Raw genomic sequence first — 72,089 nt, 5'->3', positions numbered from 1 at the left:
TCTACCCAGACTTTTACTGAGTAAATATTGACTATTATAATCTAAGTGATCATCATTACCAATCAGCATTTATTCTGTGTTCTAGATGATATTTTATGCAGGCTGTTAAAAAGAGAACAGGCAGAGATTTGAGGACGTAGATTGCTATTAGTTCCACTGGCTGTTTTGTTAGATCCTTCCTGGATGTAATCATGGAGTGGCCATAGATTTGTTGAAATTTTTTTTAAATTGTGGTAGCGTTCGGTTACATGAGTGTTTGTATGATGCTTGTATCTGTCCACCCAGATGTGTGCTATTAAATTGACCTTGTCATTAGCTTGACTTGACAAATGGTTTGATGATTGGTTATGGATTGTCTAGTCTTTTTTGTACTGTTTTTACAGGCTGTTTTAACTTGATGGATTTTCGAGATGCTAGCAAAGAGGGAAGCATCTCCTCATTGGATTTTAAGTAGGCAGGTGAACATCTTGAATGTCAGCATTTGAAGCGTCATGGCTGATGACTGCTTCACCAAGAAGGGCCACTCTAAGGTGCAGTAGAAAACGATCCCTCTTTGTAGAGGTCACAGAATGCATTTTCTGAGCTCACTATTTCTTGGGCATCTGCTTGGCCCTTGTGTCCTCACAGATACAAGCTATCATCTCTGCTCTCAGGACCTTCCTGAGAATGAACACATCCATGCTATGCCCAGAGTACTCAGGTACCAACCTGATATGTGCTCCAGAAGTCCTGGAGTGCCATACCATTCCAGAGGTCTGCCTGCTGGAATCACAGAAGGCATCTCAGAGCAAGTGGCCTTAGAAATGGGTCTAAAAGAATGAGCTGACATTTGCCAAATGGAAAATGAATTCCAGGGAGGAGGAAGTATATATGAATGATGAGTGTGCAAAGAATGTTTTACACAGAGTAAGGACTCTAGTATATCTAAAGATAGGAGACATGATGAAGACAGGAGAGTTTAAGAAGGTGATGTGGTACTCAAATGTCACCCTTGGCACTACCTTGGGTAGTGGAGATCTAGTTAGTATTTCTATTTGTGTGGTCATGGCAAAGTTAGAGAGTCATTGAAAGACCTGTGAGCAAAAAATAAGATCAAATTCTGTTTCAGATTGGTCAAAATTAAATCACCTGAGCAACTTATAGGTTGCATGACGTTAAGAATATGAGTCCAGGAAAAAGACATATCAGCCTATGCAGGAAGCCTTGGCTCTTTAGAGACATCCTCAGAAGCTCAAATGCTATTCTTCCAGTTATGGATATAATGTTATTGAAAAGCGATTTGTTTATCTCCTGTCATGGGCTATTTTTCTTCCCTTGCCCTGTTCTATACTTTCCTTGAATATCCCAAGATTAGAGATTGTAGGACACATCTCAGGGCTTTTGTAACATAATTATTATTAGGCAAAATAAGAGATGGTTGCAGTGCTTCCAGTGTATGTGTAGAGAGAGTAGGGACCCAGCTGTTTCTCCTGCCATCTTTCAGTGACATCATTGAAGCAAGCATGGTGAAATTCTTGGTCAAGAGAAAATTTTATTCTCTTCTGAGAAGCAAATGCAAAATGCCTCTGCTCCTCTTTCCTACACTATACAGAGCCCAGAAAACAATTCCAAGGTTTCCCCTACTCCCCCCTAATGAGCTCATAGCAGCCTAACATTGCTTAACTCAGCACATGGCACATTTACACTTTAAGCAGACACCAGGAATCTGTCAGTGTTGTCCTTAAGAGGGAAAACTTACCTCTTTTTTTTGCCACATGATAGATTTTTTTTTTCTGATTTTTGCTTTGCAAAGCACAGATATGTGAAATGAAGGAAAACAGTTTACCCTCTGCAGGTTCTAACTCCACTCAACCTAACAACTGGCAATGAATAGGAATCTTATCTTCATTGAAAATGGCTTAGGTACTGTCCTATCAAAAGGCAGAGAAATTGATCCCACACGTTTTTCAAAGGTCTTTCCGTACTGGGATTCATGGATACTCAACTAGAGGAGTAAAGGAAAGAAAACAGAAGTCAGGTAAGAGCCGGGGTTGATGGGAGAGATTTACTGTCTTGGTTCATAAGTATTTATTGAGAAACTTCTTTAAAGTAATGTGTAAATAACATTTTGTTTTTATTTTTTAAAGTCTCCATGGCATCTGGAGTTGACCACAGGAGAGCAAGTATGGAAGGGAATTGCTCAGTTAGAGATGGAACAGAAGGTTGATCATAGGAACAGGTCTGTCTTACAGGCTAATTTAATTATTCACAGCTGGAACGAGATGGCCACATCCTGTCCTCTGGCTTGCTGCATGCTCACCTGTCCTCAACAGCTACAGGCAGCACTAACTATTACATTCAGGGTGTGAGTCTGCTTCCAGGCCTACTGGGTTTAGTTGTGAGTCTACCTGGCGGCTTTTTCTGATTTCTGAGACTCTGGCTTCTTATTCATATTTTATCTTGATTTTGGCCAATCTCTTCTTGGGACTAATGCAGCAGTCATGTGCCTATTTAATGTGATAAAGTGTGTCACTTTGCTTACATAACAAAAAATGCCTTAAGCCTCAGATGGAATCTCCCCATCATGCCAATGTCTTTGTCCCCAGAGTCTAACAGGCCTTATTCAGTGTAAATGGGGTGTTTTCTGCTATGAATGTGTGATAACAATGGCAATTTTACTTGTAAAAATATACACATTGCTTTAAAAATTTTGTGCATATTATTTTTGCATATATTATCTCACTGGGTACAGAGGCAGATAGAAAAAGTTATTGGTATTACCCTATTGTACAATAAAAGAAAGGAATTCAGAGAGGTTGCACAAATTAGTAGAAAGGCTTTTTGTATGATAAATTAAAATTTAATTAAAATCTTAAGCTTTTATTCTTCTCAAATACTCAGATTTTTTCAAACAATAATATCTGGAATTTGCATTATCTTTGATTGCCTGAGGTCAGTGCTCTAGAACAAGGTACAGTTTTCTGCATGGCTTGTGTGTATGGAGAGACCGGCCTTCTCTGTAAGTGTAAAGAGGTTCTACATAAATTTCCAGCCTCCATATTTAGTATACATTCGTAAGTTGTTTTCACTGACCCTAAAACTATAGGAATTAGATGAATGGGAGTCCCAGTCACTCTCTTGTTGCTGAGTTACAATACCTGATACTCTCAATTTAAAGGAGGAGAGGTTTGTCTCATGGTTTTAGAAGTTTTAGTCCATCGTCATCTGGTTCCATGGTAGAAACATGGTGGACGGGCCCAGTGAAAAGTCCCACACCTGAATGCATGAGGCTTTTGCAGGAGTGGGATGTTCTAGGTCTAAACCATAACAATGAGGGATAGGCTCTGGCCTTGAGAAGCTACCACTTGGTGGTAGGGATTAAAACAACTCTGCAGATATCAAGACTTCCTATGAAAAGAAACCCTCACAGCAGCTTCGGACAGATAGCAAAGTACTGCTGGCTCATGTCTTTGGCAATCTTAGGGTGCCTGTCACTGGGCATGACTGGACCAAGGAACTTCAATGATGTCAGCAGTATTCCTTCACCCCCTTTCTTTTTTTTCTTAACTCTGGCCTTTGTTTTTCTCTGTGTTAACTTCATTTTCAGTTATATTCTTACTTTCTTGCGAAAAAGATAGCCATTTCCAGTGTTGAGCAGAATGCACTGTTGTAGCTAGGAGTTGAAGTAATGTCTTTCTGCTGAAGGCAGTGCTCCAGCAAAGCCCAAGGAATAATTTGTATTTGTCCAGTTCTTCCCTTACTCTTAGTCTTTTATTCAGACAATGCACTGTTTGAGTTAAGAAGACAGTACTAGTGCTGGAATCCCATTGGTAACATGTCCAGCATCATGTTTTACAAGCATCATGGTATTTCATCTTCTCAGCATTTCATAAAGGCTATGTCATGCTTCTGTAATCAATATCTCCAAATACTGGTGGCTTATACAGACAGACATTTTGGCTATACCGATGCTCACTATAGATCGGCCTCAGCTACGTTATGTTCACGTGGGCCCCCAAGCTGAAGGAGCACTTACCATCTGAATATTGTGTGTCCTGAAAGGAGGAAAAAATAAGATGATGGGATATCATGAAGCTCTTAAATCCTCTCCCCAGAAGTGGCATATTGCACTGCCACCAATATTTTATAGATCAAGGCAAACAAAAGGTCCAAGCATGACATCCATTAAGGAAGAGCATATCTGTTCTCCTCCCAAAGAGAGGAACAATGCTATTGAACAACAGTATTGACCTACCCAAGGTAGGAGATGTGACTAACACATGGATCAGTTTCTGGAGCCTGCTATACCATTACCACAAGCAGGATGACTTAAAATAACAGAAACTTATATTGTGGGCCAGTATTCTGGAGACCTGAAGTCAGAATCAAGGTGATACTTTGTACTTCTTCTGAGAACCTTCTCTTTACCTTTTCCTAGCTTTTAGCAGTACCTTGCAGCTACAGCACTCCAGTCTCTGCCTTCTTCCCTCTGTGTCTTCACATGACATTCTCCCACATACTTGTGTCCAAATTCCCTCTCCTTATGAAGACATCTGTCATTGCGTTGGCCTTGCCCATAGTGAGGCATGGGATCAGTGTAGCTGTTGACTTCCACCCATACCCTACCTCCGAAAAGGTCACATTCACAGGAGCCAGGGATTAAAATTTAAGATATCTTTGGGGAAGGGGATAAAATTAAACTTGTGGCATCTTGTTTGAAAACTGAGAAAACTGGAACAAAAACAGCTAAACAATTTGCTTATGAACACAATTAGTGTGCAGCAAAACTGGACTCAAGCCTATGCAGTTTGGTTCAGAGCTTGTGGTCCTAATCATTAAACTATACTACCTAGGTAAAAATTTCAGTCTTGCATTCACTTCTGCCTCTAGTTTCTAACTTGGCAAGAATCTCAGTTACTAGATCTTTCAAATGGGCATGATATCTTTCAGGATTGTTCTAAGTAAAAATAGATGGACCCAGCAGAAAGTCCTTTGGAAAAGTAGCAAGTCTTTCACACTTACAACCCAGTGCTATTATAAGTATAAGGACGAGTTATACTCAGGGATATATTTCCTATCACCTTCACCGTGTATGTAATACTTTTGAAGGGTAAAAAGCTCCAATCTTCTGTAAACCAGTTAAATTCATGTCCAACTTTCCCATTCCAGGTATCTCAGTACAAAGCGTAAAACTGTAATACATGGTAAGAGAATCTTTTACATAACATACATACTTAAAAATTGGGGAAATAGAGCAAAATCAGAGGGTTGAATGGTACCCAGATGCCCATACAGGAATGGGATATTAGGTGGAGCAGAATTAGGATGAACCTATGTGCTTCAGTGCCTGGAACAAATACCCTTTTTGTTGTCCGCTACTAAGGCAATTGGGAATACATTTCTCTCTTTTGCAACACAGCACCTATGTGGTCTTTACTTCCAACTCTGTTTATTCCCTTAGTGATGCAACTCACTGGCCCTCAACAACCACTTGAATACAAATTATGAAAGATCAGTCAGGTAAGAGGTGACTAACTTCACAAGAGTAATAAGCAGCAATATCTGAGCCTGGTTATAAGGCCTGATTCCCTTCCATTACTCTCCTTTACAACAGACCCTCCACTCATGGATGGAGGTGCAGATGATGAAGTACAGCAGAGTCCTCTCAGTGTGACACTGAAGTATACAGTGACGTCGTCTCTCTAACTAGGATATAGCTGATTCTGATCTGTTTGCCTTTCATTATTACTTAATGGAAAACATAAAAATCATTGTTAAAAACTTAAAATAATACCTTTTCTCATATTTCAGATGAAGCTCACATTAAAGGTGGTGTAAATCTTTCTAGATCGTTTTCTGTGGACATAGTTACACATTTATGAGTATCATCCCAGTCTCTTTTCTCAGTCACTTTTCTTCCTCACTTACCTGTGCTTTTTTCTGTCCTCATTCTCCTTTCAATTCCTATGCCTTAGGTCTCCTGAATAAATCCAAGCACAACACACCTAATACCAGGGTTGCCGCATATAGCTGTGCACTGCACGGCTCCAGGAAATGCTCTGCACTTGCACTCCTCGCAGCTACCGTTTTGTTTTGTTTTGAGAATTTCAGAGTAAATCTTGCAGTATTGTCATTTTTTGCACAAAGCCCCTTTAAAGAGTTCATCTTCCAGGACATTTTTTTTTCTGATCTCCACAAAAACACTGGGTGATTGAGCAAGCAAAAGCAAAAAAAAAAAAAAAAAAAAAAAAAAAAAAAAAGCAACAGTAAAGAGAAGAAAAAGATTCATTTTCTTTTGAACTACTGATAAAGACACAGGAAGAATCAAGCTATTATCTTTTGGAACCAGAGCATCATCCAAAGGAACATATATTTAAGAATTGGGTTTTCAATTTTGGCGCTGTTGGAAAGTTTTTGGAACCTTTAAAAGGAACCTTTAATAGGCCACCAGGGGTGCTCTAGAGGGGATTGTGGGATTCTGCTCATCTCTGTCTCTGTCTCCATCTCTCTCTGTTTCTCTCCAGAAGATCAATGGTTTTGCTCTCCATGCACTGCCTCTCCCTAAGCTCAAAAGCAAATGGACCGAAACCTCCGAAACTGTGAGCTAAGCCCCCCATCTCTTTGTATGTGATGATCTCATATAGTTCTTACAGTAATGGAAAGCTGACCAGTGCACAAGTATAAGACCCCCTTGAACACAGTGAGTCTTTTCCCAGACCATTTCCAGTGGGAAAGTGGTATGGGGTCAGAAAGTAGCTTGAGAGCATCTTAAAAGAGACAGGAGAAGAGAGGAAGAGGAAGTAGAAGAGGCAAATAAATGCCATCAACCTTCTATGAATGTGAAAACATGGGAGGGATGGGAGATATACAAGCCAATACTGATGACAGACCTATTAAGGAAGGACCTCTGAGGACAGCCCAAGGCCAGGACTGCTCTACTAAGTCCAAGAAGACATCTGACCCTGGAGGCTGAAGCTGCTAGTGAGAGGATGCTGGGCACTGGTATGTCTATTTTTTCAAACACTCAAAATGCATGCAAATGGGATTCCTGCATTTGTTGCAAACCCTGGAGTACATGTGATTCTCAAGTGCAGGGATCATGTTATATTTTGAAATAAAAATTGTAATTGGATTATGCTCAATTGCAGTGGTAATAGGATTGGCTCTTGGTATGGAATATGAATGAGGTCAACCCAAAGGAAGTAATTCATTCCTCTAATGACAACATCTTGGTCTATGAAATGAAAAAAAAACAAGATCAAAGCTCATTCAAAAATAAATGGATTTAATGGAACAGTAGTTAAAGAAGTCTGGAGAATTCATTTTATTTTCATTGTATAATATCTGTTTCTCATAGAGTTGTCTTGTTCTTTAGTATTTTTTATTCTTACAACCGTGCATGGGTTTGATTAGCTTAATTAGAGTTAATGTCTTGGGAGCAGAATGTGGGACTGTGAAAGTTTGGGTTCTTGAAGACTTTGAAAAAAGAACTGTTGGCCTTGCTCTGCATAAATTCAAACTCGAAAAGGTCTGACGGTTATTATCATCTTAAAATAATTGAAGCGCTGCTAAAAATAAAAAGCAGAAGGAGAAAAAATTGAACCCGAATAAAAGGAATGGAGTTAGCCCAGATTTGGATACAATTCTTGCAGCAAATTGAGCTTAAATCTGAAGTCTTAGGTAATTGAAGGCGAATGCCAAAAAATTATTTTTTCCACTCTGAGCTGTTAACAAGGATGGTCTTCCCTGTTCTACAGTATTTCCTTCTATCTTCCTCCAGTTATCTGGGACCCCACTTGAGACTGAGAGGAACTTGAGAGGAAAATGCCACTTCAGATTAAAGTGCTGTCAGATCTCATTTATTAACTGGCACGGGGTCTAACATCCGGAGCCAGGAGGTCTCCGAGGGGAGCGTGTGCCGCGCTGCGGCCTCACTTACAGGCCTGCGGGGACCAGGCGGCCCCCTCCCTTCCTCCTGATTAAACCCAGGGTCCAGCCTTAGGCTGAGTTCTGAGCTCGCTCTGCAGCCAGGCTGCCTCCTTGGGAGGAGGGGAAGTTCGGCAAAGCCAGGACCCAATAGCATAGAAAGGGAGGAGGCCAGTGGCTGGGGTCCCAGCTTCTTCAGGAGGCTGGGACAGGATCACAGCTGAAGCCCAGAAGTTTGAGGTCTGCCTGAGCAACGCAATGAAACCTTCTTGTCTCAAAAAGGGGCGGGGCAGGGGAGGCTAGAAAATGAGGCGAGTGGGACATGCTTTAAAATTGTTTACTTTGAGGACCTGGCCTTTAAACTGTTTTTATTATGTGGAAACCTGCAAAATGAAATAACATTAATTCGTTCAATAAATATGTGTATGATTTATATATACATATACATGTACATATACGTGTGTGTGCGCGCGCGCATGTGTGTTTTGCATATGCATGATACTGGGGAATAGAGGACCAAGTGTGGTGGTGCACCTCTGTAATCTCAGCACTTAGGAGGCTGAGGCAGGAGAATCATGATGAGTTCAATCCTGATGTTGAGACCTTGTCTCAACGAAGCAAAACAAAACAAAACCCCAGGGGATAGTGATGCCCACCTATACAGTGTATGTGGGATGGGGTGGTGGGACACAGAGAATAAACAAATATAAATGATGACAAGTTTCTAACTAGAATACATTTCAATCAGTGATAAGTGTTAGACTAATGACTATATATATATATATATATATATATATATATATACTAAGACTTAGAAGCTTTCCATTCTTTTTTATTTTATTTTTTATTTTAGGGGGTACTAAGGATGGCATTCAAGGGCTTTCATGTGCTAAGCAAGTGCTCCTCTACTGAGCCTCCATTCTTTCTAACAACACATTTCTGTATTTACATATGTAGTATTACTGGGGCCTGATGACATATGCCTGAAATCCCAGCTCTCTGGAAGGCTGGGGCAGCCCAGTGTAGCCTGGTCTGGGCAACTTAGCAACTTCATGAGAAGTTGTCTCTTTTTTTTTTGTCTTTTTTTCATTTTTATCGGTACCAGGGATCGAACTCATGACTGCCTGCTTGCAAGGCAGGCGCTTATGCCACTAAGCTAAATCCCCAGTCCCTTCATGAGAAGTTGTCTCAAATAACAGGAAAAGGGCTGAGGATGTAGCTTAGTATGAAGGCTGTGGTGCAATTCCAAGTACCAGAAAAAAATGTTTAAATTTCTTTATAGAGCCTTTTTTCTTATAAATAACTGGTAATTTATCAAGTGGAAATTTTTATTTAGTGGCGCTTCTGAACACGCATGCCTTTTCTAAACCAAAGTAGCTGTAATATGTTTAATATTGGTGTTCAATGCTTTCTTCATGTTTCAGTTACTTGAAAATGGACCAGTTCATACACAGTGCATTCATTCAGTCATTCAGTAAACACTGACCCAGTGCCCAATCTATGCAGACTGAGTGCTGTGTGCTATTTCAAGCATCTGTGTGAGGGTCAGGCCTATGACAGTCATGATGCAATTCCAGAACTCTATCATTTCACTCCAACTGAGGATAATTGGGGATTTACTAATTTATCTATTAATATGCCTGTCCAAGTTTTCTTTTTGGCCAGTTTTAAAGTTAGCGTTTGGTCCTGACCAGGCTGAATCCTGCCAAGTTCTTTTTGATTCTTTTCTTTCCTTTCCTTTTCTCTTTTCTTTTCTCTAATCTTTCCTTTTCCTTCCTTTCCTTTCTTTCTTTCTTTCTTTCTTTCTTTCTTTCTTTCTTTCTTTCTTTCTTTCTCTCTCTTCTTTCTTTTTGTAGCAGTAATCAAGTTCAAAGACCTTGCACTTGCCAGGCAGGTGCCGTGCTGTATACAATATTCTTGGTCCTCTGCTAATTTCTTTTAATGTGGCCTTTTTCCGTGTGATCTCTCCTCCAGTCACCTCTAGAAAGGTATGAATGGAGACAGTCTGCCCAGAAGAAGCTCTGACTTTGTCCCTGGAGAGGGACTTAGAAGAAAAAACATTTACTAAATGACAAGGGACACTAACATCGTAGTCTGATTTCTGTTGATATAACAAAATACTTGATCCAGGAGAGTTTACAAAGAACTGAGGTTTAGTAAGCCCATGGGTCTAGAAGCTGGACCTGGCTCTAATGAGGGTTTTCTCATGGCACCATTACTTAGCAGAGGGCAACAAGGAATGAGACAATGCCATATGCAGATGGAGTTCACGTCCTCTTTCCTCTTCTTACTAAGCCACTAGTGATGTCACAGGGCCCTATCTTGTGACTTGATCTAATCCTAATTCTCCCCCCAAAGCCACAGATCTAAATATGTCTGATCTGGGAAATTGTGCTTCCAATACAGGAATCTTTGAGGGATGAAAGCGGGATTGGAGGCAGGCTTTAAGCTGCAGTTAGTGGGAGAATTTGAAATTTTATTTATTTGCCTGTTTATTTATTTTCGTTCTGGGGGTTGAACTCAGGAGCCTGAACACGCCGAGTGTACATTCTGCCACTGAGCACCTCCTGGCCCTGAAATCTGTTAATGTAAAAAAGCAACAAAGTGAGAAAGAGAATGGAAAATTCCCCAAGGAGCTCCTTCCTGTACCGTGCCGTGTTATTTATAGGCTCTCTGAGAGGAGAACGTGGGGTCCTCCCTCGCCATTGTGGGTGCTTCAGGTAGCTACCCAGGCAGGGGGGACACACGGACTCCCCTCCTTCCTTTCCTTCAGCTATATTGAAGTGTAATTGACAAACAAAACTTGTATATGTTTAAGGTGCACCACATACAACACAATGTTTTGATATATGTATACATTGTGAAATGATCACCACAACTAGGCAAATTAACACATCCATCACCTTACTTTAGTTACACTGTGTGTGTGTGTGAATAATTAAGATGAGCTCTTTTAGAAAATTTCAAGTATACACTACACTATTATTACCTATAGTCACCATACTGTGCATTATTTCCAGAATTTGCTTATTTTGTAGCTGAAATTTGCAGCCCTTGACTCACACGTCCTATTTCTTTACCCACCAACTCTTGGAAATCACTCTTTCCTTTTGAAAATAAGTACTTACAGGATTTTATGAGGGTCTTGAATAATCTAATTTTTCTTATAGTATATCTTACTGAGTGACATTCATGTAGTTACTTGTTTCCTTTCTTTTTTTTTCCTCGTAGTATTCTTTTAAAAAATATTTCTTCATAGTATTCATTGGGAATCTGCTCTACTGCTATAAAACAAGATGCCTCCAAAATGTCATGCCGTTAGACCACAAACTTTCATGATCTCACAGTTTGAAGGTGGCATCAAGAATCTGGATGCAGCTTAGCTTGGTGTGATTCAGGTTTCAGATCAGGACTGAGGGAAGAGTCAGCAGTAGTTGGTCTAGGTCCTCTTGACTATTGGTGACCTTGGGACTTGGTTTTCTCCACAGAGCCACTTAGCACATGGCAGCTCAGATCCTCCAGAGCAAAGGCTTTGAAAGAGATGGCAGAGAGAGAAAGAGAGGTAGTCAGATCTTCTGTAACCTAATTTTGGAAGTGAATTCCATTACATTTGCTGGGTTTGCATTTCTTTCCTTACATCTGTAATGTTATATTCAGCTGTCACTCAAGAGGAGGGCATTACAGAATGTCACATTGGGGACCATTCTGCAGAAGTGGCATTTTCCTGTTTGTTCTCTCTAAAGATACCTCCCATACAGCCTGGCTCAGAGGAAGTACAGTGATAACCTTGAGAACAGTGATGAAGGTGCTGTGGGGGGATCACCTCAACAGGAAAGACTTCTGTCATGACACCCTTGGGTGAGTTTTATTTTATCTGGGGCAGCTTGCCTATCTCTGGCTCTAAACCTGCGTAGTCCAGTGCCCAGTGGTGGGTAGATCTCCCACCCCAGAACAGGAACAGGCAGAGCTGGTGTCCTGCCTTGTTAAACTTTGTCACCCAATGCCGCCCACTCTCCAAGACATGTACGCTTTGTTCAGTTGTAACTTGCTGTATTGAATGAGATGGTGAGTAAATTCTTAAAAACATGAAGAAGAGGTGATTGTGCTTACTAGCCTTTACTAGCTTTTAAACAGTATTTCTTTTGAAAACATTAGCAGCGCACATATCATCTCTCACCTCCTGAGGTGCTGTGGGTTCTTACATAAGAGTCCTTCTAGTGGACAGAGAGGTTTGGGACGTTTCTTCACTGACCAAGGAAGGGATTTCCATGCATTTCTTTCTATGTCTTGTTCTAGGGCAGCAACCATGGTCTCCTGCCTCTTGTACACAATTACAACAATGAACACGCTTTTACACACCTCCCTGGGTTTGGGTCTGCCCTGTCCTGGGGGAAAGGCATCCTCCCTTCTCCTGTTTGAGAAGTGCTGCTCTGGGTTAATCTCTGAACCCTTTTACAGTACAGGATCCTGTGAGCCCCGTTTGTCGCCAACATTTGGTCAGGAGATGAGTGGAGACGGGAGGGATTTAAAAAATATATGGGGCAGCTTTGTTCTTAAGCTGGTATTGGTGCCATTGTGTATCTGGAGAGGGTTTGTGGTCAGATTTTGATTATTTGCTAGTTTTGGCAACTGTTGAGATGTTAGGTCTCATATTGTTTCTATCATTTTTTATAGTTTTGTGTTTAACTCTTTGTGGAATATTTTAGACACACAGCAAGCCCCTGGCACTTGATTGAAAACAGGACTCTCAGTGGTGCCTCCCTTTTTATGTGGGGCTCACCTGGCAGGCTGGGTGTCCAGACTGAGGGGCGGTGCCACACCTTCATGCCCTCTTGGTGGCTGACGGGAGCCCTGAGTGGACTGCATGGCCTCAGACACACATAGACCGTACTGCGTATAAAGAGGAAGGTCAAATTCCCCCAAAGCAGGACCAATAAACATCTATGTTATTTAAAATATATGTTACATATTTCAGCAGTCTGGGAGAGGAGCTGAGAGAGGAGAAATCTAAGTTCAAGTTCAGGATGGGCAGACTAGCAACTTAGACTCTGTCCGAAAATAAAATAGTAATAATATGATAATAATTCTAAACAGTTTGGTGATATAGTTCAGTAAAAATGTCCTTGGTTTGATCCCCAGTACCACACACACACACACACACACACACACTGAATTTATTTAAAATTTATTCTCATTCAACACTTTATGTTGGGATTAGGTCCAGTGCCTCACCCATGCAAGGCGAAACCTCTAGCACTAGACTCTACTCTCTGCCCAATATTTCTTTTTCAAACACCTGCCCTCCCAATTTTGTCCTGAAAGTATTATAGATTTCCTGAGATTTTCACCATTCAGCAGCCTGTGGTCCAAGAAATACCCGCCTTGCCAGGGTCCCTTTCCCACCATTGTGGAGTTCAAGCTGTGTGCATTTGAGCTCCATCTTTAGGATGTCTAGAGAAGCTCCCTCCAGAGGCTTACCTCCTCCCCAGGCAACAGTGCCTTCTCCAAGCCTGTGGTCATGGGCAAGCACTTCTCTGTGCCGGCCTTAAATAGGGGCTGCTGTCTTGGCAGAGTCTGGAGAAACAGGCTGTGTTGCTTATCAGCTCTTAACTGTGAGCCAATCCTGACGTTTTTATAGCCCCTTATTATACTATAAGTTTTTCAGTTTGTAGCTCAAAATCATATTGATAAGAATATGATATCCAGGCTTTGGGAAATCAATTCCAGATCCTGAATTTTTCACATGCCAATGGTCTAAGTCACATGGACAGTGAGCTGCATTAGGCACATTATATAAACCATATGCATCCTAGGTGACTTTGTTTTGTATTGGAAATGCATGAAAACCTGTGGAGACGTGGGCAGGAATGTGGGTAGCAGTGTCACTTGACTATTACTGCTATTTGCCTGAGCGCTATTTGGAGGTTAGCACGGTGGTCAGTGGCCTGTTAGCTGACTGGTTTGTGAATGTGCTGTCTTCTCTCCATTAGCCCTTGCAGGAAGGAGTTAAGATAGCATTGTTCATTTTTTTTTTTTTTTGGAATCGAACTCAGGACCTTGCACTTGCCAGGCGGGCACTGCGCTACTGTTTACTTTTGCAGAGAAAAACCAACTCAGAGGCTTAACATAATAGAAATACAAGGACTGATCGTAAACTATGGTGGATTTTTAAATCAAAAATATTTATTGCAATCAAAGATACCTTTAATCCCTCTCAGTACACTCTCCTTTCACTTTAAACACACTAATTCCGTGTTCTTGCCACTTTCTAAAGCAGTTCTGGAAGTCCTCTTTCAGGAATGTCCTTAAAAGTCTGATTAAAAAAAGAGCGTCACCACTTTGTGACACGCAATGGCAAGAGCCTCATATAAATGCTATACAGTGTGTCCTCATCCACCGTAGTCACCTGATGTGGCGCTGTCTGACTTCCGCCTGTTCCCCAAAGTCATGTTGCCAATGAAAGGGGAACATTTTGAATGAATTCAGGGCATTGAGGCAGACACAGCGGCACAGCTAATGGCGCTCACGTTTCTTCCTCATGTAGAATCCAGGGAGGGGTAGGAAGTTGCAGCAAGGCTGCTCTCCAAAGCTGATTCTACCTGCAACTTCAGGTTCCTCTGGCATTTTAGAGTGCTCTGCATTTGCCCAGTGGTGGGGCAGGGAGCACAGAGAGCTGCGCAGAAGGCTTTCATGTGCCAGTTATAGAAGTAGCCACCATTCCCTGGCCAGGTTGCAACGCCGTAGCCCACAGAGGCTGGGCAATGTGGTCTAGCTGTGCATATATCTCATGCTGCCTCGGTCTTGGTTCAAGGGGCTCAGTCCCGAGCCCCTGCTCCACAGAGCTCCGCACATCACAAACATGTGCATAGGAATACACTTAATGGAACACGTGGCTGCTCTGAGATGGGGATCTGGTGCTTGGCATTGGCACAGCACAGCTCACAGCACAGACATCTGCTTCTGTGACTAACATGGTTTAGGCCCGGAGGAAATGCTTTCCTACCTCTCCAGCCTTGTGTCCTCAAAGAGAAAGGCAGCTGGATTGGACCTGAGAGCAGTAAAGGTTAGGGGTCATCTCACTGCTGGACAGTGTTGTGGAGACTGGAAGGGACGAAGCAAGGGGACTGTTAGGAGAAAGCAAACCACCAAAACCCACATCCTAGAGAGGGAGACTGCTGAAGACCTTGAGCATAACAAGGCATCATTCCCCAGGAAGAGGAGTGGCTACTGCCCAGCTTCTTCTTGTGCTGACCTATGTGACATTGGAGGGACCCACAAGGCAGCTTCACACCTACCCTTTAATTTTGCCACAATAAAAGTGCTTTTGTCATAGTGGAAATAAGGGTTGCCAGATTTGGCAAATAAAACTTTTAGGTCTTTATTTCATATGGCAACCCATCATAATTGATAATTTTAAAATATTTATGACTATGGATGGTGGGTCTCCATTTATACTCTGGCCTTGGTGCTCTGCACATTTGGGATGAAACCGAGCCCTGATTTCTTTCTTTTTTGAGATTTCCTCTTTCCTTACTCCAAGAGTGGTACTCATGACTGGTGCTAAACCAACCAGCACAAGCCAACCTCCTGGTCCAGAGGTTGGCCAGGATGAAGCTGGCTCCATTAGTGATTATTCAAACATCTTCTTAAATTGCCTTTGATTTTTCTTCTGATTTTGGACCAGAAACAAAAGCCAAGTTGCTATTGGCAGTGACGTTAAACCACAAGAATCCCATATACAGACCCTTCCCTACCAAGCATTAGTGAAGTTTCTCTGAGTCCTCTTTTCAACTAGCTCTTGACCTTGGGTCTCATTCTGACTTTGGCTGGCTCAGCCCAGTTTTGGTAAGAACCCCACTAAGCCATCTTCCTACCATTTTACTTTATCACATTGCAAGTTGATCAAGGACCTCTTGTCATCTTCTATGAATAAATCCTTGATCTGCCTTTAGTAAGATTCTTGATACATCAGTACAGCAAGAATCCTTTACTCTTGATGTTTTCTCTCCTCTTATTAATTTCCCACCTACTGACCTTTATCCTGCCCCTTGGCTGTAACCCCCACTTGTAGTCACTGTAGTTGGACTTGAGCCTGACGTCACCCTGCTATTTCAGTAATTCTATGGCTATCATCTTGAATAGTCTCCTTTATTGCATTAATGCATTAAACGTAAGAACCTTTTCTTTAACAGTACCCTTAAGATGAACACCAAAGAAGGAAGAGTAGAGAGACAGAAGGGATGATATTCCTAGAGCTAAGGTTGAGTTGATGGACCAAGTCCATGTGAATCTGGTCTCAAATACTAACTCTTCAGTCATAAAGTCAGGAAAGCTCTTCAGTGATCAAGTAAATGTGAATTACATATTGTGATATTTGCCACCAGAGACTCCTGAAAATGAAAATGATTAATTAGGAATGATGTATATGGAGGATTCATAGTAACAGATCCATCCAGAATGCAAAGAAAGCTTAAAAAAAAAAAAAAAAAAAAACAGGAGATACCAAGTAACTATCTCACTAAGGAAGCTATTAATGCTTATAAAATGCAAGTGACAGGGCAGACTCTGCTAAGCAATCCTAGCATGAGGTAGCTGTGGATAATGGAGTATCATAGCAATTGCTAACAAATAGTTAGGAAATTGCTAACAAATCAGCTCCAATAAGCAATTGCATCAGATTCTGTTCTGTATACATTCCATGCATTATTTTACTTATTCAAAAAACTAAGGTGCGTAATATATATATACCAGCTCCCTATGATGAATGTAATCATTATGTACTACAAATACACACTAGTAAAAATTGAAATTAAAAAAAATGGGGCTGGGGATTTAGCTCAGCAGCATAAGCGCCTGCCTTGCAAGTGTGCGGTCGTGAGTTCGATCCCTGGTACCGATAAAAATGAAAAAAACAAAACAAAAAAAACCCCCAAACAAACAACAAAACCAAACCTACGTGCCACATATTATTATCCGATTTTAGAGAGGAGAAAACTAAAGAATAGAGTAGTTAAGTAACCTGTATAGCGTCACATGGCTAGTCACTAGTAGAGCTGAGATTTGAATGTGAGAAACACGAGGCTAGAATGTGTGGTTTTAGTCACCACTCTGTTCTAGAAGAAGCTCCAAAAGGCTTAGAGAAGAAAAGACAGTGTTTTATCTGAAAAGCAGACGTTTTTAATGCCTCATTAAGCTTACCTCCTCCAGGAAATGTTTCACCAGCCCGCTAGAGCCTGTGGTTCCTTTTGTTTGTGATGTTTTGCCATTCACAAATTTGGACAGGATTCATTCTATGTATGTCTTTCCTGCCCTGCAGGACTTGAATATTACTGAAGGTGAATGCTGTGTCCTTTACTTTCCTCACAACTCTGAGCACAATGCCATGGGATGTCAGGTAGCTCATCAATGGTTGACAAAAGTTGACAGTCAGCTCTGGTGTGGTCTTCAGGTCTGTCTGCTCAGTCAGAGAGGCCACTGTTAGCCAGACCATTCCAACTAAAATGGGCCTGGGGCAGCAGCCAGGAGACCAGAAAGACAGCAGCTGTAACACTCAAATTCTGCTATGGTTGAATGAAACAGTACAATCACTTTGGAAGAGAGTTTAACAGTTTCTTTAAAAGTTTAAAAACTTATAGCCATCACCTGATTCAGCAATTCCCCTTCTAAGGTGTTCGCCTGTGAGAATCAACTCCATATGTTCATACAACTCCTTGTTCATGAATTTTTCATCACAGCTCTATTTACACTGGGGTACAAAAAAAAAAAAAAAAAAAAAAAACAAAACTGGAGACAAGCCAAGTTTAACCAACAGGTGAATGGGTAAATCAATTGTAAATTCATACAATGGAATGCAACAACAGTAAAAATAAAACTATTGATACACACGGGAGCATGGAGACTCTTAAAATACCTGGGCTTCACTTACACTGAGTGAGGGAAGCCAGACCCCCGCCCCTCCAAAATGCATAATGTGTGACTGACTCATTTATATAAAATTCTAGGAAATGCAAACTTATCTATGGTGACAGAATGCAAAATGTGTCTGTCTGGGATCCAAGGAATGAGAGAGAACGAAGTTGATCATTAAAAATGTTGAAATTTTAGTGATGATTATCTTGACTCATTGTTTCATAGATGTGTACATATGTTACAACTTAACCAAATTTGTACTTTGAATACTTGTAATCTCAACATAGCTGGAGGGGGAGAGATAATTCTGGCAGTAGCTTAAGGCCTGCATTGGCAAAGCTCAAAAGGGGTTACCTTGGAGAAGAATGCAGTAGGTGAGAGATAATGACAGTTTAGAGCAGGATGAGAGAAGTGGATGGATTTGAGAGGCATTCACAAGGCAAAATCTGGAGAAGGAATCAAGGACAGCTGCAAGGCTTTTGGCTGGTATAGCTGGGTGCGCCTTTTAAAGAGATGGGAGACAAGCAGGTTGAGAGTGAGGAGGTAAGGAGTTTATTTTTTGTTTGTTTGTTTTTGTATTTTGAGACAGGGTCATATTAAATTGCACAGACTGGCTGCAAATTTGCAGTCCTCTTGCTTCAACCTCCCAAGCACCGAGAAGATAGAAATGCATCACTTTGTCTGTCCTAGAGTTTAGTTTTGAATGGGCTGAATCTAGGAGCTTATGAAGCATGCAAAAATAAGTGATTTGACACAAGGCAAAAAAATTAAATTATGAAAGACCAGAGACCACATTATCTGTGTTATACCTATATATGAGATAATAATGAAATAATGTGCCTATATTGAGTTCTTTGAAATTTTCAAAAAAACAATGGATAAGAAACTGTGTGATATTCTGATGCTTTCTTCTGTTTTAAGCCATGAATCTGGTTTTAACTGTTGCCTGCTCTGTTCTAACATAGAATACTTACAGGCGTCTCCTACAAGTCTGCTTAAGAGGTGAGTGTCTGGTGACTTGTGCGAGTCTGCTTGAGACTGACAGGTAAACATGTAAGTAACATAATGTGCTACAGGGTCGCTGAAGGGCTTATATCTAAATGACCTCAGTACAAGCAACAAAGTGGTCATTTCCTCCTGGTGGCCCGAGATGCTAAGAGTAGGGCTGCCTATGGGGGCTCTTTTCTCCCTCATGCAATGGAAAGCTATTTGTTGTGACTGGCACTGGATACTGGAGACAAGGCAGCCAACAGTAGCAGACAGAGCCCCTGCCTCCAGGGGACTTCTGTCCCAGAAGGACAGGCAGAAACCTCTGAGCAAAAGGAGAAGCAGAAACCTACGAACAAAGGAATATATGTTAACAGAAATTCAGAGTATGACAAGTATGAGAGAGAAGATAAAATACGGTGATGAATGAGGAGAAATATTTAAAGAAACAGGAGAGGCCTTTACAGTAGCAAAAAAATACACAAGTGTTCATTTTAATAGTGCCATATTTAAGCTAATAAATCCAAAATTTCATCACTTCATTTGTGATCAATGCAAAAAACAGTGGGACATTTGACCTTATTTTGTGTTTCAGTCTTTGAACCCAGATGTGTGTTTCACCTGTAGGACTCTGCCATGTTGCAGGGAGCTATTGGCCACCGAGCCCAATGGCAAAGTTCTGGGATACGCTGGCAGCCTCCTCCTTTCTTTGTTACCTGGGTGTCTTGAACCTGTTCTTACATCCCACAAAAGGGGCTTTTTAATTTTAATGTGATCTGCCAATGGAGAAATTACCAGCAATGTGTGCTCATTGATTCCTGTAAGGGAGGTCCCGGTGTTGACTTGCTGGGGGTGTTGGGAAGGCTGAGTCACCACACTGATGACACAAGCCTCATGAAGGGGTCACTGGGGAGGGCGGAACTGGCTGTATCTGGGGAGCAGTTGCAGGATGTGCTGGTGTGGCTTTCTCTGTGAAGATCCCTCCTGGCTGAGACTAAAAGAAAGGAGGGGCTCATTTTGTCCCCCAGTGGTTCTCACCCTGGCAAAGAAGAAAATGAAAACGAATACTTTGAAATGCTAACTACTTCATCCCTGCCAATGTTGGTTGCTTCTAGGGAGCCCCATACTTACTTTACAAAGTGTGTGGTCTGCAGGAGAGCTGAGGGGGGCTTGCTGGTGCCCAGAGCCCTCCAGTGGGTCCTCTGACCTCACTGCAAGGTCAGACTGCTTGTTGACCCTTCTAGATTTCCCTGATCAAGATTCTTGCATTTAGAAAATGTTGCCAGCAAACAGGTGAAAGGGATTGAAGCATTGTTTTAAGGGCAAAAAGAGCAGGTTCAGAATACAACTTCTGTCCTTCTTGCCTGTGGCACTGACCCATCGTTTTCTCACATGGCTAAAGTTTGTTCCCCAGATGTGTAGCAGCAAGCGATACCACTCACACAGCCAGCATGGCGCCAAGAATGTCTGGTGGGCAGCAGTCAGCACATTTCAGCCACTCGTAGCCGTGTTGTTCTGGTGAAGAGGTGTCTTGCTCATACACACTGCCATAGCAAAGCAGCGTAGGCTGAAGGTTGAGAAACAGCAGTTCATTTTCCTGTAATCCTGGATGTGGGAAGAACTGAGATCAGGTTGTCAGCATGATGGGATTCTGGTGAGGACGTTTTTCCAGGCCGCAGACTGGTGACTTGCCTTTTTCTGGTGCCTTTTTTTCTTTCAAGAGAGCAAGCTAGCTTGCCCATTCCTCATCCTTTTCCTCTTATTCTCTCCTTTCTTTTTTTCCTTCCCTTTCCTCCTCTTTTTCCTCTCCTTGCTCTTCCTTCTCCTCCTCCTCCTCCTGTTCTGGAGATTGAATCCAGGATACTCACATTAACCTATCTTCCCAAACACTTTTCATTTATTATTTTGAGACAGAGTTTTGCCAAGTTGTTTGGTTTGGGCTCCAATTTGGAATACTCCCACCCTGGCCTCTCAAAATATAAGGATCACAGACAAGGGCGACCTCAGCTGAGACTGACCTTTTCTTTTATGGCACTAACGCCATTCATGAGGACTCCATCTTCATGACCTAACCACCTCCAAAAGTCTCCACTTGTTAATGCCATCACAGAGATTAGGCTTCTATATATGAAACTAGAGGAAAACAAGTGTTTGTTCACTACAAGGGCTTGGCCATTGTGTGATTATCTCTGTCATATTATAATTTCTGGAGGTTTTTGTGTGTGTGTGTGTGTGTGGGGTTTGTTTGTCATAATTCAAACTCACCGTAACTCTAGAAAAAAACTTTCTGATGAATTCTCTTCCCATCTTACTACACAAAAATGCGCTAGACTGCTAGAACCATCATAACAAAGTATCACAGGCTGGGTGGCTTACACAAGAAAAACTTAGCTCTGCGTAGTTCTGGGTACTGGAAGTCCAAGACCTAAGCTTCTGCAGAATTGATTTTTCCTGATACCTATCTGTGACACAATACCTGACACCCATAATTTGAAGGACAGTTTATTTTGGCTCACAGTTTGTGAAATTTTGGTCTGTAGTTGGTGAGTTCAAATGCAGAAGCAGCAGGATGGAAGCCCCGCTGTCCTAGAAAGCTGCTCACAGCAGAGCAGGCAGGAAGCAGAGAAAAAATTGACTAGCTGGGGAGGGAGAATGGGAACTTCCAGGGCAGACTTCCTGTTCTGTTGGATTAGGGTTCTACTTCTATGACCTTATGGAATTTTCATAGGTCCTCAAAGGCCTTTTCTCCAAGTGCAGTCATTTAGGTTTAGGGCTTCAGTATAATAAATTTGTGGGTAGACACATTTCACTTCAAACAAATGTCAATTCCAAATTGCCATAAAAATTCAAAGGTATGTGAACAATATTAACAGAGAATTTTAAAAACTCATTGCATGGTTTGATACTTTGGGGATAGACATGTAAGAATCCTCACCAAATTTACCTCTATAACAGTGTTTTCCAAACTTCAGTCATTTCTATACCAACATTAGGTTTTATCAGTCATAGTTCTTCATATTATAACTTCCAGTATCTTTCTTTAAATTGACTCCATATTTTACTTAAATAAATTTACTTTATATGAAAACTTAAATTACTACCATGAAATGAAAACTGCTTTGCTATTTATAGTGATCATAAATGAAACCATGAATAAATAAAAGGACTGTTACTGAATTTTTCCTACTGAGTTCCTCAACACAAACATTGTACTTACTACACACCAAATACTACCTAGGCATTCATAAATGTAATTTTGTATATTCTTCCTGACTTATGAGTAAGCTAATCTTATTTTTGTTATTTTACCGAGAAACAAACTAAGAAACCAAGAAATTAAATAAGTATCTAGAGTCATAAGGCCAGGGAGCTAACCAGTTTTTTGAGTCCAGAAAAATTTAATGACTAAAGAGCTTTTTCTGAAAATCTAATTTTTATTTTAATAGTGAAAATTTCTGTACACTAATATTCTACATTGTTAAGATGAAAAATTCAATCTTGTCAAATAAATTAGAAATGACTTCTGATTTCAAAAACAAGTCTCAGAGTTTCACTAACAGATGAGTTTCACTAACAGATAAGTAACCACACATCAAGAAAATGTTTTGGGCCAGGTCCTGCTGATCAGGAAGCCTCCTTTGGGAAGAAGTCATAATGGCGCTGAGAGACACAGGCTTGAGGTGCTTTCCTAGGCCCTGGGGTTCTTCTGATTGGGCTTCCTGAGAACCCTGTACCCACCAGGCAGCAGGAAGCAGAGTGGCAGGTGTGGCAAGCTAGAACTGAGGGTGGGGGAGGCTCACAACCCTGGCACTGCAAGCTGCAGAACTCTGACTATGTCCCTGGGTAGCAGAAAGGAGCTGGGGCGGAAGGACCCCACTGAGGAGCCTCACCTTCAAAGCTCACTGAGTCCATTTGCAGAATCAGACTGGGGGCTTCTGGAGCTCCACAAGGCTTCTCATAGCAGAACTTCCCTTCCAGAGATCAAAGTTAGCACCAAGTGGCTAACACTGCCATGACTTGCAGACACAGACACACACACACACACACACACACACACACACACACACACACATTTGAATTTTACATTATACACTATTTACCTTTACAAAAATGCTTGAAATTTTAATGTATATATGCAAAATTATATGCATAATTATTTCATTTTGCCATTGTTTTTATTTTTCAGCAACGTGCTTGAGATAATATACATGTGTATAATGAAAGTAGTTAGTCTTCCCTGTATCCCTAGCTATATGTCCCAGGACTCAGGCAGATGTGAGCTTTTCTTCCCTTCTTGCTTTTTTTCTTTCCGTATTGGGAATTGACTCTAGAACCTTACTACAGGGCTACATCCCCAGTCAGTTATTTATTTGGGCAGCATCTTATCAAGTCATAGAGCCTCCTGCCTCAGCTCTGCTATGAGCAAGGCCACCCTGATTGTAAAGGGAAGCACAGGCAAGCTCACCCCAGGCTCAGTGGAACTTATTCTCACCCCAGTACAGGGTGTGATTAAAGTGACACAGGGGCTACTTGGCAGCCAAGCCAGTAGGAGATCCTGGTGTTTGACCTCTGAGCCAAGACATCTCTTTCAAGCCCCGTGTTGTCTTTACCATTTTGTCCCCAAGGCTGCCTTGGAGGTCTGCCTTGGCAGTCACAAGGCCATTTGTACCCTCTCGGGCTCCGCCAGTCCCCTTGTGGCAGTCAGCGGGAGACTAGGGCCTGGCAGCTTCAATCCTTAAAAGCAGTTTTGTGCAAATGAGTTCCTCCCAGCCCCCAACCCTTTTCTCCCCAGCCTGCCCGGCCCACTGGATTTCTAGGCCGGGAGAAAGAAACTGGTAGGATTTAAGCACACAGAAGGCCTTGGAGCCGGGGTGGGGGTGTTTATATTTTCTCTGCATCCATTTGGATGATGGCTGAAGAGGGGAAGGGGGGGGTGCGAAGGAGAGAGAAACTTCATTTATATGTTAATAGTTGCCAGCACCCAGGCTGAAGTGACAGAACTATTTCATGGGAAACTGACAATTTTTGTCAGCCAGGCTGCGCCTCCACATCTCAATGGGCCAATAATCTTGATTAGCAAAACAATTGGGGGCCTCGATCATGCTCAGGTTACACCGGCCGGAGCTCGGAGGGCTGGGGCCTCTGGCTGGCTCAATTGTCCAGAGCCCCTGAGTTTAGGCAAATGAAGAGACCGTTGGGCTGGGGGAGGGAGGGAATGGACAAAAGGGGTTAATTTGATTGACCGAATCTTCATCGTCTTATAACAATCATTTACTTAGCAAGTAATTCTGAAAGAAGCCAGTGGCGCCGACAGGAAATTGGAGTGCAGTATTGCGCTTGCCCCAGATGTGTGGGAATTTTAGTTGCCTCCTTGTTCCACTTGCCAACCCTGGAAAAAAAAAAAAAAAGAAAAAACTCGCAACTCCCTTGGGGCCCTAATTACCACATGCAGAATAAGTCGTTATCTAAAAATACACACACACACTCAACACCCACAAACAGAGTCACCGCAGGCCACGGCCGGCATCTCGGTTTGTCGCAGTATCGGCTTTCATTTTTATTACTAGTTCATTGTATTGCTAATTAACACTGGAAAATGATGACGTGGCCTCCCTTCTAGGAACTGGCCTGCCTGGGAGAGCTCAGGCTGCTTTATTGTCAGTGTGACCAACTGGCCCTGTTCACTGTTTGTAAACACACGTCGAGACAGGGCTGCCACGGTCCTCTCCACTGCCAAGAGGACAGGAGAATCCCTGAGAAGTGATATCCCCACCCAGGTGGTGAGCAAGAGGAGAAGCCCCCTCCCCGGTGACGCTTACCTGTCTGCCTTCCATCTTGCAAAATGGGAAAATGGTTGCATGCGTTCACTGATTGGAAAACTATTTTGAACTAGTTATGCACTCAATAGAAACTGCCAAAATAGCACTGTGAAGGCCTGTGCGCCCATTACTCGGCTTCCCTAAGTGGGGGCAGCTAATACAACAGTAGTGTAGTATCAGAGCCCGAAGTTCAGTGGCACAAGGCAATTAAGTGGACACTAGACCTTACTGGATTTTGCTTTGGGGAACTACCTTGCTGTGTTATCCTGTGAGCCATTTTGCATGTAAGCTGATAAATAAGCATTTCTAGAATTTTAGAGCTGGAGGCAGGAAGTGATGATCAGTTTAGGTCCTCATTTGCTCCTAATGATCTCTCTGTAGTCCCTCCCATCTAAGTGCCTTGCTCTCCTGTTTTGTCTGAAAACATATTGCCTTTAGGACACCAAGCTAATTTTTTTTTTCTTTTTCCTTTTTATCGGTATTTTTGCACTTCACATGACAGGAAGGGTCATTGCTTTTTGAGATTACTTGGTCATTTTATTTGAAACTTTCCAGAACTTTCCTGACTCAGCTGGCTCAAATGCTACCTCTCAGTTATTCTAGAAGAAGTGAGTCTCATTCAGTGGTTGTCAACCATGGCTATGCCTTATAATCTCTTGGATTTTTAAATGTTTCAGGAGTAGTAAATTCTAAATCAATTATATCCGAGACTCTGGAGGTGGGAGACAAGCAGCAGCATTGTTTCTGAGGATTCCTAGGAGGATGGCTTCCCACCAGCCTTCAGGGAGTTGAAGATATCCAAACCCTGCACATGTGGCCATTTTAGCATTAAAAGAGCGCAGTTTTTAAAGTTATATTTAAGTTTCAGGTTGAAATAATAACAATAAAATAACTTTTGAGTATTAGTATATCCCAATTATCATGTGAGATATACTTATGTTAAAAATATTTATTGTTTATCTGAAATTTGAATTTAGCTGAGTATCCCACATTTTTATTTGCTAAATCTGGCACCTACCACACACGCATAAAGCTTTGCTGCTTCAGGACACACAGGCTTACTTTGGCATCTGACATGTTTCCAAAATCCTTTTCCAATCGGTCAGTTCTGCAGAAATGAGCTGGAATTTCAAACTTGCCCTTGGAGTCTGGCTCCCATGACTGGTCACTCAGCGCTGGTCTCCTGTGCTGGCTCTTCATGCTTGGTATCTTGGACTTAGACTTTTTGCTCAATGTGCTTTTTTCTGTTCTTTGCTTAGTTCTGGCTCTGGGCTTTCTGAACTTCAAATGTGAGCAAATAAGGGGTTACATAGACACTGACAGCCACGGGCTGAGCAGATACTTCGTTGTTTTTCATGAATGTGCTATCGTTTCACCTGGTTCTCCAGCAGGGCACCCATCTTGGCTACCTGTAATTTGGGGTGAAAAGCATCAGGATCCGCTGGGAGTTTGTTGGTGTGGGCAAGGATAGAGTTTTCCTCTACCCTTATAGGTTCAAAGTCTACAGGCCTGCAAATTAAATTATCTACCAACAAACACATTTTCAAGAGAAAAGTATATTCATTTTATTAACACATTCAGAGCATATACACAGAATAACTCAGTGAAGAGTAACTGAAAGAGGTGGTTAGCATCTGGAGTTTACTAGGGAAGATATGGGGGGAAAAAGCAAAAAGCAAATGATTTTTTGGAAAGATAAACAGGCCTTTATGAGAACAGATAACAAATATGATAGGCTTGTGACGATACATTCTGTTTGAATGTGGTCCTGGTTTTCCATTTCTGAGAAGCAAAGATTAGAAGTGCTCTTGAGGAGGGAGTTGTGACCATCAAAAGATATTTTGGGGGCTTTTAGGCAAATAAGGGATTTCAAGGACTCACATTGCTTTGAGCTCAAAGTAACCCTTTTGTGTTAAGTGCTGAGGATCAAACTGAAGATGTCACCCATGCAAGGCAAGGGCTCTGCATTAGAAATGCAGAATCCTAGAACCCAACCAGGTGCTGTGTTTTCAATCTTCCATTTGAAGTAGATCCTCAGACCTTTCTGTTGCATAGTACCTCTGGAAAAGCAGTCCTCACCACAGTCAGAAGTGTAGCTTTTAAAACTGAGTCACTCCAGTCACTGAAGTAGTTTCCATCTCAGACCTGGGCTTGGTGACACACACCTGTAATCCCAGCACTTGGGAGGCCCTAGCAGGAGGATTGTTATGAGTTTGAGGCTAGCCTGGGCTACATAGCAAGATCCCGTCTCAAAAGAAAAAAAGTTTTCATCTCTTTTGAGTGTACGGAACTCTGTTGTACACAGAGCCTAGAGGTGTGTCCAAGCCTCTTGGAAGAGGCAATGTTTTTTATATCACTCATCCAGGAAGATGGAAGAGAAAATAGATGTCTTAGCTCATTCTTTCTGCTACAACCAAATATGGTAATTTGAACAATTTATAAGTCATGGAAATTCATTGCTTGAAGTTTTGGAGTCTGAGAAAGGCAAAATCAAGGGATCAAAAGATTCAGTGTCTGGTAAAAGCTTAACTTTCATTCCAAGAAGGTGCCTGGCTTCTGTGCCCTCTGGAAGGTATGAATGCTGTATTCTTCCATTATGGAAGGGTAAAATCTGGGCAGCCCACAGAGGCCTCTGTTATCATGACACTAATCCCATTCAGGATAGCAAATCCTTCATGACTTAATCACTTCCAAAGGGTTCTACTTCTGGGGTCCTGAAAGACCTTGGGAGTTCCAACACATGAATTCCAGAAGGATCCATACATTATATCCATAGAAAAAAGAATGCATGAGGTAGACCGTGGTCAGGCAGAAGTCGGAACTCTAGCTTGTCTTTGCTCTTGATCTTCTAGGTAATGACTATTTAGAGAGTTCTAGCAAGGTACTCGGTGGAGCTCCTAGGGGATAAGGAGCTGGAATGTTTCCCAGCACCTGGAAACAGCTTGGGTGAGCTGCCTAAAGGAATTCAAGAAAGGGTTTGTGTCCCTTCCTCTCTCCCCAGGCCAGTGTAGGCATCACTGTATCACTTAGCGACAGTCACTAGGGAGAAGTGAGCCTCAAGTCCAAGGTTTACTCTTCACTCCTATGTGGAGACACTCCTACTACTTATTAATGTCGTAAAACTCAAATTTGAGTCTATATGGAAAATGATAATTTTTGTAAGGCCTCTGAAAACTGTCAGAATTAACTCTTGGGAAATAAGGAATTGGATCCATGTTTTATATTTCCACAGAAGCTGAATTTAGTTATAAAAAATAGGAATGTCACCAATATATATTTTCTCTCTCTCTCTCTCTCTCACACACACACACACACACACACACACACACACACACACATATATATGGTTTTTTTTTTTTATCCAGGAGATTGAACTCATGACTCTTTGCTTGCCAGGCAGGCCCTTAGGCCACTGAGCTAAATCCCCAGCCCAATAATTTGCATTTATAAACTCCACTGTCTCTGGGTTTAAAATGGTGGAAATAACACACTGTTTTTTCAAAAATGTGTGCTTCATCTTTTTTCAGAAACAAAGGTCAGCAAACTTGTTAAATTGCAAATTGCCACACACCAGATTGATATATTTATCAATTGAGCTTAAATTTCCTTTCTTTTTTTTTTATGCTGTTTGCTTTATCAGATTCTAATATGTTAAAGCTAACAGACATCTTAGAAACTATCTAATTCAGGAAATGAGAAAGGTTTCATCTTTTGGTTCAACCATAGAAGAGTGAGAATTGTTTTGAGAGTAATTTTACACTAGGTCTTGGCAGAAAAGACAAAAATGCTGTGATTGATTAGTGATGTCTGCATGGGCCAATGGTGCTGAAGTGGCAGTGCTGTGCCAGGCATTGTTTCATGCAGAGATGGCTCCACCCCTCATTCTGCAGATGAGGAATCCTAGTACGAGGGAAAAAGAGTGATTTAAGATCATGGGGGAAGGCATGGGCACAGCCAGGATGCTGCTCTCTCCACTTTAATCCCAGTTCTTTTTCCATCACACAGTGGTAGGCCTGCAGTATCATATCTGACCATCTGCAATGATTAAGCCTGCAGGTCAATTGCTAAAGCCCTGACTCTGTCAGCACTTTGTAGATACAATCGTATTTTTCTTCCTGAAAGATGGGCAGAGTGTAACTTTCAAATGTCAGTCCGCTAAACACACATAGTAAGGAACTCAGAACATAGGAAAATGATCTTTGTGCATATACTGATATCACAAAAAAGTGGATCATGGATTAAATTTCCCTGAAGATAATTGCTTTAAATGTATGCATTTAAAATGGATGGATTATAATTATTTTGCCTAAGATGCAAAACAACAAACATCTTGCTTGAAGTTGCCCTCAGGGTCAAGAAGAAATATGAATAAAACAGTAAAAATTTATCTCCACTTCCAGGAAAACAACTTAAAAAGTAGCCCTAAGAGAGACAGATACAAATAACTTGCTTGATTAGTCATTTTAATATTAGAAAACAGTCTGATATTTGTCTATGTCACAGAGCTGAAGATTGTATAGGAAAGGATTATCAGTATATGATGATATCTCAATTCACCATTGTTTTTAATTATTTTTCTTGTTATTTTATTAACAGTCAGTCCTCTGAGAACAGAACTTCTTTTAACAGAGTTGGTTTTCTATGGGTTAAAGGTATTTCTGAAAATGTTGGGCTACATTTTCCCTTTTCTTACATACATATAACATATTTTGATCATCTCTGGCCTCCCAGTGCACCTTTCTCTCCTACTTTATTTCAGTCCTCTTATCCAGTAGTCTTTCTCTTATTTTGCATTTCTCTTCTTCCTCCTCCTTTCTCCTCCTCCTTAAGATTTCACATATTAGAGCAAACGAGTGATTCTTGTTTTTCTGAGCCTTGTTTTGCTTAACATGACAATCTTTAGTTCTGTCCATATTGCTGCCAATAAAATGATTCATTATTATTTGTGGCTGAATGATACTCCATTCCGTACATGTGCCACATTTTCTTTATTCATTCAACTGTTGATGGGTACTTAGGCTGGTTCTATATCCTGGCTATTATGAATTCTGCTGCAATCAACATGGGTAGTCAGGAATTCCTGTAGTATACTGTCTTTAATTTTGGGAGGGTATATGCTCAAGGGTAGTATAAGTAGACATTTGGTAGCTCTATTTGTAGCTCTTTGTTGAACTTTCATATTGATCTCCAGAGTGACTTCCTTCACTTTTGCTAGAGATTGGAAACTGTAGCAGGAACCAAAATTATCCTTCAAATATTTTTTTACAATAATAAAATATAACTTGGCACATAATTTTACAGCAAAAACTATACTTCCCAGCTGTCCTTTGTGGCCCTACAGTTAGGTCCATCCATGGGAAATGAGTGGAAGTGATCTGTGCGACTTGCAGGTGGCCACCCTGGAAGGGAAGTAGTGTGCTCTCTTTCCTCCCATCCTTTTTCTCCAGATGAACTACAGATGTGGAAAGAGAAGGAGGAGGGCCGATGTCTCAGGCATGTACTATTCCTAGAGTTGGGGAGCATCCATGCATCATCTTGGAGATGTCTTTTCAGGATCTCCAAACACTCTTGTAACCAATGCACATACTTTCAACCATTGTCCACTCAATGCCTGCCTTGTGTGAGCTACAGGCTAATCTGTGGGAGCTGAGAGGCCATCTTTCTATTGTCACTGATCAAGTGACTGTAAGTCTGGGTAAAGCACATGAGTGATTTTCCACTGCACGTGGACTGAAGTCCAGCTGCTGCCGGCCTGCCCACCACCATCTCCACTAGCTCCTTCTTGTCCACTCCTGTAGTTCCAACACTAGCTTTTCCTTCAGTTTCATATCTGAGACTCCTTCTATATGGCCTTCTGTTTTTCTGAATCTTCCCATGGCTGACTCTTTCTTCTCATCAATGGCTGAATTCTAATGTCCACCATCCAAAGGGAAAACCTATCCAAGCCCATCTAAAGCCTATCTGAAGTACTTTGCACTTCTCTTTCTGATTTATTGTTTCACTTTTTACCATTGAAGTGTCACCATCTGATCTTACCCAAGTGATTGATTTGCTGGTTTTCCTTTCTCTTATGAGAAAGTCAGCTCCATAGGATGTAGACTTAGCATCCCAGGGTTGGTGAGGGTGCCAGCACATAGTTGATGCTCAATGGCCATCCATTGGATTATTCAGAATTAATGCTTCATGATGTATACGCTGTTGTTGTGCTAGTTGGACAGATGAGGAAACTGAGACATGTACTCTCTCAAAGCCTGGCATGAGGGCTCCTATCCAATGTGCTGCCCTGATCTGCTGGCACATCAGCTCTCTCTGACTAGCAGCCAAGCTCAAAAGTTATCTATCCACAGCTTGTCCATGTTACAGTCTCCATGAATGTCTATTAATTTATAACATGAATTCATAAAAGGAGCAATCTGACATCATAACCCATTTAAATATATGAATACTCAGGCAAAAAGCCATGACTAACAGTTCTTTTTTGGCTTCTGAGTGGAGAAAAATATGTTTTCGAACTCTGCTTCTGAGCCACGCTTGATGACTCGTGATGAATGACAAAACAGTTCTGATCTTATCTGGAGAGTTTTCCATGAAATATAAAGGAGGAAAGAAGCCAGAATAAAGGCGTGAAATAAATATATTAATAGAATTCAAAGAAAAGATAATAGATTTGGTCATGTTCCTGGCATCATCCATTCAGAGCAAAGGCTTGTCCAGTCAGAGTTCTGTTTGGTTATAGATTAATAATCTAGGTACAAATAGTTCAGGACAAATTACAGAAAACATAAACTACAATATTCAACAAACTAGAGTTCAAAGGTTTCTGTAATTTGCTAAGTGTTCTCGTCATACATTTTTTAAAAGTGATGACACAATATAGTTTTTGAACTTTGCAACGCAAATAACAAGTAGATTTTTGCCTGAATCACATTAAAGAATTGTGTAACTATTTATAAAGGGGTGGGGTGGGGGTGGTGGATGCCAGGCTGAAGGCATAGAAAATGCCATCTGTCAGATTTTAGCAATTGAAGAATAATAATATTTCTACTTTGAAAAATGTGCTTTTGTTTATAAACTACAATGCATGGTGGCTGACTGTATATGACTTTGGGGTCTCTATACATTCTCAGCAGAGTTTGATGATTACTGGCTTTATAGCCTGACACAAGGGACCCAGCTCAGTGGGTAGAAATAATGTTAATCTATAAGCTGTACTAGGCAAATGTGACTTCTTCCCGAATCCACTCTTACTCTCCAATCCATTTTCCCCATTCATTATAGCACGAGCGTTATCCTTCTTGTGCAGTAAGGTCATGTCACACCACTACTCAAAAGCCTACCGTGTCTCTACATGAAGACGGAATCTGAATTCTTCCTTTGTCTGTGTCCTGGTCCTTCACAAATGTCCTTGTTCTCTGGGCTCTAGCTGTGCTGAGTGTCTTGGAATTCCTTTAACATATTCTACTTCCTGTCTCCAGGCATTTGCATCTCCTCTTTCCTCACCCTGAAATTCTGTTTTTTCTTTTCTTTCCCCAACTCATCCTTTTGAGTTCAATTTAATTATGAAGTCTTCAGGGAAAAGCCTTTGGCTTTTGGAGCTGCCCTTTCCTTGCATGTATACAAACAGATTCTCACAATAAATTGTGGAGAGGACAGGAGTGATATTAGACTTGTGCACTACATCTCTAGCAGTTATTATGAGGATAGCACTCAGGAACCACTAGAAGAGTGCCCAGACTGCAAGTGTCATGGTTCCAGTTAGCTCATGGTCTTGTATGTGCATACTGGGTTGACACCAACTCCCTACAGTTGGCAGCAATGATTAAATGAGAGGGAAATGTACAAGAGCCCTGCAGATCAGAAACCATCATACACACGTAAGGGATGATTGTAATTTTTAGATATGCATTTTGAGTCATTCCAACTGCAAGTGACCAGACATTTAACCATTTAACTCACATATATGGGCTTCACCTCAAAGGGGGGAGAGAGAGAGAGAGAGAGAGAGAGAGAGAGACAGAGAGAGAGACAGAGAGAGAGAGAGAGAGAGAGAGAGAGAGAGAGAGAGAGAGATTGTCATGGGTATTTGAAAAGAGCAGGCGAGATTGGAATCAGGGGATGAAGAGATTGTTAGAATTTTTCCTTTTTCTCCCCTCCCTGCTTCCTTAGCTTGGTATTGCCAGGCTTCCCTTGGAAGTGAGTTGTAGAGACAACTTCCTGTTCATGATACCAGCCTGTTCCCCACTCCCCAGGAGTTGGAGAAAGCATCTTTTTCTACAATTCCAACTGAAGCCCAAGGAAAGCACTCTTTCATTCATCGTAATCACATGACATGCTTGACCTGGTCACTCTGAAGAGGGTGCAGTGACTGGGTTTGTCTACGTTACAAGGCACCTTTGGTTTTTGGTAATGAAGATCACACTGAACTCTATGGACCAAAAGAATGACATGCGATTGTATAAAAGAAAAGCAGAGCATTATTAGCAAAGGTGGAAACAGATCTATCCTGGAAAATGCAGCAAACATCCTCTGTGAGATCCAGTTCCAAACAACGAATTCTTGGTTCCACTGCTCAGGCTAATCCCTGGCGAGAGTGAGATGAATTCTATTTTTCCACAGGAGGGGTGGTCAGTGTGGAATCTCTTGCACAGACTGACATTACATAATACTTTGAGGAGCTCTTCCTCAGAATTGGATAATATGAAGATGGGAAAGGTAACTGAGAGAAAGGTAATTCTTTAGGCTTTTCTGCATCATAGAAAGAAAGATGGAGTATTCAGACTCTTTGCATACATCTATTTTTTTATTTTGTTTTGTGTTATTTGTTTTTCAGTCCTGGAGAATGACCCCAGGGCATGTGCACTGAGTTACCTCCCTAACCCATTTTTTATTTGGAGACAGGATCTTGTTAAGTCACCTGCGCTGGGCTTGAACTTGCTATTCTTCTGCCTCAGCCTCCCAGTGTGCTAAGATTATAAGCCCATACCACATTCCCTGGCTTTTTTCTCAGTCACTTGAATGCTCATAAAGGATATGATAAATCCTTGTAAGGGGGAAATTCCAGCTCTTCAGCTTGAATTTCTCAGGCAATAAATACAAGGCATTATAAAAGAAAGAAATACCAAGCATCATGTGAAAATTATGTCACTCACTAGTAGTGTGATGCTAGGGATCTGTAATAGACAAAAATAAATGGTCACACCAACTCTTGTTCAATTCTCCTTTTCTGTTGAATCTTCCAGGATAGTCCTTGGGGTTCTATGGGTGGGAGTTGGGCTAAGAATTATATTCTTTGCCATGTAAGAAAATATTATTGGGTGCAGATTATAGAGGTATAGCAGCTACTTTGTGATCATGAGGATGAAAAACTTGTGCAGAATCCTTATCTTAAAACCTAAGGGATTATTTTATTTGCTTGCTTGTCTGTTCAGCACTTCACTGTTTCCAGTCTGGCTTAACTAGGTTTCTAGCCCAAACTTAAAGATAACAATTGCCAGTGTTACATATAGTGAGGGAGCCCTAAGCCATCTTCTGACTCCTCTATTTTCTCCAATTTATGGTACTTTATGATAGATTTTAGAAGCATATTATTACTGTTTCTGTCCTGAGTGTTTAAACCATGTTTTATGATAATTTTAAGAAACTTTCTTATGAAAACCTATTTAAATCTTCGGAAGTTCACTTTGTATTAGAAGTAGCCATGGTGTGTTCAAATATTTATGAGGAGACTGTGCTTGGTGTCTTCCCTCAAAATCATATTATTCTACTTGCATTTTCACTGATTAAGTCAGAAAATAAAAGGGATCTTTATTTCTAGCTTTAATAATTGAATATTTGTTTGTTGCAGTGTGTTGCTTAGGTGTGATGGCACTTAATGACAGTACTCAGTGAAACCTTAATGATTTCAGTGTGACAGGTGCTCGAAGGCACCTGAGGCACCTGGAGGCTGTGGAGGAGGACCGAACGAACATTCATCCCCAGAGTTTAATTTTGGGAAGAACAACTCGAATATCACCAAGTCATATAGTAAAGTGGAGGTGTTTTCTAGCTTGTGCTGGTATTCCTATATTCAAACAGAATCATAGAGGATTGACAAGGGGGACATTGTTTCTAAAAATAAAACCATAGAACACAGAACATTGATGGTAAAGAATTTTAAAATTTACCAGTCCAGAGCTCTCATTTTATAGCCACATCTCTGAAGCCCAGAGAGAGGAAATGATCTGGCCAAGGTCACACAACTAGTGATAGAATCAGGGCTAATGTTCAGGTTAGTTAATCTCACCTTAATGGTTATGATCAAAGGACAGAATTTCTCTCACACATAAAGAAATAACTGGACTAAAAACAGTCGGCTGGGTGATTAATGAGCTATGTCTACCATAAAGGGGGGATCCTAGTCAATCACCAAGCTCTGTCCATGCATACACTTTTATTTCTGCGTGACAAGTCCTCATTTGAATGCACAAGTGAACACACATACCTGTGTGGAAAAATCATTAACTGAGTCATGGTGAAGCCAGCAGGTGGGTCAGGCCACACATTTGTGTGTGCCCTACTGGAGTTGATGGGGTTCTAAAATGCTCCCTTCCCAATTTGGGGTCATATGTCCAACATATAAACTTCCTTTTTGGGGAGTAGCCTATCATCTGAATTCCAAAACAAAATCTATATCTGCATTGTGAGCAATATCTATAGTTCTTTCAGAAATCTTGCAAAAGACAAAACAAAACAAACAAGCAAAAACCCATAGAGTTTTAAACCTAAATATAATCTTGGGTGGGTTTTGTAAGACCTGGTAAATTATTGTATATTGCAAATTACTGCTTATATTGCCAATGGAATAGAAATTAACATGAGTCACAATGAATATACCAAAAGGTTTTAAAGAGGAAAATAGAAGAGAATCTCATGGACAAGGCCCAGTTCTACTTAAGTGAGCCTAAAGTTTAACAGTAAGCTATACTGAAATTTTTGCTCATTCTGACATTAAAGTAGAAATGAAGCTAAACCAGAATGAACACAGAATAGTTTTAAAGGAAAACATAGTGGAAAAAGTATAGAGCCTACCTAGGCACATGGTCCTCGAGATTTTGCACACATTTGGTTTATTTTTGTGCACTTTGAATTCCCCTCTATACACTCTTCCAACAGCAAGGAAAGCCCTTCTTCTTTCCTCCACCATCCCCTTCCACTCCCCCATATCAGTCTTGCCTTCTGATTCACGGTACCATAGAACAGTTCCGTCACCATAAGTAAACTGGATCCAAACCACCCAGGATCTACTTTAGGGTCTATTTGAAATCAGAGCCCAAGGTTAGAATTTTTTTCCAAACTCTGAAAGTTAAAGAGGAACTGTTGCTACCACCTAAACTGCATATTTCCAAGTTCTCTTTGCCCCAATTTTGCACCAATATCAAACTCTTAACCTTCTGAGCATACAAAGAGATTCTTATTTTAAATCCATGGAACAAATGACCGCTTCAAATTCATAATGAGGTATGCATTGAACGGAACACAGCTCAAGGTGAGTCATTCATTAATCATAAACAAAACAGCTCCTGATCAAGGACACATCAGCACACACTGTAAAAAGAGGCTGGGTTGCTCAATCTCTTTATTTAATATTAACTACATTATGTTTTTCATGTGAGTTCTGAGAAGGTGATTTTCTCACTTTATTTGTAGGCAGCCCAGTGTGAATGGATAATTACTTCCCTTAATGTTGTTTCCCCCAAAGGTTTACCCTGTTCAACAAGACACCATCAAATCTTGCCTCTCATACCTGGGAGGGGGTGTGGGGGGGCCCCGTTGCCATAGCTAAGGACTTTAGATGGAATCCTTCAAGCATAAAAACACCCAACAGCAGCAATATTACAAGTGACACGAATAATATTTGTGATTAATAACAGCTAACCAGAGACGCACAATCCAAGAAATACATGATTAGCTTATTATAGATATCTGATATGCTAATTATCTTCAAAAATTTCATCGCTGATGACTGTTTTGGCAGAAACTTGAGTAAGGGAAGAGGAAATTTGAACTTTTATGTAAGTTGGAAACAAAGCACTCTAGTGAGTGGACTTTGGAAGACCTGGGAAAGGTATTTGGTATTCAATTCTGTCTGATGAGAAGGAAATTAAATAATGAGAATAGAAATCAGTGTGAATATTGAAATTTGAGTCCAGGAGAACTCGCCCATCATCATCAGAAGCTCTTCGTTACCTTTGGACAAAAGGCTCTTGGCACTCTAGTAGATGGGTAATGTGATGCAGTTTGGCAAGATTTGCCTGGGTGCCTTTTGAGGTGTGTGCATTACGGCTTGCCTTAGACCAGCCCTTTCGGAGGGATTTTCTCCTTATTCCCAGGGGAGATCTGTGCATGTTCTGGCTTCACCGAGTGGGGACCAGTAGGTATGAAGGGTGTGCGGTATGCATCCATGACTTTCACAGAAGCACCCAACTATAACGTGTGCCAGGGAAACTGGGCAAATGTCACACAGATACTGCATGAGAAGCCTGAAGCAGACTTTCTCATGATACTGATGGCGAAGGTGACTTCCGGAAAGAACCAGTAATTACTAAAGATCTCCAAATGATGATAGCACTGTGGCTATGGGAAGCCAGCTGCTTGCCTATGGAAACCAGAACTCATGCTATTGATTGGCTTAACTACCAGTGTCTCAGTTTCACCATTCAGAAGTTCACAATCTAAGGACTTTATTGTTGTTAGTACTGCACTTCACATATGCTAGGAAAGTGCTTGAGTGTCGAGCTATGTCCCTAGCCTGATATATTTTAATTTGAGATGAGGTCTTGCTAAGTTGTACCACCTGGCTGATCTCCACATTTTGATCTTCTGACCTCAGCTTCTCCAGTAGCTGGGGTTACAGGTGTGCCAGTGTGACCTGCTATGGGAGACATTTGATGTTGGTGGCAAACAAAATAGGTTAAAACCTTTCCTCAATGTTAGGAAATATTGACTCTCTATAAGCGACTGTCCCTATCACTAGTCCTATTTTTTGTAGTTTAATTGCCAGAATGATACTTCTTTGGCTTTCTCTTTCTACTGCCCCTTAAGAAAAGATCATTTGTCTTTGTAATCTGAATTCTGGGACACATGCATGGTAGCTACTCATGGGGCAATGGCCAACATGATCTTGCACTTCTTAGGCTCTGTGTAAGTTGAGGTTTATTACACCGTTCCTCAGGAAAGCAGAAAATCAGCTAAGATTAAGGTCTGGAAAACAATGTTTGTCACAGCACACATTGAAGCCAAATAGAGCACTACATCTATGAGAGACCAAGCCTCATAAGGACTAGGACTCTGGTGATCTGATTTGCTGCTCTATTCTGGAGACCTGCAGTGGTCAGGCTCAACTCAGACACATTTATTGAAATCTATTGAAAGAACAACTGACTGGAGGATTTGCAAGCACCTTTGGGGCAGCTTGCTGGGCAATCAGGAGACCAAGGAGTTCTCAGAGAAAACAGCAAGAAGTCAAGGAGCCCAGCAAACTAGTGTGTAAGAGAGGAGGCTCGATGATTTTTGGCTGTACGACCTTTGAGAAGTTGTTTAACTCTATGTTTGAGTTCTCTTAATGAAAAATATGGAGAACTATAACCCATACATACGTAAAAAGTCCTGTGCAGGCTGGGAAGTCACACGTGACAGTTCGGCACAGGGCCCTCAGACAGTGCTGGCTATCCATCAGATTATGATTATTATAATTATGATTACTACAATGTACTTTCCCTTTTGGGGTAAGTACTGTGAATGATATCTGGTACAAAAAAGACTACATCTCTCTATCTGCCTATTGAGGGATCAGGATCTGTTAAAGGGCATATGAGTCAGATCTCTCGAATGTTGCAAGAGTAGGAGGAAGCAAAGGAAAGATGAGAAAATTATTTTGGGTGTTGTGCTTTTTCTCTCCTTTCAAATGCACAGCTCTGTACATAGTAGGGGTGCTTCAGAAATTCCAGCAAGCACAGAGGCATACGGGAAACGCAGGGACAGTAGTGAATCTTTCTGTACCAGGCACCAGGAGCAGTGGCACTGGGGCAGCCCAGCAGTTGCTACCTCTTAAGAGTGGTGACTAGAAACTGGGGTGGTAGGGGGATTGGACTGAGTGCCTGCTTTCCTGTTGCCAAAGCTGCAATAGCTGCTTCTTGCACTTGCCTGTGTGTTGCAGGCAGCTTTGATTGAAAAGTTAATCAGCAGGCTTGAGTTGCTATCCATAAAGAGGAGGAAGATTGATTTAAATACTTGATGATTTTTTTTTTAAGCCCTAAACCCCAAATACCTTAAAATGTAGTGATACAGAGTCAGGAGACAATGAAAGATGAATTGTGGCAGATTTTTTTTTTTTAACGTCAGAACAATAAAATTCTCAAGAAATTAGTCCGGGAGTAGGATTTCAGTCCTGACACAAACTTCAGAAGGAAAATGGGTGATAAAATGAGGAGAGCGGCACTGCTGACTGGTGGAATTTGCATTTGTGGGTGCAGGCTGCACCCCAGCACTGTCAGAGACTCCTTAACACTATGTCCCCCCTGTCCATGCCCCCTACCCTGTCCCACCACCTGTGGACTGTGATGATGAAATGAGCTGTCTTCTTGGGCCAGAGCAGTAACAGTGAGCAGTGAAGATTAAGGCCAGCTAGGCATCTGCCTAGGAAAATATCTGTGGGTGTAAGAGATCTGGGAAAGCTTCCTGGAAGAGGAGTATGTTGTGGAACATCGAAAAATGCATACTGCGGTACAAAGAAATTACCAAGTTGAAGCTTTAACTGATGGTTTGGGGGAAAAGATGAATTTGCCAGGTGGCAGAAGCCAAATGAAATGCAGCTTTTCTCTCAGTCTCTGATATACCTTGGGAGTAATACATTACCTTCAGCAAACTGTGTTTTGGAAGAATTATAGGTAACAACTAAGTACAGACCACAGCCGAACTCTGTGGTAGGTACTTTCCAGATGCCCCCCTCCACACTCTTGCCAAACACCTGAGACAGCTCTAATGCACCTGCATTTCATCTGCCAGATGAGAATCCCGAGCTCCAGGAGTGGGAAAACCTTGTCAGGGGTCAGGCAGCTGGCCAGTGTGGAGTGGAGCTAAATTCTGCTGTGCTTAGAGAATGTCTGGTCAAGTTCCAAGTCTGCTCAGAAGTAGAACAGGAACATGGAAATCCTTTGCAGCTAACAGAGCTTCTTTACCTTGCAGTGCAAATGTGTGCCAGGTGTCCAGCAGAGCAAATCCTCCAGACATCTTTTTCTTTTACTTTCTTTTATTTTTCCCTGTTGGTACTGAGGATGTGAACACAGGGCCTTTGCACTGAGCTACATCCCTATGGCTTTTCCTCTTATTATTATTGTATTATTATTAATTATTGTTTTAAGTTTTGAGATAATGTCTCAGTAAGTCACCAAGTTGCCCAAGCTGGGCTTGAACTTGTGATCCTCCTGCCTCAGGCTTCCAGAGTGCTAGCATTACAGGCTTGCATAACCACACCCAGTTCCTCAATTCATCTTAATAAGAGACTTGCTTTTATTAATAAAGTACATAGAATTCAGAAGAAAATAGGCCCCCTGAAGGCAGTTGCTGGTGACATGACTATACCTACCTGCACATGGGCTTTGTTCTGCACTCCCTTCCCTCAGCAAGGTCTTCCCACCCTGGGCACTTTCCCTACCACTGTGAGCAGGGAAAGCTGCCTGGGGACTCCGCCCTTAATCATGCTGCTGTCTAACTGGGTCCACATCTCTTCATTTTCTGCCCAGTCAAATCTTATTCTATAATGTTTAGCCCAGCACTGCTTATGCGTGGCATTGGTCCCAATCCTGCTTACTTCCTTGCCTGTCCCTATAATCAGAACGGTTTTATGCCTCCTTGGAAGGCTCCAGGCTTTGATTACATCTTGATTAGCCCTTACTAATTTTTGTTGCATGCTTCTGAGATGTAAACATGACCATTTCCCCCAAGTCACCGTGGAGGTCCTTGAAGTGAGGGTGGCACTGGTTAATCTTGCTGCTCCCTCCTCCTTTTGTTTGCCCTGCCTGGCAGTCCCTCTTACTGGGATCAGCACCCACTAGGCATTTAGTAATTGACTAGCTGAATTACACAGTAGTTTTTGGGAATCCCACTTTAAAATTCAAATGTTTTCTGCAGAGAGGTTGCTTAGTACACTTAGCAGGCACTGAGAACTTGAGTCAGAAACTAAATCCAGAACTCTCTATGCCCTTTAGAAACAGGCACTTTAAGGGCGCTGGACAGGGGTCAGATAAACTTGCGGCAGGAATGATGGGAAGTAGTAGAATGAGGACAAGTAGCCCAGGCTAGGGACTGAGAGCAATGGTGTGGGTATCCGCAAACAGGATCGCCGAAGTATTGGCCCCCAGACAACTATCACCATAGAAACTCGGGGGTGGGCCTGCCTCACCCTTCCCCAGCTTGCTGCCTGGTTGTCTTGGGTGAGTTTGGGTTGGATACTGGTTTGGCATCCCTAGGAGTATCCTTTGGTCTATGCATCTCATGGCACTCCCTGGTCCCAGGGGAGCACTCAGTACCACACACTGCATGAGGCACTTAAAAAAAGAGGAGGACAGACTCCAGAATCAGGCAGTTACTTAACCAGGTCCAGAGAGCTGCACCATTCACAAATTACCTGGCAGATAAAAGCCTTAGTGCTCTCATCTTTAAAATGAGATCATGCCAGGCATTCAAAGCCAGCCTGAACTACATAATGGGATCATACCTCAAAACAAACGAACAAATAATTATGTGGAGCAATCATTAGAAAGAATTTTAAGAGGTATTCCAAGGATATAGTCATTCAACAGATATTCAGCGTATCTTCTCTGCAGGTCAACTGGGTACCAAGGGTCCTGTGCTAGACACTGGTGCACCCAAGCCACCATAAACAGTGGCTGGCAGTCAGCACAGTTAAGACACATTGCCTTTTTAGGCCAGCATGGTCGAGGAAGTATTTGAAGGAACCCTTACCTCCCAGCTCATGGTCAAGGGAAGTGTACCTGGGGAGCAGACTGTTTTGGAGCCCAGTGGCATTGGGCTTACTAAAAGAAATCAAGGAATGCTTTAAAGTAGTTAAAGCCAGCTCTTTAAAATTAGGTGGAAAGGCCACATCAAATGAGCCTGGGAAAATAAATGACCGCCCTTGAAAATCGAAGAAAAGTGTTTGTGAAAGATATTTATCACCCTTAGGTATATAATGTCTGAAAAGTAGATGCAACCTAAATACCCAAGAAGTGGAGAATCATGAAAAGTGGAAAATTATGAAAGTTAATGGGATGGAATTCTACAAAAGTAATAAAACGGCATAAACATATGGAAATACATACAAATATGCATGTATGCCTAATTTCTACATTCAAATTTATGTCTTTGGTTAAGTTATTCAAGAGAAAATGCAAAAACTAGGTAAAGTTTTCAGGGAGGTACATCTATGCTCCCTTTATGTTTTTATTCAAACTCTTCTTTAATGTTATTAGAATTATTTCCAGATAAAAATAATATCAATAACAGTAATTGAATACTTTAGTGTTGGATTAATGACTAAGAATTTTCCTACTTTGGAAAAAAAAAATTCTCCAAGAAAGGTCCCAGGAGGGAGGAAATAAATAAAAACACATTGGAAAAATTAAATATGGCCGGTGGGTAAACTACAATTACCTAGCGCCTTACAGTTTCAGGCAGAATGTTATGCAGATGGTCATTTGCATGCTTAACTATAGAGAAAAGAGCAGGTACTGTATTTGGGAAGAAAAAGATTGTACTTTGAAAGCAGGATTTGTGAGGTAAGTTTTAATCTCATCTCAAACTCGAGTTCTCTGTGTATCACCGAAGACTGGACTGTGATTGCCTCCCAGCAAGGCAAATCAAAATGTTCAGATGCTTGTGCATTGAGATCAGAAAGTCCAGTCTCCAAATCTCTCCTTCCTTGCTTTTTAACTCTGGGCAAAGTGTTTAACTTATCTGGACATGTTTTCTTACCTGTTAAATTGAAATAATATTCTCTGCAACTGTAGGGCTGTGGGTTTTGTTTTTGTTTTTCCTTATTTGGTTTTTCAGTTCTGAGTATTGAACCCAGGACTTTCAAACTGAGCTACATTCTCAGTCATTTATTTATTTGAGCCAGGATCACACTAAGCCACTACATTACCCAGCCTGGGAAACTACAGTCTTTTTCCCTCAGCCTCCAAGACTGCTGGGATTATAGGTGTGTACTATGATACCCAGTTTGCAGGGTTGGTTTAAGGATTCAAAAATATACGTGAAATGTCTAGCACAGCTAAGTATTCAATAAGCATTGGTTGACTAAAAAGTTAATATTACTGTTCTAGTATATTGTTCTCATGGTTCATTTCATTTCATCCTGTCTGTGAGCTGCGTCATGGGCCAGTCAGTTCAGGGTGTTTAGATGAATCTGCTTGCATCTCTCTCTGTCTTTCCTTCCCTTCTTCCCTCCTCCTCTCCCTCTTTCCTCCTCTTCCCCTCCCCCCTTCTTTCCCTCCCCACCCCCCATCTCTCCCCCCTCCCCATCTCCCTTCCTCTCTCCCTCTCCCTCTCTAGCTTTTTTTCTGGGCCACAGCTCAAAATCCTAATCTCAGAGTTTCTTCCCATCACTAAATGCTGCTCCCCACCCTGTGAGAGTTTTGTCTCTTGTTTGATAGCCAATAAATCAATCAAAAGATGCTTTTGTAACAGAGTGATTTGGGGATTGCTTAAAGGAATAAAGGCAATAAATCCGTAGTCTCTAGTAAGCCCCTACACTGTGCATGGCTGGGAGGGTATCTACTTGTTTCCTTCTCTTTTATTACATCTCATTGCTGGCAATTCTTCTACAATTCCAAAATAATCCCAAACTTAAGGTTTTAATCTACATTTGCCTCAAGTTTCTGCAAAGAAATGGAGGATGTGAAAACATATCTACTAAACTGTCCGATGAGTCTCATGCTATCCACAATGCAACCTCCCAAGAATTCACTCATTTAAGAAATGCTAGTCAGGCTCTAGGAAGCTGAGGCAGGAGGATCACAAGTTTGAGCCCAGCCTGGGCAAGGCAGCAGCTTAGTGAGATATTGTTTCAAAAGTTAAAAAAAAAATTGGTTAGGGACATAATTCAGTGTGAAGGCACTGGGTTCAATCATCTGTATCAGAGAAAAATGATTTGCATATTCCCACCTGTGTTGCCCCAGGGCTGCGCATCAGATACACACACAGATGAGAGGGTGACTATCAATATCATCTATGAGGACAGAGCAGATTTGAACAGAGAAGTGACCACTAATTACGAAGCATATGTATATACCAGTTCCCCAAGATGAATATAACTATGTATTGGAAGCACATACTAATAAAAATTACATAAAAGAAAGTATACATAAAAATTAAAACTAATTACTGAATATAGAGATTATTCCAAAAAAATAGAGTGCATGAAAAAATGGAATGATGGGCCCTGATTCTGATGGGATGACCAGTTACGACTTAACTTCTTGCACCTGTGACAATCCATTGGCGTCCCCCTCAGATTTTTGGCATGTTATCCATGGTAACTTCACTTGTTTTTGTTCAAAGCTAAAAGTGAAAAATGATCCTTCAAGTAATCATGGAAAACACACTGGATCAAGTCCTGACCAGGTCCTGTTTCTTGCCCTCTCTTTTAGACTAGGTGAGTTTTTTAACCTCAGCACACTTGACTTTGAGAGCTGATGGCGTTTGGCGCACAGTGAGGTACTATGCTAAGCACTGTAGGATTTCAGCACCATCGCTGGTCTCTACCAATGAGATGCCAGTAGCATCCTCCCCCAGATATGACAACTTAAAACTGTCACCACACAGGGTCAAATATTCCATGACAGCAAATTGTTTTGTATTGAAAATCACTGCTTTAGAATTATGGGTAATGACATTTTTTTTATATCATAGATAATTTTCAGAATCTGACAAAATCCAGGAAGTTTATAAAAATACTCCTTGTTAAGGAGCGATTTTAGGTGTCAGCAGTTGAATGCTTCACATCCATCATCTCCTTTAATTTTCACAACACTCAAATGAGGCAGATGTTGCTGTTGCCTTTCTAGGGTCTCGGATAATATAGCAAAGTCAATGGCCAAGTATGTCTTGGAATTGAACTTGTGTAAGCCACAGTTGTGAATCCAGGAACGTGGTTGTGACTCTCCAGAGCCATCTAAAACTGCCAAATAGATAGAGCTTGCCTGTTTCTGCAGATTTCTGACAAAGCAGAATTCCTAATGTCACTTTGGCCTCATTGGCAGTGCAAAAGTTCTCGCGGTGTTGAATTGAGTCTGTCTTGTTTTAGCCGTGGTCCGTAACTTCCATGAGTGCCTGATGTAGATGTACTGGGCAGCTGGTCATCCTGATCAAAGCATTGTCTCAAGCCCAAGCCACCACCTTCTTACTTTGCCCATCTGAGAATTTTCTCCTAAGTCCTGCATGGCATCTTTCCATAAGACTACTTCTTCCCAACCACTTTCCTCCTCTTCCTTGAACAATTACCTACGTAATGCATATGCCATGTGATACAGTTATCAGAAAGTGATGTTACCCTGAATGTACACATAAAAAATAATATGGGAAGATACTTTTCTAAGAGAACAGATAACCTTAAACATTAATAAGTGTAAAATCTCTGAAATCAAAGCATTTTTGTCTTTTTTTCATATAATAGCCTTTCATTCTTTTTATGATTTTGTCTTTGAAAGCTCTTTCTGCAGATGACAGATGATATTGTTCTCCTATCCTGCTTCAGACAGAATTAAGGGAGGAAGGGGGGAAAAACTATTGTAGAGCCTCTCCACTCTGCAACACGATTTTTATAATTAATATATACAACTGAGCAGAGAAAGGTACGTTATAATGAAATGCAATTAAGAGGTGTTTGTTCTTTTCCCACACATGATGACTATAATTTCCTTGGCTGTTTAGAAGTCAACCATTATCATTACATTTTGCACATATCTTTTCTATTTTTTTATCCCTGAATTTGTTTATTTCCAATAAAAAAACAAACATCGATTTAGAGCATTTGATATTCAGATAACATCATCTTTTAATTATAGACCTTGATGATCATTAAATCTAACACCTTTTATGGTATTTCTTGCATTGGCATGGCTTCCAATTTTTAATTAATGGACCTTTAAAAATAGTTCCAAATAAAACTGTAATTTCAATTTACAAAAAAGCTTGGGTTGGACGACAACGTTGTGTTTTCCTTCCATGTGGAAAGGACCCAATCTGATTTTATCGTTATCTGTCATCTTGGGCTTTAATTATAACTGTCCTGTACAACCTGACATTTAGTCCTGCCTGCTAAGCTGCCCTCTTTTCATACTCTCCATTTTCTCTTTTTCTTTCCTGTTCCTCCCCAACTTGAATGGAAAAATAAGGGTTGGGGAGATCTACCAGTCACACGCTGGGGAGATGGTGGTATGTGACAGTGAAATCAGGCACCTAGTCAGGTCCTGTTCTTCCTTCTCCCCAGCTGTTTTCATAAGCTGGAAGTATATGGCAAGTCAGCATCCATCTGAGAGCCCAACTCACTTGCAATTGCTGAGCTCAAATGCTAGATAATCACGCTTGACAGTGAAGACGCATCATTCCTGAGAGCAGAGAAATAGCATCTTGCGTGAGAACGCTTCATAGCAAATGTGGCTTAAATGAAGCTGATGGCTTTATTGGGATGAACAAGCATGGGCCTCTGGCAATTAATATGAGGGCATAATTGTTACTCACTGTCTTTTAGATATTGTGGAACTTACAGATAGTGATGGCATTGACTCTTAGGTGTTGTATTTTATTTGGGGAGGTTGTTGAAAGCATACCTTGCAAAGAACGGTGACTTCCTCTAAAGAGCCACAGTTAATAACTCAGACACCGCCACCAGGGAAATGGGACTGCAGGTTGTGAATATGCATTTTCTTCTAGGAGTGGACAATCAGGAGGCGTGAGAGCACACAAGACAGTGAATGTTTCTTCTCATCTGTATATGAGTAATGTTGCATTAAAATGACATCGTAGTTAAGAACTTCTATTAGCTCTTCTCAACCACAAATGGAAGTTAAATATAGAGAAAGCAAGATTGAAACAAACAAAAATAGACATCAACTAAGCCTGTTCATCCACCGACTCAGCTGTTGCCAACTCAACTACGGAGACTCCTGTTTGTTCCATACAGGACTAAGGGCTGCAAAGGAGAACGAAATGATCATTCCTCCCTCTGAGAGGCAATTTAGCACTGGCATATCTCTCAGGCAGGCAGTCTTCTACCAAAACAGTGGAAAGACTTTTCACACCTGCTGGGGCTGGAATCTAGGCTCATGGGCCAATCTGCTCCTTGATTTAAATTTGTCTCTGTAAATCCGCTGGGTTCTCATTGCTAAGCTTTCTGTTCATAGGAACTTCTTGGGAACCTTCAGGCTTTGTTTCTTCACATCCCCTTCATCCCTGGTCTTTCCCACTGGGGCAGGGAATGGAAAAAAATGCTAAAATAAGCCGCCCCACTTTCTCCAGCTTTGTACAATTTTTACTTCCAACCCTAGGGTAATTTCCTTCCAACAAGGAACAAAGTTTTCTCAGCAAGTAAGTTATGATTTAATTAACCTTCTCTTTATGTTTTCTTACTCTTTTCACATGAAAAGTTAGCATGAAACCACTTCTCTGCTCAGCTCTGAAATTTTACAACCTACTTGAGCCAGGTCTTTTTTTTTTTTTTTTTTTTAATTTCTGTCTATCACAAAACACAGTTTGAACCTAAAAAAGATTTTACAGGTATTTGTGTGGTGGTCTCTCCCCTGAGGCTTTTCAGTTTGTTTCTCTCAGTTTGTCTGCCAGGCTCCATTCACAGCTCACCAGAAGATGTGGGACTTGTGATGGGTTGGGAACCCTGCCAGCTCTGGCTCTTCCTACAGTGACTGCTCAGGGGTGTTGAGGCCACAGCCTTGTCCCTTCCTTGTTATAGATCCGAGTGTCAGGGCTGGATTTGGATCAGACTCAGCCACTCACTTTCCAAGAGACACTCTCAGAGGTTTAAGTGCTTTCCCTTCCATTGCCCAGTGGGACAGGCGACTCTATTTCTTGTCACTAAAATAAAGTGAAACGATGTTTTCTAAAGAAGAGACTGTTGCCTAGTGTTTAAGACTCCAAATCGGAGCCTGGAATTCAGGTTCTTCTTACTCTGCAACTATAGAGACTCCCTGACTGGTGAAACATCTGCCTCCTAAATCTAGGGTGATAATGTTTGCTTCTTTATAGTGTAGTCACACAGATTAAGTAAAAACTTTCAGGGTTCGACCTCTCTCATAGTACCAGGTAAACGTTGCCAAGTACTATGTTTGTGTTATTACGTGCCCACCTATGTGTGCATGTGAAATATGAAACTTGACTTCAGTCAAATGATTTTTTGAACCTTACAAGACAGCAAAACCATCTGGCTCTTATTCCCTGATTCAATGTCCCTCCTTGAGTAGAATTATCTTTCCTTTTCTTGATTAACATTATTTTGAAAGCCCACTTTGACTTTCCCTTAGAAGTTATTCCAGGAGCATTAGCAGTCTGTGGTTTGGATTAGACCTCCCCCCATCTCCTAATGCTCCTGAGCTCAGTGATGATCAGGCAGGGATTTATTCCAGTGGCAGCTGGCTTCATGGGTGTGAACTCTGTGCAGTTAATCCAGGACCCGTTTTCCTAAGGGCTCTGCATTTGGGTTAATGTCCTGCTGCCGCCATCTCAAAGTCCTCTGTATTTTCATGATGCATCAGGCCCACAAGTAACATTTCCTACCTCCCTCCCCACAACACACACCCCCATCTCCAGGCCACATAAACTGGACTTTGGCTTTGATGGCAATGGGGCTTTTATATCAGATACTGTGATTGTTCTCTGACCTCCTGAAATCACATTCCTGGAGCAGGTATTTGCTTTCCAATCCAGGTAAACTTATTGAAGGGATAACCACTGATCCCCTTTCGGATCCTGTGGGTAATTGCTTTAAGTGTCATTGCCATGGAAAAATCTCAACGCCTATTTATTTAAATTAGTTTCATATTCACTGTTCCCCTTACTCAGCTTTTCTCTGCTGCTTGTCATTGGAATCCACTGATGACAGGGAATACTGTCACATTATTGTGGGTGATCTGATGGAGATAGTTTTCATGGTCATGTAAACTGTAGGCACCTAAGTCCCTGTTACATATTTGGGACCAGTCACTCTACATGTGGAACGTAAGTGCTTGAGACAGTTTCCCTGGGTCCCAGGAAACACTGCTTTCTGTGCCCCTGTTGATCTGCTTTGAGATAGTTACCAGACCCCTGAAAATTCAGACATTCCTTCTTCAGCTCTTGTGCACTGTGGAAATTTCTCTTGCCAATTCCACATAGTTTCTTTCTTGTTTCTTCTTTTAATGTCAGGCTATACCCAGTGATTGGCATTTATAATCATTCCTCAGAGAGCCTTGTATTAATAACAGCCACTGATCTAACTCTAATGATTCCAAGCATCTTTCTTATCCTCAAATATGAGACTTGAGTCCTCTAAGCTTGAATTCTGTAGCTTACAAAGAAGAACCAAGACCAGGTTTTTCAGAAACAATAGGTAACCTTCTTCATCACAGCAACCCCAAGACAGAGCCTCCTCTCTTCAATGGATTTTTTCCCCTCTCCTTTTTATCAACATATTATTATTTTTAAAAATCCATTTTGACTTTCCCTTGCCAGAAAAGGCTCTCCAACCCCTCTGCCGCACAGCAGGAAGCTCTTTCAGACTTGCTCAGATTGGTGGGTGGAGGAGACCACAATTATACCCCCTCTCAATGACATGTCTGGGGTTGCAGTGGTTCCAGACAAAGAAGCTGAAATGTATGGAAGTTTCTGTGTCTTCAAGACAGAACCTAAAAATACCTGCCTGAGATGCAGGTTGGGAGCTATTTCCAACAACAGGGCGCCAAGGTTTTCCCGCTGGGAGTATGAGAGCCTCTGAATTCTTTTCAGCAGGCTGTCGAAGGTACCTGGTGATCAGAGGAGGAGGGTTAGAAGGCTCCCTAGAGGCATCTTAGCGTCTAGTCCCCACCCTGCTGTGCCCAGCAGCAGCCTTCTTTGGGTCTGAATATTCTGAGTAACCAAGGACACAACCTGTGCCCAGGTCTGACCCTTGAGGGACCAGCATGATTGCTAGGGGTCCTATTTCAAGGACACTGCTTTGCTGTGAGGAGATTAAAGCAGAGGGAAATGTGGCCAGGCAGGAAAGGCTCTTCAAGGCTTTTCAAGTCAGTCAGTCTTTTGCTTGATACTCCTGTTATCTTAACACTGTGCCTCACTCAGCAGTAACTTAACTTCCATTTTCATACTTCCTTCGATGGGGAGCTTACTACCTCCAGAGACATCACACTACTCAACCTTTGGACAGTGGCTTTAAAAGTACAGTTTCTCATTCTTGAGTCAAAAACAATCTATTTTTAGCCTCTAATAGCCACAAATAATTTTATGTGTTAACATTATAGATGGAAGCATTGCCCACATGTTCGACAGTGCTTAGCTTCCTTCGAGCAATGTCTCTGTTCTCTTCAATCTTTTCTTCTGTGACCTTTGATCTACCTTCGTGTGCTCTTCCTTCAGGGGAATCTGCCCAAATCATTCTCAGCTGAGCTGTGTACAGTAAGAATGAGGTTTTGTCATGGGACTCAGTGATCAGTGCTTTCACCTGAATTGTTTAAGGCAGAGGCCAGCGTCGAGGACTTGAACTGACTTAGAAATGCTGAACTTGAAATCCAAGCGTGGAGTGTGCTCAGGAGTTGCTCTCAGCTCCTCATCACCTGTAAGGTCAACTGCTTGGTTCCAGACAAGGACAAGGAAAAGAGTCTTCTGTTTCATAGAACTACTTGAGAGACCGATGCATTTATTAAAGAGGAGAGCAGAGGAAATCATATGCATTTAGAGCCTTTCATTATTTCTCAAGAAGCACACAAAATACTTGCATCTATCACATGATAAAGAGGACCAGATAACCGCACCATAAAACCTGAGTTAAAGAAAGCTGTATTATTTTGCCTAGGGATTGTTTTCTTCCTTTTGTTTCTTTGGTTTTATTTTGTGATCTTTTCCTTTTTAAAAATTATAGATTTTCTTTTTTAATTTGAAAGCTTTCAAATTCATAGATAAGTTGAAAACTTAGTATGATGAATGACCATGTATTTTCATCTACAGTCACCAACTATTACCATTTTACTACACACAGACACACACACACACACACACACACACACACACACACACTACAGACAGAGAGCTTGAGAAACACAAACATGATCTCCAAATAGTTTGTAGAAACCACTGCAATATTACCTTCTCTTTGATCCTTTAGCTGGCCTCTCCAATTAAGGATCTATCCCTCCTGAATCAGAAAACCATCATCACATCTCTGAAAATCATTGAATCAGCGGTATCATCCAAATGCAGTCTATACTCAAAAATTCAAACTATATTCAAAGTTTAAAATTTCCAAAAAAATGGTTTTTTGAGTTTCTTTTTCGATTCAGTCAAATGCATTGTGTCTCATTGGCTGTGATGTGTTTTTGTCTCCTTGGTCAGGCAGGTCTCACTGCCTCTCTCTGGTCTTGTCACATCATACCATTCGAAGGGTTCTGTGCAGGCTCCTGCTGAACAATCCACATTCTAGATTTCTCCGATTATTTTCTCACAATCATATGAAGGTTAGGCATTTCTTGAAAGAAAATAGATCCCACCTGTAGCATCACACAATGATTTGATTTTGAGTTTTTGTACCTTACTTTATCTTAAAACTTTTTAGGTGTCTGAATACCTACCTTTTTTGCCCCATTAATATAATAGTGATGAAACCCACAATACCCACCAAGCAGCACCTATTTCAGAGAGAAGAGAAGATATTTACTCATGGGTAATTTTGATAGGGTTGAGAAAAATTTATCAAAGGAGTAAATAAGGTGACTTTAAATGGATGATATCAACTATATCATGATAGACAGAACAACTCCCAATTATCCAGTCCTATATTCATCAGGCATAGGGTAGAAAAGAATGGGTTAGGATATTTTATATGTGACATCAAGATATACCATAGAAATCTGAAGAGTCTTAGAGACTGTAAGCAAAACTAAATTGTCCTCAGGATCAACCCATTTTGCCTAATGACTGTGACAACTGATTGTCATCTGGCTTCTCTGCATTTATCAACATCTCTGTTACTTTGTGACACCTCCGGGCAGATGGTTTCATCCAGGTGCACTGGATTAAGACTACTTACAGGCTTCTACTCTCACCCTCTTGTCCCGCTCCAGCCCCTACTGCCTGTTCAAGGACTCTGCTCTCCCGTCTTTCTCCCCTCAGTCACCTGGTCTCTCCAGTTTCACCTGAAATCCAGGGCTCACCTCAGATTATGCATGGAGTCATGGAGGAAGACACCTCCTGGTTTAATCATCTCTACCTCAGAGGTCAAAATCAGCTTTTTGGGTCATATAATCAATGGAGGGCAGAGCTGATAGAAGTTGAAAATTTGGATACCTTGTCATATTCCTCGACTTTGATTGTGTTCTCACTTCTGTTGTCCCTGTATTCAGTTTCTCCTTTGTGCTCTAGCACATGACCATTTTCCAGCTGAAGCCTCCCATGGACACCAAACCATGCATGTAGCTACCTGGAAGACCGAGGCTCCCTTATCCATGACCCAGGCTCACCTCCAACAGGACCAGTACAACCTGACCAAGGCCAGCATTTTCTGACATGTGTATCACTTGAAACCTCAGGATATGTTTCTACTTATCTTTCTCAGGATATGTAGCCGTGTCGTATTGGTACAAACATAGATGTAAATCAAAGCATGTCCTCAGTATATAAATATATATTTTAGAGCTCTGTGATGAAGCATATATGGAGATCATTGAGGTAAAAGTAATTTAATTATTTTTGGTCTTTGTTGTTGCAGATGCTTTAAGAGAACATTGTGTATTGTGAATTTCCAGAAAAGGGTTATTGCTATAGTAGTTTTCTATTTAACTGGAACAAGAACTCTTACTTCTTGGAGAAGCTTGTGATACGGTAGTACCATCACTCCACACCTGCTTGAAAGGATCCCTTGTTTTACTGACAGAGGAGATCTCTACTCAACTATTCGTAGGACGATGTTTTAGTGTTTTGTGCCAACCAATTGGTTTCCGAAACCATAAAAATTCATAGAAGGGCAAATTAGCTTTTCTATAGAGTTCAAAAACAACTTTAGAATGTGCTTGCTCAATAGGTTCTGACCTACTTATAAGTCATTAGTAAAAGAAAGTGGTTGTACTCCACAAATATGTTTTTGTGTTGTAACATTTCATCAGTGAGCAAACATAGATCTCTGTTGTTCTACCGCAGATATGATGAAATCCTTTTCTACTTCATTCTTGAATTCATCATTTCGGTAAGAATCGGTAAACCTACTGAGGTCATGGACACCTGTCTTGTTTTCTTCCTGTGATGTTGTCATAGAGAATGGTACTTGTCCTTTTCATCAACTCAGCATTCTTTAAACATGCCAACTGTAATCTTTCAAGTATCTCTGTGATGATATCTGGAAGGATTTGAGGAAAAACAGTAATATTTGAGTTGTGTGTGAAACTCTCATTGGCTGAAAAGCATGGGGATAACAGGTGGGTATTGATTTTACGCAGTCTAAGCATTTCCTGCAGTCCTATTTAATCACATTTACTTTGCTCTGACCTTGGGCTGAGTCAGACCAGCCAGGACCGAGATCAGTTCTGGTCTTATGTGATCATGTGACATGTGACTTCACTGTGGCCTGTGATAAATGATTCTATCTTTTGACCTGAAAGAGTGTGTGACATTTTTCATAATGTATATTGAGTCACTGCTATTGCATCAAAGCAAAGTAAATGAATGTCTATTACCATTGTCATAAAAAGGAAGGGTGGAAGGAAAGGAGGGAAAGAAGGAGGGAGAAAAGAAGAGAGAAGGAAGGAAAAGCAGGAGGAAAATCATCTGTTTTATGTAAAATTTCCCAATCCCTCCAGGCCCTGAAGAATTTGGCTTTCATAAAGCTTTATGTAGAATCTCTGGGTGTTCACCCTATTGAGTGACCATTGTGGTAAGGGGGTAAAAGAATGCCTGATGCTTATAGTTGGAATGTCGCCACCCAACGTTGATAGTTAATCTCCATCTCATATACCCATGGTATGAAGGTGAGGCTTTAGAAGATAATTAGGGCTGGATGACATCATCAGGGTGGACTCCTGGGATTGCGCTGATAGTTTTCTAAGAAGAGAGATACCCAGGTAAGCATATTTCCTTTGCTTTTCTCTGCCATGTTTTTGTGTAACAAGAAGGCCTTCACCACATGTCAACACCATGCTCTTGGGCTTCCAGAACTGTGAACTAAATAAACTTTCTTTCTTTACAAATTACACAGTGTGTGGTATTCCACCTTAGCAACAGAAAACACTGAATTTAAGACATGGGAGTTAAATCATGATTTAGCTCTGGTGTATTCACCTTGTGAATCTGGGCAAACTAAACTCTACAAACTGATAGGTAATGTAAGAAAATAATTTTAAAAACTGTCAGAGTGGTAAATGAGAAACTTGTTTGCACTTGAAATGAGAAAGTGAGTCAAAGAAGTGGTACTGAGCACAGTTTAGTGACATGGAAATAATTGTAGCTCTATTTTAAAGATTTCTGATGTGCAGAGACTCTTGTGCAAGAATTAGTCTTGGCTAAGTCTTGAGTAGAATGTTTCCTGCCCCAGTAAACAGGAGCCATTGGGTAGTTTGGCTCTGTTACTTATTGGCCTATTTGTGTCTGTTAACAACAGCAAGCTCTAACCATTTGCTGGACTCTGTGCTAAGTCCTTTACTTGCTCTCAGAGGTGTTTTAGTTATCTATTTAATCCTTTTGATAACTGCAGGAAAGAGGGCCCAGCAATATCTCCATTTTGCAGTAATGAGTCTTGGGACCCATAAGCTCAAGGGCACATGTCAGTTAGGATTTGATCCTACATCTTCAGGAGTAGAGATCCTTTTAAAAGACATGTCCCTGTTTCAACATGGACCCTTTCAAGCACTGGTGAAGCAAGCATCTCATTTGTAATGGCATCATGGGCCCTCAATGTCCTGCTGGGTGTCTTTGCTGAGAGTTCTTTTCTTTCATTGGTGTCTAGACTCCGTGTCTGCAGAGTACATAAGCAAAGCATCCCAGTGTGGAAACAGATTCCTAATGGTAAGGTGTTGTTGATTTCTCGAAACTGTTCCTAATTACAATAATATCAGTCGGATGCACAAAACATCTCTGGCATAAGTATTGCCATGCACTGAGAAAGTAGGCTATGTTTACAATACCCAGATCGGCTGAATGACTGTATTCTAAAATCCTGAATATTGTACTTTTTCTTGGTTTTTCCTTGGCTTTTATTGCTCAGAAAACCTACCATCACGTTGATAGTCTTGCAGACTGTGTCGTAAAAATGGCCTTTGATGCCAACAGCAGACAAATATTGCTGTTTTTATTGGAGGGGGAGGGAAAATCGGCATCAGGGAGGAAGTCACTGGGTGTTCAGTCGCTCTGACTTCAGTTCCCTCTGGTTGGCGGCTTCAGAAATCCCCAAGCTCCGTGAAACAACATCTGAAACAATAAAAGGGGGAGAGGGAGAAGAAAGAAAGTACAGGACAATAAAAAGGCATCCAGAAAGATTTTCATAAGTGCAACTCTACTTTAAAAAAAAAGCAATATCATGTCGACCTCAGGTAGACACATAAAATCTAATGAACAAGTTCAAAGTCTCCTTCATACGGTGCTCATGAAGAGTGTTTTAAAACTTTTAAGGGAAAGGAGCTGGAGGAGAGGAAAAGTGGATAGAAAACGTGTGCTCAGGCCATGGAAGTTTGGGAATCAGGGGGAAGTTTCCTTACATCTTCTCTCCTTAGCAGTAGCAGGAGCCTTGACGCTCCCAGCATTACTGGAGTCTATTCGGAGGTTCACCTTGTCACAAGTCTCATTAGTATTCATCATTAATTCATATTTTCAAAGCAACAAAGGAGAAAACAGTAGTAGGAAGAATAAGGAAATGTCAAATCCTGGGAGCAACATTTCAATGCAGTGTTGCAACTGAGGTTAGCGGAGGTTGTGCTGTCTTAAAAGCCAATCCAAACACAGAGGAGTGAAGCAAGCACGCTCTGCTCTCTTTTTTCCAGCCAAAGGCATCCTCCATGATCCCAGCCCATCTCTTTGTATCTGAAAAGTTTCTTTTGTCCTGGCTCCACCAATCAAGTCGCAAAGTCCCCTCTGAGAAACCTGGTTTGATAATAATGACAATGTACATTTATGACGTGCATATTTCGTCCTAGGTGAAGTGTGTAGGGATTTATGGGGATTTTCTCATTTTACTTCACAACAACCCTATGAGGTCAGGAACACATTATCTCATATTTTATAGGCAAAGTAACTGAAGACAGAAGGGCTAAGTGGCTAGCTCAGGGTTTCCCAGTTGCAAACTGTTGCAACTGGGATGCAACCTAAGTGACCCGGCTGTGGACCCTGCGTGTACGGGGACACCTTCCACGCGCAGGGCAGTGGATTTTCTGGCTGTCATGCATCCTTTCCTGCTGCAGCCTTCCTCACAGCCCTGCCCCTCTCCTACTGGACATATTGAGGAAAAGGCTATACACTTAGCATCCTGTTCCTTGAGCCTCCTATCCTGACCAATGAGGTGCAAAAGAAGCCAGTGAGGGTTTTCTTCTTACAAAAATGATAATTCCGAATTACCTTTGATGCACAGCTTATATGTAAGGCCAAAGCACAAGAAATTGTATTTTCAATTACTGTTTTATAGTGTGTATATGTACAAATAGGAGGCCTGTGTTCTCTGATTCCTTCATCCTTATACCAGTATATGTTTCAATCACTCTTCAAACTTTCCTTCTTTCTTTGCCTTTCCATGCTTTTGTACTTCAGTTAAAAAATCATACAGCAAACCTTGTGAAAGAATTTTCGGTGCAGTTAGAAGATAGAATACAAAGTGGCCTTTATTTTAAAAATGCGGAGAGAAACTCCATGAAGGCTGGGGCCTGGCTTTCTCTGCTGGACATGTGGTATGGGGAGGCATACATATAGCTTTGGTCTGGGGTGGTGCCTAAGGGGCATTACTGATTAATGTAGCCCATTGGAATTCATTTTGTGCCACAGGTGACTTGCCTAGGGGCGGGGAAGATGACCTCAAGATAAAGCCCCTTGGCCTCCCACTGCTCTAGTATCCTATCTAGGGCAAAATCCTTTTGCCTTGCCTGGCTTCTTGTTCTATGTCAGGCTGTAGGCTAAGGATGGGAATATAAAAGTGGTATAATAAAGCCCCTGTTCTTGTTGTGGGGGTTTCTAGATATGGAAACTAAAAATTATCCCACAACAATACATCATGCTGATTGGCACTGTTGATCATTAGAAGCACATTGCATATATTTCCAGCCTTAATTTTTAGTTAGCTCCTATTATGCCCATTTTTATGATTGGGAAAACCAAGACAGAGAGCAAGTAAATGATTTGTCTGCTCATACCTCACGTGGACCTTTAGCATCACAAATTTAGGGCACTCATTCAAGTGTCTGGGCTCGTAACTATTCCTCTTCACAGGTAAACTGGATGTCCAAGGCAGCAATGGGCTCACTCCTGGGGATTCAGCACAGAGGAGCCTGGTACCTGCACAGGGTTATAGCAACAGACAGAAGTTAACGAGGCAGAGGAAAGATCACGTGCCAGGCACTGAAGATGGTCTGTGCAAGGGCACAGAGGTCTGTGAAAACAATGTAGGCACATATTTAGGTAGGGAAACAACATAGGTTGGCTAACAGATGGAAGGAGAGTGTGGCAACCTGAGATCAATGGACAAAGCACGTTGTGTTTTACACAAGAAAGTTCCTGGACTAGTTCGCGGGCAATAATGAGCTTCAGAAGGCTTCGCACAGAAATTTACTTCTCTGAGCCAATTAGAGCACTCTCCCCATGATCTGAAATTCTGAAATGTGAATGAAGTTGGGAGGTTTGATCCTTTAAGAGAATTCTCTTTTCTTTCTTTCTTTTTTTGTTTTGAACTCAGGGTCTTTCCACTTAGCTACATCCCCAACCCCTTCTTCTTCTTAATTTTTTAAATTTTGAGACAGGTTTTACTAAATGGCTAAATTACTGAGATTGGGCTTCAAATTGCAATCCTTCTGCCTCAGCCTCTCAGACTGCTTGGAATACAAGTATAGGCCACCACACCCAATTCCGCAAGTTCTTTCCGTATGAGTTGTAGTACTTTGAACGTATTTTTCTCTTAATTCTTTCTGAAATGCCTGAAAAGAGGCACAGCTGAAGAAAACAAACCTGTTTTGCATTGTCAGTCTATACATTTTATGCTGCGCAGACCTGTACGGGAGACTGGGGTGCATACAAGTGGAGTAAATGGTGTGTTTCCCTGGGAGACAGGCTGCAAGGCTGTAAACCCCGTTCAATCCTTGATGTCTACTTGGTGTTTTGTTTTGGTTTCTTTCTTTTTTTTTTTTTTTTTTTTTTTTTGGTATCTCTTTCTTCATATAGTGATCAGCCAAAGGTGGGGGGGGGGCTGCTTCACTGAAGGAGACCATCAGTCAGGATATAATTAATTGAGGCCATTTAATCCTATTGTGTTAAGGTCCTAGACATGATCTCCAGGTGACTGGTAGTTTCAGTTAAGTGTTTTCATCTGTTGAGTCAATTCTGGTTGATTTTGAAAAGTTTCCTGGGATTGGAGAGAAAGACTGCTGTAACCTACTACCAATGTCTGCTGTAGTCAAAGGCAGTGCTGGCCATAGCATGTTTGCTGAATAATTTGCATCTCTGTTCACACAGAACTCTGATGTAAGGTTACGTGTGTTTGGTAACCTGCTTCAACTGTATACTTTAAGATCTGGAACCAGTGAGAAGGGGAAATGATTGCGGCTGCATGGATGGTCCCCTAACCCATTTCCACCTAAAGTGAACTAAAACAGTTCATGAACACACCTAACACAGTGTGGCCACACTCCTACAACTGCCCAGTGCACATTCGTACTGTGAGTTAGTAATGCAAATGGCATGATTCCTTATGTACAGATCTAGAGGAACGTGGTTAAAAGAATTGTGACTTTTAAGTTTGATTTTCTAACTACTTAAAAAAACTCCAACTTTTAAAATAGACATCTAGTTTGTGATAGTCTTATTTGTTCTATTTAGCTTAAAAGGCATAAAATGCCTTTGCATTTGAAACAGGTAAAATTGTTACAGGAAACTTACTTACAGCTGTTACACCTGCAGGATTCTACTGGAAGAGGCCAGCAAGCATGCCCTGGTATAACTGAGTTGAAATAGACATTTTATTATGATTGCATGCTAAAATCCTGATAGACACTCTTGTGAAAGAACTGATTTTTTTCTATCATATTTTATAATTCCTGAGGTTGCTCTGAATATTTTTAGATAGAAATAAATGGAGGACAAATTCTCAAAACTTCTCATTTGTCTGTATTGTTGCTCTTCATTTTCTTTTTTGTTTTGTTTTTTTCAAACAATCCTAGAATGTTTCCTCCAGAGACAGCAGGACTGACATATGTCCCTGAAAGGTATGTACAGTAACTTAATTGCTATTATGTTACTTTTCTTGGGATTTCATGTTGGGGTGCTGATAAGAAAATCAAGTCTACATACAGAAAACCCTGACTTTTTCAGAAGTTTTCCAGCAGAAGCAGAGAAGAGATCTCATGGGAAAATAAGCCAAGGAAAACAGGACCATCTAATATGTAAGTATATTGATTCTCATTTACTTTGGGCTTAGTTTTCTTATGTTTGAAAAAAAAAATACTGACCAAGACAAAGTAAAAGTGACAGAAAAGAGGCAGAGAATGAGAGCTGGAGACAAAGAGAAAGGGAAAAAGGGAGAGAGGGAGGAAGGATGAAAGAAAGGAAGAGAGAAAATGAAGATGTTCAAGTAAGAAATATTAGCTATAATGAAGCCGTTAACATTTGATTGACCAAAAAAAAAAAAAAAAAAAACCCACAAACAAACAATCAAAAACAAAATAAAAACACAGTTCCACATGGTCCCACCTCCCAGGCATCATGGCTTCTATACGGTTAGATTTAGGACTCATTGTTAACTGGTACAGAATCCAAACTCTGGACAGCCCTGGTCCTTTCAAAATTGTCTGAAGATTTTTGTACCGATCATCTTTGAATAGAGCTCCAGCTTCTCAAGGGGCATCTTTCCTTGGTGCCTGTGACCTCCACAAAGAAACAAAATCACAGGCAGAGAAGTAGCTGTTTAAACATCCTTTGATTTCCCCTCGTCATTTAGTAAATGCATTAAATTAAGCTGCAGATGTTTTGCTGTCAACACAGCGCTGTATTATGGTGTGTTATTTTCCTGATAGAAACATTTTATATACTGTAAATAAACACGGTTTTGTTAATTGGTTAATGAATTATTTTTTAATGCTCCATTAGGCTTTAGAAAAAATAGCACAAGCTATTGAAAGTTCTCATTTTTAATAAACAGATCTTGTAGTAAGTACAGAATGTTTAATATCTACGGAAGTACTAGCTCTTACCAGAATAATTATGGCTCTCGCTCTGTTGTAAGGTATTATGCACTGCTTACAGTATTTCAGGCTTAGAGACTATAGTTTCTTAGAAATTAATAAGTTAATTTTTAGAAATTATTAGGATTGGGGGTGGATATCAGAACATATTAAAGTATGGGAACAGTACCAGGGATTTGCTCATTTATTTTTATATTTTATTTTTCCTGCAACAGGGAGGTGCTTTTAAAAAGTAGTAGAGAAACAGAGAATTCTGCACTGAAAGTCCAAGTCATCTTTGAGAAATGCCAGAATTTTAGCAAAGAAACAAACCCACAAGCCTTCTTCATTCTCGAGAGTCATGCTGTTTTCTTCCACACAAGGTCGGAAGGCTCTTTGCTTGTGGAGTGTCTCAGTTCAGCAGTAGATTGGAAAAGTGTCCAAGCAGGGGACGCGAGTTCTCTCCCGGATGAGTTCATTTCAATAGTCACTGTGTTTCATCGGATGCAGCTGGTTACATTTTTAATAGGCAGATGGCTAATTTTACAGTTCCAAGCCAATCTCTCATTGGATAACATCCAGAAAGCCCGTGGTAGGGTAATGCCCAGCAGAAAGTTCAACAGGACACTTGGGGGGAACATATGCTAATGTCAGCCCTTTTACTTAAACGTCTTTAAAAAGAATATTCAGTGCTAAGCTGAGGGATTTTCATGGACTCCAGCCTAACACCAGATGGGTGGCCAGCTATGAAGTCCTTAGGGCTTGAGCAAAATGCTCTTTATCAGGCTCGGCTGGTCAGAGAATCAAAGAGCACCAAACCAGTGAGAACCCAGTGATTTTTAAAAACAAAGGGGTATGCATTTGCAAAAATGACCTGGCTAAGTAGAGAAATAATTTTCTGTTATCTGAGTCCCATGATAATGTTCAGGCACTGGGTCCTAGGATGACCTCTGTATCCCTGGATCAGTTTTGGGTGTCTCTTCTTATCTGATGTTTACGGAGTTACTAATGTCCACTTCCCTCCCCAGGTAACAGACCTCTCCCTCCAGGGTTGGAGAGGGCAGGATGTCTGTTGAGTTAAGCATTCCTTATTTTTAATCTGTTTGGAAATCACTCTATCCAAAGAAGTGGCTATTTAGACATCTTAATTAAAAGGGAATTTGGAAATATCTCCCCTTTCCCAGTACATGTAATCAAGCGTTTCTCATTCTCCACGGAAGGACTATGCATCCCACTTTACAAAAGCCTTTGAAATGCCCTAAAAACACCCCCCCCACCCTATAGCCCTGAGTGGGGGTGAGAGTGGGAGGGAGGTTTTTTGTTTTTCGTTTTTTTTTTTTTAAGTCAAAAACAACAAACATTTTCTGGGAGGTGATAAAAGTCTTAGTTGCAAAGTATCCTTATTTCATCCTATGTGATAAATTGCCATAGGAAGACTGGAAAACTATTTAAGAACCACAATAGCAAATGCTGTTGTTTAAATGAAGCAAATGTTGTTTACCTCTAAGCAAAATAAAAGATGAGGATCAGAAGAAACAGGGATCAAAAGAGCTTTCTCCAAACAGATTTATAAAAGAGAGTGATTTTTAAATGATTTCAACTCCTCCTTTATAAAAATATTTTATGAGCCACTTTTCAGAAAATAACATGCTTCTGAAGAGTTTTCCTCCTCAAATCGCTCCCTGGAAATAGTGGTATTACTTTTATCCACTGCAATTGCCTACACAGGACCTTTTTTAAAACAATTCAAAAGAAACCCCCAAAAGCCAGTAACTCTGCGCAAGGAAACTGCACTTGCTTGCTTGTTCTTTCTTCTTCTTTCTTTCTTTCTTTCTTTCTTTCTTTCTTTTTTTTTGGCCAAGAAAATAATCTTCAAACCTCAAATTGGTTCTGTAAATGCTTCTATCAAGAACCTGGAAAGTGGTTCATTTTGTTTTACTGAGCAGGTTGTGGGTTTTCTTGCAGAGTTTTTGTTTTATAATCAAAAGAATTCAAAGGAAATGACACGATTTTTCTTGTGAGATTTTTTCTTTTTCCTGTACAAAATCTAGTAGAAGGAGAGGGAGAGGGAGAGGGAGAGGGAGAGGGAGAGGGAGAGGGAGAGAGAGAGAGAGAGAGAGAGAGAGAGAGAGAGAGAGAGAAAGAGAGAGAGAGAAAGGAGTGAAAAAATCTAACCAAATTCAGGACTTGGAGACAAAAAGTTATACATAATAGGAAACCCTCAGAAATGGTTATAAATTATTCTGTCACTAAATTAAAGCATTGATAGAAGAAAAGTCTTCAAAATGTAAAAGGAATACTAATCAAATACCTCTATAGTTCTTGGAATTAATGAAAACTTCCTTGGTATGAATACTCCCAGATACATTTTAGGTTTTTTTTTTTTTAATTGTAGTTTAAAGAAACTTTATACTACTTACAAAAAAAAAAATAACTGAAAGAAAAAAGCCAAAAGAAGAGCAGAAATTAGGGCAGTTTTAAAACTACAAGCAAACTGTTTGCTCTCCTTTGCTTTATTTATTAGTTCTCAAGGTATTTAAAACTTGAGCATTAAAACTGCAGAATAATTTGCAAATGAATGTAGTTGCAGTTGTGAAAATATAACTCACAGCTGAATGTGGGTTATTCAGACAAATGGCTGCTTTGTTCGAGGAGGGGAAGTAAAGTTCTGTGTTAATTTATTACAAACTGCAGCATTTCATCCGTGATGTCCAGGCAACAATGTTTTTTATTTCAAGTAATTTATAAGCACTTCCCAGAGCACTTAGCGGTGATGTCCTTGGCTGTTTTGCTCCCAGAAACGGAGTGTATATGTATTTACTGTGGGAATTTGTTTTTAATAAAACTGTTGTAAGGCATTTTTATTCCTTTGCTTTGTTACATTAAAAACATTCTCTGCATAAGTAATGTATTTTATTCCAAGTTGAAAGGTAGCAGATCACAGCCGGCAACTGTATTGGGGAGTAGAGAATGACAGAGAAGTAATGTTTAAAGCAGAACAGACCATTTTCTGTTTCTAGGTATCTTCTCTGCAGATGAGTACCAGGGAAACACCGATGAGATGATCGAGGACTCATGCCAGCATCCAGGAGCTCCAGAATGCAAACTCTCCAAACTAAACTCACTCAAAAATTGAATAGAAAAAGGGAGACAAAGGTGCAGTGAATTTTTATTTGTACACTTCCATGTCTGTGTGTAAGTGTATATGAGGCCATGTACACTATGCTAGAAATTCTTGGAAGTTTCCATTGATTCTCCATATTTCCTACAATCAATTCATAATCCCAGAAAATCCAAAATTGGCCTTTATTCCAATTTTCAAGTATAAACTACATTTATTCAGGTTCTTAGGTACACACAGGCATCTACAATTTTTATTTTGTTTTGTTTTTAAATAGGGTCTTGCTGTGTTGCTCACTGTGTTGTTCAAATTTTGGGCTCAAGTGATCTTCCTGTCCCAGGCTGGCCCAGTAGCTGGCCCATAGGAGTGCATTGCCACGCCTAGCAAGTATATTTAAAAAAAAAAAAACAGAGCTTACTTGGCTACTGTGTGATAGGATGACATTTTGAAAGTTTTCAGCTTTGGTGAGAGAATTGTGGAGTGATGTAAAAGTTGAATGGTCTTGCCTCAAAGTTAGGTAGATATCTTTCTGATGTCCAGATTCTTTTTGGGAAACTTCGGTTTTCTAGTGTCATTTAATTACTTTTCTTTCTCAAGAAGGGTTGAGTTAACTGAATTTGCAGCTTATCTGTTCATTCAACCATCCACCCACCTATCTGTCCATCCATCCATTCATCCATCCATCCATCCATCCATCATGCACTTTTGTCATCCTTAAAACATCTACTAGAAGAGAACAATTAATGCTGGTCTGAATAACTGATGCTTGGGAAGTTGATAGATATTTTTTCACATGTATGTATTTTAACAGAAATGCTATATATGGAACACCTATCACAGTGCCTTGCATGTGAACACATTGAGGCAATCGTGGGCTCCAATGGCAAAGATTATAACAGTCCATGCAACCTACTGAGGCATAGGAGTTATATAAAATGCAGCCTCATAATTATCTAGACACATTTGAGAAGTTCTTTATAATTTGAAAATTGCTTTGACTTTTAAAAAGAAATTTGATGAGCAATTACTCTATAATAATAGATTTTTAAACTTATTATTTAAAAAAATAATGAGAGAACTGTTTGAACAAATTGCTTTTAAGAAAATCTAGCTTTCTTTCCAACCTCTGGCCACTTTTCCAGGAGAAAGGAGTAAATTAAAACACAGATTGTGGTATTAATGAGCTATAAAATAATATTTATTATTTGCAAAAGAGCCATGGAAATAAGCACTGGCCTGTGGGCCAGGAAATTAAAAGAAATCAGGAAGCAGATCTAATAATAATCATAACTGTGTACTTGATTTAAACAAAGTATTTCTGTTCTCATCCAGTCCCTATCCCTATTAGAGAAGAATTGATAAATACTTTTTCCTTTGCTTTGTTTCCCTATTAAAGAATCAATTTAATTTTTTGAAGATCATCTCTAGCATTCCTGATTTTATCTGACTTATTTTCTAACTCCTGGTTCTCCTTGCCCAGGGAGCATGTGTATGTGTGTGTGTGTGTGTGTGTGTGTGTGTGTGTGTGTGTGTGTAGCTTTAACACTGCAAAAGCCTTTGCGGATCACAAACTTGCAATGGGCCTTGACTGCATCATCTAGGAAGTGGGTGGATTTATTGGGGACAGAGGAAGAATGGGCACCCGAAATTCCCACAGACAATGGACGTAGAACAGGCATTGCCTCAGTGAATAGATAGATGCAGGATGGTCCAGCTCTTCGTAGCCTGAAGATTTTTTTTTTTGGGGTCCAGTCCAAACCTCTCTATTTGGGGTTTCTAACTGCTTGTATCACTTAGAGATAAAGAAAGGTGTCAGGTATCTTTCCCTTAGTGAAGAAATCTACTTAAGAATTGATCACAAGATGCAGAGTTTAATGATTTTTTAAAAAGAAAGAAATCAAAAAAAATCTACAAAAGATAACACATCAAATCATCATTTGGCAGTGACAGCTTTCTGAGGGTAGGAAGAATTATTCATCAATCAAATGAGCCTGAATTTAAAATTGTCCAAACAAATATTTACCATGTATAATGAATCTTACCAGTTCTGGAGGGAATCTGTTCTTTTACTCTTTGAATGGACAGATCTCAAATATTATTTGCCTGTGCAGGTTTGACTTTTTTAAACCCTATTTAGAGTATCATGGCTTAAATGGTTAATCCAGACATGTAATATAGAATTCCTGAGCAGGAAACTACCTTATTTCCCAAAACTGAAGCCCAGACTTCCCAAGAGACCAACCTTTTATCTCCCTGTGGAGCAGCCATTCACAGCACCATTCTGCCTCCTAGAGAGCTGATAGAAATAAACACATAAATAAGTACAATGATGAGGTTAAAGGGACTTTCCATGGAAGCTTGGATACAATGAGTCTTCTTCAGGATCCTCCATCACAGATACACTGTCCTCTTGTAAACAGTTGCCCAGTTCTGGACCACTTTAGTCCTTGTCCCTGATCCATCTCCCACAGACTGTGTGACATGGGGGTGATGCCTGTATTTGTGCCTCAGTTAGTCCATTGGTAAAATTGGGATGATAATTGTATGCACCACATGAGGGTGTTGTGAGGATTAAACACACTACATGGTATTTTCTGAGTCAAAAATGTTGGTGTATAACAGGTCTTAGTGCTGTGAATCACTTTTGCTTTAAGGCAGAGGATGGATGGATATGTCCATCCATCCATCCATTAATGTTTATACTGAGCCTCGGCTTGTAGCTTTGTGCTTTTTTCCAGCAGTCAAGGTGACTGCTTCCTTCCATTCTGGGTCTCCCTCCGTCTCCTGCTTTCTCACCTTTTTTGGCTCTCCTTCCTGAGCCTGTCTCTTTCTCCTGGAGTTATCTCTAGCCCTCCTCACTCCAGCTCATCACATCATTTGTGTCTGTTCATTAGCATATTCTTTAAGGCCCCTCCCTTAGTAAGTCTTATAAAAGGGTGATGATGCTTAAGGCATCACTAAGATATGACTAAGAAGTGTTGGGGGATACAGAGAGGTATTCAGTCAGAAAAATAGAGTCTTTCTGGTGGAAATTGAGGATTTTCATGTTCAGAGCTCTACAGTAGGTCATTATCTTCTCAAGGCATTCAGCACTCAGTAGTACTCAAAGAGTCTGTACTTTTATGAGACCAGTGCTGCTTGTCATCAAACCCTAGGGTCGCAAAGCTGGGGTAGAGGGTAAAGGTGGAGCAAGATCAGACCCTTGAGCACCCAAGTCTCAGAAATATGCTGTTTTGAGGGTTCTCCTTTTAATTTCCCTTGATCTCATTACAGTTTTCTCTCTTCTCCACTATTACCTGCAGCTGCCAAATGCATTCACATTCTGGTGGGTAAAGCTAATCCAGTTTAATGCAATATTTCCCCGAAGGACTTGAGTTTGAAAAGGTTGCTTCCAGCCTAAAGGACAGAAGCAAAACTTTGTAGAATATGGGCCTTATGTGATCCCCACATATCTTTAGTTCAGTTCATAGTATGACACCCAAACAGACTGATACTGACCAGTGGTAGCATTTCCATAAGTGTCTATGCTTTCATGCCTGACCTTCTTCATTTTCTTTCGTGTCTGTACACCATTGAGCTGGAGACATTATTGTTTAACATTTTTCATTCTCAAATGCTTGGCATCTAATCCCAGAGTTAACAGGGTCTTCTACTGTCTTAGGCACTTGAGATCTCCAAAAAGAGACAGTTTAGCCCCAAATAACCCACTAGATGTTAATAGATTTTGGGTTTCTTTTTTTTTTTTTTTGATACTAGGAATCAAACTCAGGACCTTGTGCTTGCTAGGCAGGTTGGATTTTGGATTTTACTTTCCACTTTCTGTTTTCATTATATAATGTGCTCTCATCTATATTGTTTAATGTACATGTGTAAGTAAATACATCTATACTAGGGTGCAGGTTCACACACTTCCGACTGATGATGTGTGTGATCAAACATGGAGACCTTGGCTGCTGCACTGCCCTATGGTGTGCTTTGGAACAGTTGTTAAAAGGCAAAACACATGTTAATTCATGAATAACAAATGAGCCAGATGGAGCTGTACCAAACGTGCAGGAGATAGATAGCTCAAGAAGACAGAGACATTCACCAGGAGACAGAGAGCAAAAGAAAGGGCTGGGGGAAATCATCATGGTCATGGTAGCTAACAACCTCAGAAAAATTTAGATTCTCTAAAACCAGTTTTCTTTCCTATAGCAAAAATATTACACCACATCTTTTACACACACAGAATTCTTGATGTATCAATGTGGATCTGAGAGGGAGCTTTAAGATACCTATTTCTATAGGTCATTTTATGCAGAGGAGAAACTCAGTGCGTGAAAGCTTAAGCCATTTACGTCATCAGCAAGATTCTTTGATAATAAACACTGTCATGGCCCATTGTTGCTGCGTCTAGAGAAGAAGGGTGCAGTTCTTGAAGACATCAGTAAGAAAATGTGAGAACGTTTTCCTTTTCTGTTCACTAAAGTGTATCTTTCAGTTGAAATCATTCTGGCCTTCTCTGTGAAAATACGATTGTGTTTCTTGTTCTTCTCGATGTTGAATCCAGATCATCACCCACTTGGTTGACTACCTTTAGGAAAGAAAAGGTGAATAGGAAAAATAGTAAGGAAGGGCACAGTGGATAAGACCAAGGACTTGGAGCCAAAGAAACCTGGTACAAAGTTTATATTTACCTGTTACTCAAAAATGACCTTGGGTAGGTAAAGAAATCAATTTTCCATCTATAAAATGGAGATAATTATATTACCAGATTCTTAGAGAAATTATGTGAGGGAATATATGTAAAGTATACAGCACAAAGTTTAGTACATAAAAAGTTTTTTTTTTTTTTTTTTTAAATCATAGGTGTTTTGAGATGCAAATTAGTTTTTCAGGAATAGCTCGTAGGTGTTTATGTTTTGGTCACCAGTTAAGAACGGAAGCCAGCAAAAGCTTCATCTTGCATAGCATTTTCTGTTTTGATGAGCTGGGGTCACCCTGCTTTGTTGTCAGAGCCAATTTTCCAAGCAAATCCTCAGCAAGTTTCTAAATCTTTTGCACAAGTGACATCAGGCTTTGGCAAGACTGTAGCTGAGGTTGAAGTCAAGGGAGAATTCAGTTACCTAGAAGAAGACAAGGGATCAGAGACTGAATGAACAGGGCTGCTGCTTCTGATGGTGCCTCAGCAGAGGACAGTTTATGGATCTGGAATTATTGATTAATTTCATAAAAAATAGATGTCTTGAGTGTTTCAAGAAACTGGATGTGCTATAGGACATAGTATGATTGTGGTACGTAGTATGATCTGACCAGAGTATCTAATCTTTTCTTTATAAGATTTAATTAATCAATTAGTTAATTTTTTTTTTTTAAAGAATTTACTTCAATTCTGGCTATGAAAGGTCTCTTTTCTTCTGTCCTTTCTGTTCCTCAATCTCTTTCCCTCTTTCACCCAGAAGTTTGTTGGGAAAGGCCAAAGACTCCCATTAAAGGTCCAGAAAACAAGTAAAAGGGTTGGTTGGAGTCCTGCCTTGCCAACCCCAGATCTCTTCTGCTCTTCCTCTGCAGATGGCTCCACTTTGGGTGCACAGTCCTCTTGTAGAGGGGCAGACTGCAAGCTCCCTGTCCCTCAGCTCAGTGAACATTGGTGGCTCCCCTTGCTCCAGTTCAAGCGTGCAGGCTACAAAGCAGCTTTTGCTGCCCAGCACATGAAGATCCTTTGCTAATGTCTCACTGGTCCCCAGACTAGCTCTCCCTCTTTATTTTTAGGGTACAAAGGAATGAGTCCAAAATTCTGCAGTGAGGGAGATCCAGTAGGGAGGGCATTTCATCTCCCAAGTCAAACATTCCAGTGGAGAAAGATGGGTCCACACTGAGCTGCAGATGGGGTTGTCAGTGCTGGGCCTGGTGTGTTTCCTGGCACCTGGTGCCACCATGTGCTTTCCTAGAGGCTGGGCTTCCTTCTGCATTCCTGCCCCTCCCCCTGAGTGTGGTTACCATTATCAGTCTGCCAGAGGAACTTCTAAAACTCCATTAACTAGTAATCATTCAGGGCCAGTGAGGGCACCTCCACCACCCCAGGAATATCCAATTAGCAAATCATGATCGGCCCTCCAGTGAAAGAAGTCAGACCCATTATCTGTGATGTCCCCAATTAGAGTGTTTATTCATGAAAGACTGAGCTGAGCTGGCCGGCCCTGAGGCTCCTTCCTTCTCCTGAAGTTGGGCCAGATTAAGTGTCTCTGATCACCTCCTCCCAGCTCCACTGGGGGTCCCCCAGGCCTCCCCCAGAGTCCAAATCACGAGGTATTCTACCAGCAGCAGGATGGAAGAGTCAAATTCTTCAGGTCTGGTCATGCCTGACTTGAGTTCCATGTTTTGTGTTCCTGTTAGGGGGTGGAAAAATAAATGAGTTGCCCCCGAGCATGGCTGTGATTTAGTTAGTATTTATCAATCTCACTTTAGCAGTAAATCTGGCATTTATCAGACACTGAGAATGCCCCAGGTGCTGGGATCTCACTCCTTCCCCTTCCTGCTTTTTCTCCTCACTCACAGTCAGTTAGGTTTTAACTGCACAGAGATGTGGGACAAAAATTCTTTGCCTTTAGAGCTGAAATGGTCCTTAGTGAGTTGGTGTTTCAGCATCCTCCTCCCTCCCATTTTCCTAATGAAATAACACAACATCATCAGGGTTAGTTGTTTTATAAACCTCTCCATATTCATATAGTCAGGAATTTATGTTGTTTTTAAAATGCTGGAGTAGATACAGTGATCATGGAACAGAAAATGCAACCAGTACTGTATTTGCTAGGAAGAAGAGCTTAGCAAAGCCTCCTTAGTCCAGCACAGCAGAGTCAAGGCAAAACAAAAATATTCAGATGCACTCAATTGCCTTCTGTTTTCTGGTGAGATAATACCCAATTCCCAAAACATTTTGGGGCAGGACTTTTCACCCTTTGACACGGCAAGCATTTCCCTCCAATATCTAGGATCAGAAGCCAAATCATCTCTCTTCTGGAAAGAAAATGATATTCTTCCCTATCTTCCCTTCTTATACAAGTTGCTTGGGGGAATTAGGGAGCATTGCTCGCCACCAAAACTTGTGTCAGCCTACTGCGAAAACACAATCTGTCTGTTTATATTTCCAGAGCCAAACGCGGTGTTTTTTATAATTCTGATTAACATCAACTTGGCCCCTTCCTTGAAGTATCCTCTGTGGAAATGTTCCAGATAGAAATCTATGAGCTCTTACTCTCAGGGCTGTGCTCGAGCTGTCTTGTACCAGCACCAGGGAACCGATGGTCAAAAGTGCGAGAAATCTGCAATCTGGTTTTTCAGCACAACTGCCCTTAAATTTTAAATTATATAAACTTACAATTAAGTGAGTTTGGGGAAAAGCAAAGGTTGTCATATTCAAAACCTACCACTCCCGAATTATCTTACTACCTTTCACTGTTTCTATAGGCTGGCAGTGGTGCATCCCTGCTGCATCCATGCAGGAAAGACTACCAAATGGAAACCTGCCAGCGAGCATCTCTTCCCAGGTTCTTGTTCACGAGTATCCCATTAGTACTTTCAAAACAGCCTTAAAGGAAGCATTTATTCTACAAAAATCAGAAACTCTACAGGCCAGTACCCCTTCCCTGTTCCTATCCCTAGAGCCCTTTAAACATTTCCTAGTGAACCACTGGATACAATACTGTTTAATTAAGGCTGCAACCTTCAGAAAAACCTCTAATGTGAAGTTTACTGTCATCCCTCATTTACCTGCTATTGTTAAGCAAATGTCTGTTCTTGGTACAAGTGAATTTTACACTTGCACAGCCCAACTAGAGTCCATGCAGGATCACATCCTTTATAGTTGCATTTTTGCCTGTTCCACATTACATAATTTATCACCTTTCAAACAGAAATTCTGAGACATTTTCAATACTGCCTTGAGCTAGAAATGGGTACCGCTAGTCCCTCATGGTCTACTATTATTACATCCTCAGTGGCCACTACGGTATAGATGCCTTTCCATTATACTAAATGACCTAGATGGCTGTGAAATTTTAGTTATTCTGGCTTCAACTGCTTTTCTAACTTGTCTTCTGGATTAGTGAAAAGATGTCAGCTGCCATTGGTGCTTTTAATTATACAAATGGCAGAAGAATTCATGTTCATACTAAAAGATTTAAGCTACACATTGATCAAAAAAAGAGAATGTCTGCTTCAAATTATTTCTTATTTCCTGTTCAGAAATAACCTTTTAGTGTATTTTTTTATAGTTTCTTCATGATCTTGTTTACACAAAATATAATTTCTTTAGTTTAAAAAATTTTATTTTTTATTAGTACATTTGCAGTATATGTTTACATTCCTACATACAGAGGTTATTATATATAATAGCTAATTTTCACATTATATACACACATTTTACATAAATGGAAATCACACTGACACAATTTTTTTTACTTATATCTTAAATTTTTCCATTAGTAAATGTAGATTTTTACCATTCTTTGAAATACCTGCAGGATCTCAAGGTAACAATTTTCCTATTAATGGGCGTTTAGGCTTTTTCTTTGCTTTTTTACATTTATTATAAACAAAGCAACATTTAATAATATCCTGTTTGTATTCCTTTGTTCATATGTGTATGTATATATCTAAGATAAATTTCACAAAGTAGAATTTTGTTATTTCTTTCATCTTTCTTTTCTCGTTTTTTCATTACTAGGAATTAAACACAAGGGC

At 40.8% G+C, this 72,089-nt stretch overlaps 1 long non-coding RNA gene across 1 annotated transcript; it reads left to right on the top strand.

Annotated features, from left to right (window-relative positions):
• The first annotated feature begins 18,118 nt into the window (after positions 1-18,118).
• LOC111753836 (uncharacterized) lies at positions 18,119-64,786 on the top strand. The gene is made up of 5 exons (XR_002788618.2): positions 18,119-18,357; positions 18,780-18,816; positions 59,246-59,290; positions 59,397-59,467; positions 63,265-64,786. It is a non-coding gene; the product is annotated as an uncharacterized LOC111753836 (long non-coding RNA).
• Positions 64,787-72,089: the final 7,303 nt, after the last annotated feature.

Source organism: Cavia porcellus, unplaced genomic scaffold, assembly GCF_034190915.1.
Source record: "Cavia porcellus strain 051 isolate PalLab524CR breed Dunkin Hartley unplaced genomic scaffold, mCavPor4.1 scaffold_4, whole genome shotgun sequence".
NCBI classification, from domain to species: domain Eukaryota; kingdom Metazoa; phylum Chordata; class Mammalia; order Rodentia; family Caviidae; genus Cavia; species Cavia porcellus.
Note: the sequence above shows the minus strand (reverse complement) of the source record. Positions and strands in the feature narration are given on the sequence as shown.